General features: G+C 34.6%; 2 protein-coding genes across 2 annotated transcripts; one reads left to right on the plus strand and one right to left on the minus strand.

Moving 5' to 3' along the window:
- The first annotated feature begins 25,099 nt into the window (after window positions 1-25,099).
- On the plus strand, window positions 25,100-25,774 carry LOC126891133 (uncharacterized). The gene has a single exon (XM_050660313.1). It carries the CDS (start codon window positions 25,100-25,102, stop codon window positions 25,772-25,774), a length of 675 nt encoding a protein of 224 aa, XP_050516270.1.
- Window positions 25,775-61,300: 35,526 nt separating this feature from the next.
- On the minus strand, window positions 61,301-62,249 carry LOC126891134 (uncharacterized). The gene is made up of 3 exons (XM_050660315.1): window positions 62,136-62,249; window positions 61,680-61,795; window positions 61,301-61,621 (listed from the first exon to the last, which is right to left on the minus strand). The coding sequence occupies exons 2-3, from the start codon at window positions 61,767-61,769 to the stop codon at window positions 61,301-61,303; spliced, it is 411 nt and encodes a 136-aa protein (XP_050516272.1). The 5' UTR covers window positions 61,770-61,795; window positions 62,136-62,249.
- Window positions 62,250-72,089: the final 9,840 nt, after the last annotated feature.

Genomic DNA, 72,089 nt, shown 5'->3' on the forward strand with positions numbered 1-72,089 from the left:
AGCAGGCTCCCAGACCTGCTGACTCTTATACAGAGGCCGCACAAAGACTCAGGATGGCGATCATAGATCGACGACATCCTGAGGTAACACTGGATCAGGCTCAAGCTGACCTGATCCAGAGTAGGATTGCGGATGCAATGGATGAAGCTCCTTCGGGGAGCAGTAATCCACTGCAGTTCGCCAGAACTACCTTTAGCGGAGGCGTCTTATGGATTACCCCCGCTAATGAACACACCAAAAACTGGCTGGTAGGTGCAGTGGAACGGCTGGGCCGTTTGTGGGAGAACGCGGATTTGACGGCTGTCGAATCCAAAGATCTTCCCAGAAGACCCAAAGTTCTTGTGTTTATACCAGGCCAGACACAAGAAGAGGGAGTTATCCGAACACGACTGGGGCAACAGAACCCAGAATTAAGAGTGGGAGGGTGGCTCCTTCTAAACAAAAAAGTAGAGAAGGAAGGAGTACTCCTGGCCTTCTCTATAGACGAAGTGTCCTTCAGGGCCCTCGAGAGGAACCGTTTCCGAGCTTATTACAGACTCGGAATGGTCATCTTTAGAGTCCTTGGAGCAAAAGATGGAGGGGAGAATCAGCATCCTTCAAATTAACTTGCAGCACAGTAAGGCTGCTTCGGCTGCCCTTACGGCTGCAAAAAGGGAATTCGATGTGGCCCTTATTCAGGAACCCTGGGTGAACAGGGGAAATATTATGGGGTTAGGGGGAGTTGGAGGGGAACTCATATATGACAGAACCTCTGAGGTCCCTCGAACCTGCATTATTATCAAAAAGAAATTTAACATACTGCCGTTAACAAATTTTTGTTTTAGAGACTTGACGGCAGTCAAGATAAGGCCGGGGAAGGGAAGGGTGTCAAGAGCGATTACGCTCGCATCGGCGTACCTTCCATATGATGCACCTGGTTCTCCTCCAACTAAGGAAGTGGAGCAGCTGGTAAGAGACTGCAGGGGATCCAGAACCCAGCTGATCATCGGCTGTGATGCTAATGCACATCATACAACGTGGGGAAGTACGAACACGAATGTAAGAGGTGAATCTATACTCGAATTTGTCATGGAAAACGAGCTGAACATAATAAATTCAGGTAATAAACCGACTTTTGTGACTAGGGCTCGAAAGGAGGTCATAGACATAACGATAGCCACCAACTACGTTAGCAATAAAATTACAAATTGGCGTGTGTCTGATGATGCGAGTTGCTCGGATCACAGACACATACAATTTGAAGTAGGGGAAAAAACATGTACCCTAGAAACCTATCGTAACCCTAGGAAAACTAACTGGGAGGCTTATAAAGCAGACCTGGAATATAGTTTAAAACAGACTAAGGATACGATAAGAAATACAACAGACCTCGAAATGGTTGTGGAGCAGCTGCAAGACACAATCATCTCGGCGTATAATGACAACTGTCCTTCAATCAATAAGGAATCCAACAGGAAAGTGCCCTGGTGGAATGAGGGACTTAAAGAATTAAGAAGGAAAGTTCGTAAAAAATTCAACAACGCAATGAACAAGAATATCAGTTGGGATGAATACAGAAAGGCCCTAACTGAGTACAATAAAACTCTGAGGAAGCAGAAAAGAGAATCATGGAGAAGGTACTGTGAGGATATAGAAAGAACTCCAGAATACGCCAGACTCCATAAGATTCTCTCAAAAGGACCTCAGAGCCCGATATATACTCTCCAAACAGAAAACGGAGAGTACACAGAAACAGGGGAAGGAACTATTAGAGAACTGCTGAAAGTCCACTTCCCCGGTTCCCAAGTTACAGACTTAACTTTGGAGAACTGCCAGAAATCAGAACTAGATACCCCTCTGTGGGCATCCAAGGAGAAATGGCAGGCAGCAAATAAAGTAGTAACTGGGGAAAAAGTAAAATGGGCATTACACTCATTCGAACCTTATAAATCGCCAGGATTAGATGGGATTTATCCAGTACTGTTGCAGAAGGGATCCGACCTTCTGGCAAATAGAATATGTACAGTGCTTCGGAGCAGTTTGGCTCTAGGATATATTCCAAAGGCATGGAGAATGATCAGAGTAACTTTTATACCAAAACCTGGAAAAACTGGACAGGATGGGGCAAAGTCTCTGAGACCAATAAGTCTTATGTCTTTTCTGCTTAAGACGCTAGAAAAACTGCTAGATAGGCATATACGGGATGGCGTATTGGAAAACAGACCGATACATAAGAACCAGTATGCATATAGAGCAGGAATGTCAACAGAGACAGCATTACATCAGCTTGTAGAAAAAGCTGAATATGCTCTCAAGCACAAAGAGGTACTATTAGCGACCTTTTTGGACATAGAAGGAGCGTTCAATAACATATCCTTAGAAACAATCTCAAGAGCATCGAGGAGAAAAGGGATCGATGAAATTTGTTGCAAGTGGATAGACCACATGCTACAACAGAGACTCGTATATACGTCCATTCTAGGGGAGAGCATTATCGCCCAGGTCCGACGAGGGTGTCCGCAGGGAGGTGTTCTGTCCCCGCTAATATGGAACCTTGTCATGGACGATTTGCTTGAGTCCCTGGAATTGAACGGCCATGAAACCCTGGGCTATGCAGACGACTTGGTAGTCCTTGTTCAGGGAAAATTCCAAAACATAGTAAGGGAACGCATGCAACAGGCTCTTAATATTGTCACCAAATGGACTGAGGAAGAAGGGCTAAGAGTCAGTCCTTCCAAAACAGTCACAATTGCGTTCACCAGAAGGAAGCTGGAGGACTTAGTGCCTCTGATCCTTAATGGTGAACAATTGGAGCTGTCTAAAGAGGTAAAGTATCTAGGGGTTATACTGGACCCAGAACTTACCTGGAACCGACAGCTTGAAAGAGTAATTAAAAGAGCGGAGGCGACATTAATGCTGACCAGACGCACACATGGAAAAACATGGGGACTCTGTCCGAAAATGGCGTACTGGACATATACAACGATAGTGAGACCCATGATAACATATGCATCCTTGGTATGGTGGACAAAGATGCAGCAAAGAACCGCTATAAACAAGATAAGCAGGATACAAAGACTTGCATGCTTGGGAATAACGGGAGCAATAAAAACAACACCGACGGCGGCACTGGAAACCCTGTTAGACCTACCCCCTCTTGATATATTTATCAAAGGGGAAGCGAGGATGGGTGCATACAGGCTGCAAGGAAAACCAAGGGATAAATACGAGAACCTTGGGCATAATCAGATTTGGAACTATGGTGGGGTAAGTATATCTGATACATACACTGACCACATGGTACCAAAATACACATTTAATAGGAACTTCGGAATAGAAATCAATGACCGAAGGGAATGGAACAGCATCAGTAGCAAAATCAGAGGAACGATCTGGTATACAGACGGATCAAAAACCGATGAAGGCACTGGAGCCGGTATTTTTAGTGAAACAGAGAATGTAGGACTCAGTTTCTCACTAGGAACATACACAACTGTGTTTCAAGCGGAAATGTACGCAATTCTGCAGTGTGTCGCAATGAACAACTTGAGGGCCTATGAAAATAGACGGATCAATATACTCACAGACAGCCAAGCATCACTGAAGGCACTAATGAGCCCGAAAGTGACGTCAAGGCTGGTATGGGAATGCCGGCAAGAACTGGAAGAACTGGCCGAAAGAAATAGTGTAACTCTATTCTGGGTGCCAGGACACACCGGGATAGACGGTAATGAGAAAGCAGATGAGCTGGCAAGGAACGGTTCATCAACTTTATATTTTGGCCCAGAACCTGCTCTAGGAGTACCTAAAACAATAATTAGGGGACAAGTCAGGGAATGGGTCAAAAACAAACACAAAGAATACTGGGGGAACGTACCTGGTCAGCGACACGGGAGGCCCTTAATAAGGGAACCCTCAAAACGGAGAGCTGAGGAACTAATAAAATTACATAGGAGTCAGCTCCGCATAATTACAGGTCTTCTCACGGGTCACTGTGCCCTAAAAGGACACCTGAATAGAATTGGGCTGTACGAAGGGAACCTTAACTGCAGACTGTGCAATAGGGGAACTGAAACAGCACATCATGTACTGTACGAGTGTGAGGCTTTGGATCACAAAAGACAGGCTATTTATGGACAACCAAAATTAAGTCCAGCAGAATATGCCACCCAACCCATGCTAGGGATGTACAATTTGGTACGTGGAACCAAGCTTGTGGATTGGGTGACAAAAGGTAGGATGGTTGGCACAATAAGCCCATGAGGCTGCAGTGCCATCGGAGACATATGTCAGACGACCTCCAAAAAAAAAAAAAGTCTGTTCTACAATCTTTTTAGACGTAGCTAAGGCCTTCGACAAAGTTTGGCATGAAGGTTTAGTCTACAAACTCAAAATTCTTATGCCTAAACAATATTCAGAAATTTTACAATCATATATATCTGACAGATATTTCAAATTAAGCAAGAAGACGTGTACACTGATCTAAATGAAATCAGAGCAGGAGTCCCTCAAGGAAGCGTATTAGGTCCTGTTCTCTACCTGTTATACACATACGATATACCTGAAATGGAAAATGATACTATAGCCACATTTGCAGATGACACCGCTATCTTAGCAGTAGGTGATACCAGCGAAGAAGCAGCAGAAAAATTACAGTTGGCAATCAATAAAATACACAACTGGACTAAAAAATGGAAAATCAAATTAAATGAATCTAAATCTATTGATATCAATTTTACAAATAAAAAAATCGAAAACATTCCAATTAGAATAAATGATGCCCAAATACCATATGCATCTTCTGCAAAATATTTAGGTATCACACTTGATGCAAGGCTTCGCTGGAAAGTCCACATTAAAAAGAAAAGGGAAGAATTAGGTATCCGTTACAAAAAAATGTATTGGCTGATGGGAAGAAACTCTGCATTGTCCACATATAACAAAATACTTTTATACAAACAAATACTTAGACCAGTATGGATGTATGGTTGCCAACTCTGGGGCTGTGCCAATTCAAGTAATATTCAGATTATCCAGAGATTCCAGAATAAAGTATTACGGAACATCGTTGATGCTCCTTGGTATATCCGAAATGTCGACCTCCACAAGGATCTTGAGATGGAAGATGTAGACAAAGTTATCAAGAAGTTGGCAGGTAGTCACGAACAACGGCTCCATAGTCATGTAAACATCGAGGCCATCCAGCTCCTCGATAATACTGGGCTAGAAAGAAGACTCAAACGAAGAAAACCATTTGAGTTAGTGTAAAGTGTTAGTGTAAAAGCAGAGCATAGTGTTGTATTGTGTGTTAGTTTTAGTATTAAAATTTCATACTTGTTAAAAAAATAAGAGGACACCATAGGGTTAAGATCTTAGATTATGTATCATTTAGTAATATAAGTTAAAGAAGAACTGATAATTGGTCAACTGATGACCAGATTTCAGTAGTCTAAACACACCTTGTGTTTAAAAAAAAAAAAGGCTTACAAACCTATGGTCCAGTTCACAACATATGGGTTCTTAAAAGAGCCAACTGGAATCTGTACACGACAACACTAGAGGAAATGAGCACCGCATGTAACTACAACAATTTCATAGACACGATAAACTCAGCTGCAAACATTTGTATCCCGAAAAGAACAATAATAAGAAATAAGTACTGGAAACACAAACCAAAACAATGGTGGAATGAGACCTGCAACAACATTGCTCATAGGAGAAAAGAAGCTTTCAGATTATGGAAAGAAAACCCAAACATCCAAAATTTACTTGAATTCAAACGAGTTGATGCCAGCGCAAAAAAAACATTCAAAGAAACAAAAAGAATTCAGTGGAGGAAATATGTTGAGAGCCTAAATCAGACAACTCCCATCACTGAAGTATGGAAAAAGGTAAATAGTTTTAAGAATCGTAAGCAGCAGAATAAGTTATCTATTGATCTGGAAGCGAATTGGATAGAAGAATTCCATGCCACAATCTCACCAGACTGGGCAAAAGAATGCATAGAATACAATCAGTTATCTTTAAAAACTGTTCCCAGAAACAACTTGTACTTACTTGAACGCTTTGAGATGTGGGAATTAGAAAGATCGTTGAAACTATCTAATAATACTTCACCAGGCGAGGACAATATAACTTACTCCATGCTGTTTCACCTCCCATTTAAACATAAAAAGTCGCTGTTAGAAATCTATAATAGTATCTGGACTGGTGCAAGTCCTATTCCGGATAGCTGGAAGAACTATATAATATTACCTATTAAAAAGAAAGACAAACCGCTAGACCTCTCAAGTTCGTACAGACCTATATCCCTGGCATCTTGTATTCTTAAAACTCTGGAAAGAATAATAAAGAATCGATTAGAACAATGGCTAGAATTTGAACACATCCTACCAAACTCACAATATGGTTTCCGGAAATGTAGGTCCACTCTCGAAGCTATTACTGTTCTCGTTACAGATATACTGACAGGATATACAATAAAGAAACATACAGCTGCAGTTTTTATTGACCTTTCCTCGGCTTTTGATAACGTAAATTTAAACATTTTGTACCATAAGCTGACATCAATAGGAATACCTCATGAAATATGTTCATTTTTAATTTCACTATACTCCGATAGACAACTTTCACTAAAATTAAACCAAAATCTTCAAGGATCCCGAACATCGAATTTAGGACTCCCTCAAGGCAGCATACTCAGCCCGCTACTATTTATACTATATACAATGGACTTCGAAGTAAATTTGAATAACGTGAATATGATACAGTTTGCTGATGATATAGTTATCTACACCAACGGTACTACTATTTCAAATTGTCAGAACATTTTAAACACAAACCTATGGTCAGTTAAGCACTGGTTAGATTCAAACAACTTAATTCTTTCTGAAAAAAAATCTGAAGTGTGTATTTTTACTAAAAAAAGGGACATAACTCAAGTACAGTTACAACTGGGACCATATCTTCTTCCAATCAAAAATTGTGTTAAATACCTTGGACTCTATTTGGACAGAAAATTACTGTGGAAAGATACCATCCACCATGCAATAAAAAAAACCGAGAACGCTATGAATATTTTGAGAGCATTCTGCCATACCAAATGGGGAGCAGATCCAAATACCGCTTTACTGTTCTATAAAACAATGGTTAGAAGTATATTAGACTATGGCAGTCACCTATATGGAACAGCAGCACATACTCACCGAAACAAAATAGAGACCCAGAAAAACACAAGTTTGAGAATATGTCTTGGTTATCTTAAAGCTACCCCAATAAATATTATAGAAGTCGAATCTGTAGAACCTCCACTATCTTTCCGAAGGCAGCTAATTAGTCATAAATTTATGGCTAAAGCCATATCCAAAGAAGCCAGCTATCTTCGTAACATTCACGACCTCACTGTTCTAGTACTCACCCATCCATATTGGCACTCAAAAGCTACTCCACTCCTAGTAAACAGCTATACCACACTGGTACAAATCTCTAACTCCCTGTCTATCAACAAAACTATACCTATCTACACCGAACCTCCCCATGTTTTCTTTTCAAAACATATAAAAACATACTACCTGGACCCAAAAGAAAACTTTCTAGAAACCATTAATGGAAGATGGCCTGAACACCAATACATATATACTGACGGATCCAAGTTAAATGGAAAAGTAGGCTGTGCCTTTTATGACGCAAACTCTTCCCAATATTACAAGTTCAAGCTACCAGATGACTGTTCCATATATACCGCCGAAACAATTGCCATAGCAAATGCATTTAGATACATCCAGTCGAGAAACACACAGAATCATATTATATTCACTGACAGTAAAAGTGCAGTTGACCGAATAACAAACTTGAAATCATCGAAAAACCTTACTAACATAGAGGCAGAAATGTTAAAACTGAACTTTGAAGCAACAAAACAAAGGAAAACAATAACTGTAGTGTGGATTAAAGGGCACTCAGGAATAAAAGGTAATGATGCAGTGGATACACTAGCCAAATCAGCCACTGACACAGGCTACCATCTAACCACCAATATTGTTCCATATACAGATCTTACCTCCAAGTTTACTTCACATTTAAAACAATTGTGGCAGCAAGAATATAATTCATCAGTCACAGGGCTTAACTATGTCGGCCACCAAAATAACATACCATTGAAAAGCTGGTTTCATGAATTAACCAAACGAAACTTCATTGTTACAATAAACAGAATAAGATCTAATCATGCTATGACTCCTTTGTACAAATATAAAATAGGACTGGATGAAAACCCATATTGTCCATGCGGAGAAGTTGGTGATATGAACCATGTAATCCTAGAATGTTCAAGAAATAAGAAGAGCATTGAATCATTTTTCGAAGAAATGGTAAATCTCAAATTCTGTTTGCCAACCTGTCTAAATTGTATAATTTTTAGTAATAATATTAACTTATATCAATGTTTGTATAATCATTTAATTCGTTGCAAAATGAAATTGTAAAAAACTAACACCATTGTAAGCAATTCTGCGATACAAAATATTATTGTAAGTGTGTTCACGAAAAAATTAACAAAAAAAATAATTAAAAAAAAAAGTTAAAAAAAAAGTAAAATAATGATAAACAAATAAAAAAAAACAAAAAAAAACAATAAAAAAAAAGGAAATAAAACTAAACAAAAGACTACATAAATAAAGCATTAAAAAAAACAAAAATATAATTAAAAAAAATATAAAAAAATATACATATAAAAAAATGCACTAAACAGAAACACACACATTTTACTAACACAATAACATTTATCCTAGGGTGTGAGAATTTGAAAAATCAATTTATTTATATTGGATCAAAAAAATGCTCCCTTTATATTTCATAAATAAAAAATAAGTCTGGCTAATTGGTTCATGCCAAAGCCAATTATAAAATAAAAAAAAATCTCTGTTTACAGTCGTTGAAACCGTGTCCGCGTTTTCGGCAATTAAAACAAACGACCATCTTCGATTTATTTGAAGTAGTTTTACTAGGGTTTTTCGCCTCGGAATTTCGCGGAGCGGAGCGATCGTTATTCTTTTTAAAATTTGCTTTTCCGGTAGGAGCATTGGCTTTTCTGGAGGGACCGGGGGACTCATGAGTCACATAAGCGACGGACGTTTCCTTCTTGACACTAGGCACGACCACATTATTCTCTAGTTTATGAATAACAGCAGACAGTTCTTCGACAGTATTGGTATCAACTAATGCAATCAACGGAACATATTCAGGGATAATATTTTGCCTAAGGTGTTTTACGATGGTTTTCTCCAGCGGCTGTACCGTCAGCCGTTTTGTCAAAGACATAACCTGTGCCTGAAATAAAGCGAACGACTCATTTTTCTTCTGCTTCCTGGATTTAATCTGGTTCCATAAATCCTCGTCGTAATCTTGGGGACGAAACGTAGCATTCAAAAGACCAACCAATTCGTTCCATGAAGAAACGGTACCACGAACACTCCTGAACCACACAGCAGCGCTACCTGTAAATAACTCGACAGCTGATCGGAAAAGAACCTCTTGTCCTACATTTCGGGATTCGGCCAGGTCTCTAACCTTTTCTAGGAAAGGGAAAACTCCTTTGGAATCTCCATTAAATTTAATGTTCCAATCGGCTAAATTAGTTGGATGCGACACCTGAACGACGGGAGCTGGAATATTTACGACCGGCTGTGAAGGAATTACATTTGAAGAAACTGATGGCCCAACAGGAACGACTTTGTCATCTAATTGCCCTTCTAAAAGTAAACAATCTGCAGAAGCCTCTGCCTTATACTCCTCTTCTTCCTCAAACTCTACGGGTAACCTAGCTATTCTACAAGATAAATACGTAAAGTGAGCCTTTGCCCTACGATAGACCGAATCTCTAACGTCACCTTCGAAATCTCCAATTAAGCTACGGATGTCAACAGCGGTTGCATCTATCTGCTTCTTCTCATCGTTGAATATTAACCTATTTTCATCTAAATCAATAACGGCATGTTTACTAAGTAATTTACGAAGCATTGTCTTTTTATCACTAAGATTTTTCTTAGTCTTAACCCCTCGTATAAACAATTCATAATCAATTTCGTAATTTTTTAAATATTGAACCACGAAGGATTCCATTTTGAATTATATACTTTCAAAATAATGCAAAAAAATTCTAGAAAAAAATATTTAAACTCAAAATTTACTGTCAAACTTGAAATTGAAATCTCGCAGTTATTATTTTATTTACCTTTGGAATTTTCTCTTTTCATATTTACATGATCTAAATACCATCTACTTTCTTATCTGCGCATCCATCGTAGTTTTATAAAGAATATTAAATCTCTGTTCAGACACCTTAAGACAACAAGGAGCCACATTTTAAATTAGTGCGGGGAAAATACCATTTACGTGAAAAAACTATAAAAAAAGAAAGGAATTGCAATGACGTTGCAGACGTCACTTTTAAGTATTCATTAACGAGGAGCAAAAAACAAAATTGACAGAAACCTCTCTGTGCAGTCGCCGTTTTATGAATCAACCTTAGGTTGCGTTAAATAAAAAAACTAGACTGATGGGTGCCATATTATGGTTTGATTAACGAGGATAAAAGCGTTAAAAGTGTCATTTTATGAATATCCCATGTAGTTGGAGCGCCATTTTATGATGCACGACAAATTAGATAAACATAACGATATACATAGATTTGACAAAACTCGTGCTACATAACTTTTTTATACCCCGGTAGCTGCAGTCTCAGAGAATTTAGGCAGTTAGTTCTTACAATAAGATTTAAGATAAAGAAAAGAAGTTAATAATTTTTGGGCGCCATTAATAGATCAAAATCTATTGCTATATATTTATATAAGATTTACAAAAAATTACTTAAAATGGTATCCCTTTGTATAGTAACGGTACTTACCCTTGGTGTCTGAGGTAGTCTGCATGTCCTATTACAATAAGGATCAGAGATGGATTGTGCAAAGATAATAAGAAGACATAAGTTTAAAACATAATTGTCATTTATTCAGGTAGAAAATTGTTAAAAAAACTGATCTGGTTAGAAAAATAAAAAAATTAAGTCTTTCGCGTTGGTTTAAAAGTTCGAAAAAGAAAAAAGGAATTATAAAGTTTATCACAAATACCTGGTGACGATCTGTTGTTGCTGTACTGCTGCATCTGGTGACGATCTGTTGTTGCTGTACTGCTGCATTTGGTTAGCTCGTCAGAGCTCTGGTGGTTGCGGCGAACTCACTTTCACTTTACATTTTTAGATTTAAAGTACCATTACATAACTGTTATTTATGAAAAATAAAAATTCCATAGTCTTGTTTTATGAAAAGAAAGTAACTGCGTGTTTAATTATTAGTGATACATTTCACTGACTTGATGATAAAACATACTTTGTTTAGACAATTGTCTTTAGTCAAAAGACCGGGAACCACGTTCCGCGAAGATTGAATTAAGTTAATTTGCAGAAGGCATACTAGACGGGAGCTACGTCCGCGAAGGTTGAATTAAGTTCTTTTTGCACAAGACATACTAAACGGCGTACTAGGAAGACTATCCCATTATTGTACCGGACACAACACAAAAAATATATACCGGTATGGTATTTACGATAACATATCGCACTTGCGACTTTCACTACGGAATTCTCAAGATTCCATTCTGAGCCTAACTCGGCACAGACAAAAAAAGCACGTCTTTACTGCATGTCTTCTGAAACTTAATTGATTCTTCTTGTCCTAATTTCGGACAAGATTTCTTTCTCTCGCCTAAATTCATCTCCCATTCTGACAGCCATCACCTACTTTGACCAATAGTGATCTTACCAAACATTTCCCTACCAATCCGGTAACTAGAAAGTTCTACTCAGGACATCCTCCAAATGCCATGATTTTTGCTTTCTACCAATACGGACTCGTTATCTTTGCAATAACAAAATCCATGAGTTCCCACGAAGTTTTGCTGCGTCTTAAACTCAGGCCAGTTTTGAGAACTCAATATTTGAGGGTTTTATCAATACCATCGACTATATTTATGTGGCATTTCCTGTTCCAATACAAACAATGTACAGACTTTTTGTCTGAAAAGACTATAAAAGCTCTTTATACTGTAGCCGACAACAACAACACGTGTCCTTTTCTAGGTACTTGAATTTCGACGAAAACTATCAAGTCTTCACGTAGCGAGAGACTTATTGAAATATATTTCGTTGTGAAGTTGGAGGTTGCTGGACGAAGACACTATCCCGAACAAACTTAAACTTTTTTCAGAAATTTTATTCTTATAAGGTTAAATGTACAATTACATTTACGTCGACCGACATTATCGTTATGATAGATCAAGGTGACCCATATCTCGGTAACTATATCCCCTGACTACGCGCCAACAGAGTTCGATGACAACAACGATGTCTCAGGTACTCGACCTTCCCATTTATATCTATTATATTAAAAACAATGCCCATATGTATTACCATATATGGTTATACTATAAGTATTTCAATAATGACGTGTGCTTTCTTTGCAGTCTTTCGAATGAGTTCAATACTTTGAACTTTGCTACTATCGTAATAAATTATACAAATTGCAACTATAATATTGACCTTATTTTTATAACAAATAAATTAGGAAAATTCCGTGAGGGTTGTCGTGTACCATCACATCTCTCTGGGCGGGGAAAAGATGAAAGGGAATTTCAGCAACAATTTCCTTTCATCTCTATTTTATATTATTCATGTTGACTGACGTCTCTCCTTTATAAGAAAATTAAACAAACATATTAAAAGAAAATGAGAAAAGAAAAAATGAGATATATAAATATTTACACTGAATCTTAAGTACTAGTAAAAGTCTTATGGTGGACTATTATTAACACTTTTACACTATAACACTTTTCAGTACTTATTCTTTCTAATATTATACAGCTTAACGTTATTCTTATGTATGACTACTTGTTTACCCTTTTTCTCAATAATTACGTTAGGCATTTCATCTTTAATTACGGTATATGGACCCGAAAACAAAGAGTTCAGTTTTGAGTTTGGCTCATTTTTTATTAATACCTTATCTCCTGGTTTATAAGTTATTTTACTCGTTTTGGCATCATATACTTTTTTTCTGCTGTGTTTTGTCTGTGTTAGTGTTTCTCTGGCCTCCTTTGCAGCTACTTGTAGTCTGTATTTCAGTTCCATGGGATAGTCGTCAAAATTATACAAAGGTTCTATTTCGTTTTGAACATTTGTCGGCAGTCTACATATTTTTCCGAACACTAATTCGAACGGTGTATAAGTATAACCCGTTGCTGAGTGTACTGAAATGTTATATGAAAAACAGAAATGTTGCACCCATGTACTCCAATTTGTAGGGAATTTTGATAGTTGTATCCTAAGGTACGCATTTAAATGTTTATGAGTATTTTCTAAAGCTCCTATTGTTTCGTGGTGATATGCTGTGGAGTTTAGTTTCTCTATTTGCAATAATGAGCATGTTTCCTTAAATACTCTTGCCATAAACTCTGAGCCTTGGTCTGTGACTATTCTTCTGGGTACTCCATACCTCAGAATACAATTTTCTACCAATGCCTTGGCTACTGTTTCGGCTTCTTTGTTCTTTATTACATATCCTTCTATGTATTTACTTAGCTCACATTGCAGTGTCAATATATATCTATTCCCACTGTCATCCATCTCAAATGGTCCTACTAGATCTACAAATATTGTGTCGAATGCGCAGGTGGCAGTCGATGTGATAGTTAGAGGTTGTTTGGTTATGATAGAATGCTTATGCCTTTGACAATCGTCGCATCTCTTCACAAATTCCTCGATATCTTTTCGTAAACTGTTCCAAAAATAATATTTCCTTATATTTTTGTACATTCTATTTATTCCAGCATGCCCTCCTGTTGGTAACATGTGAAAATCATTACTTATAATTCTTCTTAATTTTTCATCTGCTATATTCTGTTTGTCTTGTACTATACATATTTTGATATCTTTTTCTTTAAATATTTTAGGATCCTTTCTTATCTCTTCAATAATTGGCTGATTCTTGTTATTCTTTACTAGTACTAGTTCCTTTATATTCTTTTGTGCGCACATTTGAATCAAGGCTCTCAACGATGCTCGTAGCGCAGACGTTGATCGAGGTTCTTGATATGTCGAGTTTCTCAACGACGCTCGTAGTGCAGACGTTGATCGAAAATCTCGAATCAGATAAATAATATCGTCTTCTTCGTTATACAATATACTACTATTTGTATTTTCTTCAGCAGAATCTAGCTTCATTGCTTTGCAATCGTCCTTGTCTATCAGTTTTACCTCTACCGCACTTTTCGGGAATTTCAACAATTCGACTACGTCTGGTTGGTCAGTCCATTCGTTCTTCGAATCGGCGATTTCCTCCTGATTTTTCGTCTGTGCTCTCGTCATCACTAATATACTTTTCTCTGAGTCCTTATTTAGTTGCTTTAGTTCTTCTGATGTAACTTCTATTCGTGATAAGGCGTCAGCTGTTACATTTTCAGCTCCTTTCACGTATCTAATTGTAAACTCGTATTCTTCTAACTTCAATCTAAATTTGGTTAATCTGCTGGAAGGGTTTGTCATACCAAATAGGTACACCAATGGTCGGTGGTCTGTCAAAATAATAAATTCTTTCTGTAGAAGGTAATGTCTCTATTTAGCGATGCTCCATACTCCATACTATTGCCAGTAATTCTTTTTCTATCGTAGGATAATTTATTTCCGCTTTATTAAGTGTTCTACAGGCATATGCTACCGGTTTGTCATTCCCGTTTGACAAAGTTGCTCCTAGTGCGATGCCAGATGCATCTGTCCGTAGAATAAACGTGTTCTCCTCCGATAAATCTGGGAATTCCATTACGGGGGGGTTTGATAATGACGTCTTGAGGCTTTCAAAAGCTTTTTGGCATTTTCAAAAGCTTTTTGGCATTCTGTTGTCCACTCAAATTTTACATTTTTCCTTGATAGTCTATTTAGCGGTGCGGTTATTTCTGCAAAATGATTGATATGTTTTCTGTAATAATTTGCAAAGGCTACGAATCTTCTTAATCTTCTTGCTTCTTTAGCATTTTGTGGTATTGGATATTGTTCCAATGCGGTGATCTTTTCCGGATCTGGTGCTATACCTTTATTCGAAATCTTGTGTCCTAAATATAATAGTTCTTTTTTCATAAACTCGCATTTAATTGGATTTAATTTCAGATTTACTTTCCTTAGTCTCTCTAATACCTTCACTAAATTCTGATTATGCTGTTGTAGACTGTTGCCAAAGACTATCAAATCATCAAGATATATAAACATGTTTTCATAATTTAAACCTGACATTGCCATAGTCATGGCTCGTGAGAAACATCCAGGGCTTGTCTTTAACCCCATCGGAAGTCGTGTCATTTGATATTGACCTCTATCGGTTGCGAATGCTGTGTACGGTCTAGACTTAGAATCGAGTTCTATTTGGTAATATCCTTGGTATAAATCTAAATGTGAAAAATATGTTGCTCCTGATAAAGCGTCTAGGATTTCTTCTATGCATGGTAATGGAAATCTGTCATTCTCAATTTTGTTGTTTAGTTGTCTGTAATCTATCACAACTCTCCATTTCTTGTTTCCATTTTCATCGTTTTTATTTGGCACTATAAGTAGTGGAGATGAGAATTCTGATACTGCATTTTCAATAATCCCGTCTTTTAACATTTTGTCTACTGGTCTATTAATTTCCGTTTTTTGTCCATGTGGTAATCTATACGGTTTTGTATAAGCAGGTGATACTCCTTTTTGCAATTTTATTTTTGCTTTGTATACGTCCGTCGTTGTGCATGGATCGTTTTCTAAGAAAAACACATCGGAATATTTTACACATATTTTTTCTATTGCTCTTTTTTCCTCTAGCGATAAATTTGTTGTGTTTATTATATTCAAAAGTCTTTCGGCACGACTCACCGATTGTTTTGATTCTCCCATGTGGAAAACGTCGAACTTGTCTAATCTTTCGACCTTCGGTCTAAAATTCTTAACAATTATTTCTGTATCATTGATATTTAATATCCTTACTGGTATTTTTCCGTCGACTGGTTTTGAGACTGTTCCTGCCGAGAAAATTCCTTCCGCTATCTCCTGTGGTATAGTTACAAAATCTCCGTAGTGTATCCCGATTTCGAAAAAAAAAATAATTTTTCACATCTCCTAGGTATTAATATCGTATAAATTTCTCCCATAGATAGCATTTCCAAATCTCTTCTCATTCCATCTACATGTAACGATAATTTTAAAGTTTCGTAATTTATTGTAGCAAAATATTGGTATAAAAAATCGCTGCCAATGACTCCATCGACTTTATTTGTGAAACTTTTCATAACTGCAAATTCCTATGTCAACGTTATCTTCTCTGGGTTATATAATATTTCTAGGTCACACAATAAGGTTCCCCTTGTAAATACAGTTTTTCCGGTAACGCCTCGCAAGCTAATACGTCGGGTTTTGTTTATGTCGGTGTAGTTAGTATTCTTCAAATAAAACGCTGACTGTTGCGCCAGTGTCAATTAATAGGTTTTTGCGTTTTCCTCTGTAATAAACATTAATATAATTTAATCCACTTGCTGTGGAATTATCTGCCTCCATTCGATGGGCCACGAAAAAAATCTACTTCTTGTATTGTGCTTGTGTGTGGCTGCTCTCGGCGGGGCTGCTCCTCTGTAGCGAAATATGCTCCTGGTGAATTTCTGTTGCTGGGGTTTCTACCTTGCGACCAATTATTATTTCTCCCTCGTTGACCATGTCCTGCTCCTCTGTTTCTTTGAGACCTACCTCTGTTATGATATTGTCTTACTTCGTTTCCATTTGCATTTCTATTATTATACGTCTTGTTACCTTCTTTTCTCCTGTCAAAACTATTTTTGTATCCGTTTGTTGTATTTCTTCTTCCGCCTCTATATGTTTTATTCATGTGGTACATTCCTGCAGTTTCCGTTCTAGTTAGCGATTCCTCGTTCTTTGCGCTTGTGATCGCTTCCGCTAAGGTGCTAAAGTTCTTGGCTTTCAAAATTGTCTTTATCTCGTCATTTTTTAAACCGTTAGGAAACACGCTTATTGCAATTGTTTCGTTTACTTTGGCCAGCACTTCTTCTGCATCTCTGTTTCCCTCTGCTTGTGCTATTGTTAATTTTGCCATGAGCTCCTCTAAACTTCTTCCAAATTTTTCTATTGACCTATTCGCTTGTTTCGCTGAGTTGAGCTCCGCTGACAGAACAGGGATAGATTGTTTTACTAGAAACTTTTCTTTAATGTCGGTTATTAGTGCCGCGTTTGAGTTGTAACTAGTTTTCAGTCGTAATTTTGCTGCTTGCGTTAATTTCACCTTCAACAGTTACTTTGTTAGTTGCGGTTTTCCCTCATTATCTAAAAATTCATCGTACAGTTCAATTGCGTCTATGAATGCTCTAATTGATTCTTCGGTGTTTCCTATGTGAGGGATCAGGTTCCCTGCTGTTTTCAGTTCGAATTTCTCTCCCATCTTGTCGTTGTTATGTTCAACTTGTCTTTTCCGTAATTCTGTTTGGACTTTTTCGATTTTTTCTCCAATTTTTGCAATATCTGCAATGAATTTGTCTTCTGCTGCCTTACAGCTGTCAACTTTGTATACTTTATGCACCGTCCTAAACTGTTCCGTAATAGTCCTGAGTTTTTCCACCCATTTATCTGTGATTAGCTTATTTTTCCTTCGTTCTATAGTGTCTTTTGTGAGATTCCTATTTAATATAGTTATATCTTCCAGAATACGTTGAAATCTTTCCTCGAACATAAATTCGGCTTGGCCTGACTACGGTACTCAATAGTATATGGCCTAGTGTCTCGAAATCTCAATTACTTCGTAAAGCTTATCCTTGCCGTTAAGTTTATCAAATATAACAAAATATAACATATAAAATATTATAATAAAACATAAATGTAAGTAAAATAAACGGATCAATAATATTGGATAACCGTCAATATTTAAAGTGTCAGTAAATCGGTAAGTGAGTAATTATATAATAAAAAAAAACAAAATTTCAATATGAAAATTAAAAAAATAGTCATCAAACTTACTTCATAAGCAGTTAAACTGTATTGTATTAAAAAAAAATTACTTACGAATATGGGTACATGTGTCTATGCATTTGGTCCTGGATTCTGGGCGTCTAACCTCAGCATCTCCATTGATTTAGATATTTCCTGTCGGATGTGGCGTCGAAGCTGCTTCTTCCATCGTCGATACAGTATCCATCCAACGATGATTATGGCCAGGCTGAACGATACAATTGCCAAAACTCTATGGATTGATAGCTTCTCGTTTTCGCCGGTTTCAGCTGTCACACCTCCGCTGTTGCCTGCTTGGTTTATGTAGATCTGTTCCTCTTTTTCTTTGTTCTGGTTGTTTCCCATCTTACGTGTAGAGCTGCATACCTCAATCTATATGCGAACCAGAAAACTCCATTCTTTAACTTAAGGCCGGGTCGCCATGTGAAGTTGTGGTTGCTGGACGAAGACACTACCCCGAACAAACAAACTTAAACTTTTTTCAGAAACTTTATTCTTATAAGGTTAAATGTACAATTAAATTTACGTCGACCGACATTATCGTTATGATAGGTTGTAGCAGATGGATTTCTACTACAATGTTTTATAAAAAATATCCATTAATTTTAATCCTATCCCAAGAAAAATATTTATTTTTCTAATATATTTGGTGAGTTTATATATCTTTAAAATTTCCTAAGCCGCTCCTGTTCGAGATATTTCAAAGTATTTCACAACATTGTAAACGTTAGGAAATTTCCTATTTATTTGTGTAGCATTTACTAACTACGTAGATAGTTATTGTGAAAACATTCCTTATTCTAGAAAAAGTCGAGATTATATTTCCCTTAAATTTTGAGCGCTAAAAACCCTATGATATTATTGGTCAGAATTTTGAAAGATCGTTCAGTTCTCTCCGCCGATTGGTCAAATGTCAAACCGAAAGAATGATCGGCTTGAAGCGTAGGAGAATTTTCTAAAGGCAAGGTACGCCGCTGAAAATAAAGTAGTTCCAAAAACATGTCTGAAGACTTTTTGTGTGGAACTCAACTAACAGACTCGCAGAAAGTCGCACTTTGCCGGCCTTAAAATGTTTTTCTTCTTATAGTAGAAGAACTAAAGGATTTTTAACTTGTCAAGGAATATAATTACAATAGTTTCACAACATTTTACATGGATATATTCTTGTGAAACACTATTATTGTTATGCAGTTTGGTTTGCCGGCGGTAAAAAAAAGGGCGTGGTTCCTGTCCTTTGTGTAGCTGTTGCTATTTTTTTGATGATGTTATGGATTTGTACATGTTCCAGTAAGAATTCCTGTTTCCTGTATGGTTTAAAATTGAATGTCTTCCCCCCCAATCTCGAATGGAAAATTTTGAAGTTCCTAAGTGTGACATGTGAATGGATTTTGTTTTAACGAGGTATGATAATGTTTATTTTAATTAAATTCAAAAGTGGATATTAATTTGGTAAAGGTTTTACATAATTAAATAATTTGTTTTCAACATGGATTCTCGGAAATTTTTATGTAAAGTAAATAAAAAATGGCAGTGACTTTTGACAGACATGTCAAATTTTTGTTTTGGTACACTGCTAAAAATAAGGTTAAGAATTGTAAAATCATGTATTTGTTTTTATTATTCATTTCTTTTTTGAGAATATGTTTATTCTCAGAGTAAGTTTTAAATAAACATTATAAAATGTACACATCTTTATTTTTGTAACCTCTTTCTCTAAGAAAATTATTAACAGATATCTAATACAAGTGAATAAGTTTTAGAACAGAAGAAAATATAATGGCATAGAAGCCAATAAAGATAAATGTAGCCCAGTTTGACCCCAACGAGGAATCTACGATGAATGTCCCCCCAGTTGGTTTCCAGTAAGTACTCGATATGAGAATTTGAGGATTTTTCAAACGGCGTCCCAATTTGTTTAAATAGTAGGAAAGTCCTCGAGTCTGTGTAAGTATCCTTTGCTTATTTGGTTATGTAGTTAGTCTTCTTTAAACCCTCCTACCCCCCCTAACGAACCTACGACCTGCCAACGCACAAAAAATGAGCTGCCGTTCGCATGAAGGTTTGCGTGTCTGTTCCTTCTACTAGCCCCATTTCGACTCCCCAGTATCTCTATAGATAGTCTATCCTTGTCCCCATATGAGCAGACATGTAAAATGCTTCAAGGTCAAGGTGACCCATATCTCGGTAACTATATCCCCTGACTACGCGCCAACAGAGTTCGATGACAACAACGATGTCTCAGGTACTCGACCTTCCCATTTATATCTATTATATTAAAAACAATGCCAATATGTATTACCATATATGGTTATACTATACGTATTTCAATAATGACGTGTGCTTTCTTTGGAGTCTTTCGAATGAGTTCAATACTTTGAACTTTGCTACTATCGTAATAAATTATACAAATTGCAACTATAATATTGACCTTATTTTTATAACAAATAAATTAGGAAAATTCCTTGAGGGTTGTCGTGTACCATCACATCGTGTGCAAAATGCGTCTTACTTTTACCCGTCACGACAGGGTCGGACCCGGTAATATTTAGACGATGATTTCGAGACTGTTTCAGTTAGCCACCTCCAGGACCTGAATCCATTTGGTCTTGTCCTATCTGAATTTTTTTATTGCATATTTTCTTCCTGTCCTCCGATGAGTTTCCTTGTAGACGTAACCAAATCCGCTTGAAGCCAATTTGGTGATATCTATGAAAACTTGGTCTATATATAGGGAGACCATAATTTTTGCACGAAAAAATGTACATTTATAATGTTTAAGGAAATAGAGTGCTAATGCCCTAGGAAATTTTTCTTGTCAAAAATTTACGAATCTTGAATCAAACAATAAGAAACCGATTTTTTTAATCAAACATAGGTTCATAAATTATTATGTATGTATAAAAAAATTTTAAAAGCTAATTTTCTTTCGACGTTCCTGCCTGAACATTTTGATCATAATTTTGGTACCAGTCGTACTTTTTGGAACTATGAATTTTCTTCAGAAGTTGTAGTTTACTCTTTAGGAACTGAAACATATCATTGCACGAAACTTTGAAGTTTGTGTAGACTTGCGTGATAGCTTCCAGACTAGATATTTATAACTGCGGTTTGTTGGGACTCCAATAGTTATTGATATTTGAGAACAGCCGCTCAAATGACGCACTGGTTCCTGGCAGACAAAAAACAAACATAGAATTTTGAGAGTGTTCAAAGCACTTTCTTTTTCCACTCTGCGATTTTATCTTCTGTAACGTAGGTTCGTATTAGACTTCATCGAACAGTTTGTCCCAAAATTTCAGCCCAAAAAACTTGTTTTTTCAAGTTAACCCATCCAAATAGTTCACTTAAATTTTTACTCCAGTTTTTCCAATATGTTATATAATATGAAAAGAACTGCTTGACATGCTTGGTGAAGTTTTACCGATAGTTTACACTAAGGTCAAGGTCTTCCATATTTTTAAGTTTTGAAAGTGACTCTCTTACTTTAAGCGGTAAAAATAACTCATTTAAGCGATCTTAAAGCTTATTTATGATTTCAAAATACTCCAAAGCCGCTTCTGTTGCGCATGTTTTGTCACCTTCTACATCTAAAATAACTTTGTGGAAGAGAAACGCAATGCTACGCACAAACCACATCCATGCTTCACTGATTGGGTTTTGAAAAAACTTTTAGAACTGTTATTAACTGTTAAAAATGGACAATCGTTAAAAAATATACTTTCAAGGGTTCGAACATTTGTATAATTCGTTCAAACAAAATCGCAAAACTGGTACCAAATCCGTGGTACGAAGTTACCACCGAAGTAGTGCAACTGCCCAACTGCTAATGAAACTGCCCCTCGGAGGGTTGCAGGATGATGAAACAAAACAAAAAATCAAATGGGAGACTGTATATCCTTCGACTTGTTCCCTCGTTGACTGAACCCTGGAAGTGTCTGCTCTCGGTGTTAGAGAGGTTTTATCAGCAGTAATGAGAGATTTTTCCCGAATGGCTAAAAACAAAACATTCCCAGTTTATTTCCAATAAAACATGTTAGAAAGAGAAGTAAAAAAAAGAGAAGTTAACGAGGAAAGATTTTTAGAAGAGATAAGACTACAAAAAACCGACCGTTCATTGCCCAGAAAAACTATCTAGCTTGACATTTTAACCATAGGTTGTGATAAGACTTTTAACAAATATAGCCTTGATTCGAATATATAAGAAGACTTACAATTTAAATGTAGAATGTGATACTTTTTTTTCTTAACAAATATAATAGGTTTGTTTTTTTCAAAGGAAGTTGTACATGTATTGTATAAAGAAATAGGTACTGTGAAAATATATGAACATACTAGATATGGGAAAAGAATTATGAAGTCTATGAAGTAATATTTAATAGGTTTCAGAAAGTAATGTTATAATTTGCAATAGGTTTTCTGAACTGGAAAAATTTGATGAATATAACCACAAATTAAGAATATTATTAGAGATATTTTCTGGATAAATTGCAATATTCTACATAAAAGCCAATCGATGACTTGATTAAAATTCAATCCATAATGAGATTAATATTACAATTGCCAAAATTATGACACCATATTGGAAAAAAACTATTATAAAAAACGTACCGGTGTGAAATTCTTTTTCTTATAGTTTCATTATTCCGTCACTTTAATTCACCAAAAACTATAATTGAAGGGCTCGGGGCAACAAGGGACCTAAGCCACATTTTTTTAAATTTGAAGATTTCAGTAAAACTGGCTCTGTAACAGTGGTCTCCAGCTTCCAGCGAAGTTTTACAGCTATCGGGCCATAGATGTCGCCGCCAGGCTATAACGACCTTGTTGCCGAATTGCAAAATTACGGAAAATTTTGAAGCAAGAACTTCATAAGCCACAGTAAAATCAACATGGCCACACGTGATCGAAGAGTGCTAGAAGGAAAACAATTATTTTATAAGGAAAAAAACAGTAGTTCAGATTCGGATTTTGACTCTGACGATTCTGTGAAGGATCGAGAATATTCTCCCCTCACGAGTTCCAGTGAAAGTGATGAATCTTCTCCGAAAAGGGCAAGCAAACATTTTAGTGGCTTCAGACCTTCTTGCTGTAGGTTATGTGGCTTGTGTTTTAAAAAGTTATAATAACATTAAATTTACTTTTTTAGTAAAACGTAGCCATAAATAACCTGTTTTTAATTTTTTTATTGATAAAGAGGCCTTAACACTTATATTCTATTTAAATTCGTTTGTCAATGACACGTTTTAAGGCCAAAAAAGTATTTTATTTAGTAGGTGGCTTGGTCCCTTTTTGACTAAAGAATATCAACTATATACTCAACACACCTAATTTTCACCCCTCTTCAGATTTGGTTATAATTTAGAATACTCATACTGGCGAATAAGGGAAACAAAAATACAAAATATCAAATTTTTATCTTAGGCCGTTTCCGAAATGTGGTTGTGTAAAGTTTTCCAAAAAAATCTAAAACACCGTGACCATACTTTTTTGAAATGGTTGTAGAAGCTGTCCTAATTGAGCTAGAATGCTGGGAGAGGTGTTATTTTGCAGCACTTTAAAGCTCTTTTGATAATATAATATACAACATGATGTTTTGATAAAAAGGTTTTTCTCAACCAAAAAAATATATTTTGAATATTTTGATTAAGTATTTTTCCAAAAAGTACATAATTTAAAATTTTCATAATATTCCTACAAATACATAGTACTGTTGTTAATAACATAAAAATTTTATCATGAGATGGTGATGGATAATTTTTTTTATGTTGAACCCATCACCATCCCATGATAAAATTTTTATGTTATTAACAACAGTACTATGTTTTTGTAGAAATATTATAAAAAAAAATTAAATTATGTAAGTACTTTTTGGAAAAAAAAACTTAATCACAATATATATTTTTTTGTTTGAGAAAAACTTGATTATCATAACATCATGTTGTATAATAAATATATCACTGTAAAGAGCTTTAAAAATTCTGCAAAATGACACCTGTCCCAGCATTTTAGCTCAATACGGACAGCTTCAACAACCATTCGAAAAAATTATGGTCGCGGTGTTTTGGATTTTTTTGGAAAACTTTACACAACCATATTTTGGAAACGGCTTGAAATAAAAATTTAAAATTTTGCATTTTTCTTCACCTAATCGTCCAATATGAGTACTCTATATTTTAACACAATCTAAATAGGCCAGGAAAAAATTTATTCAAAGTGTGTTGATTTAGCCTGTAGCAGCTCTAAAGTACAAGTATTGTTTTAGAGGAGTCGACAATACCACATTGCAACTGCAGATATTAATCAAAGACAAGTAGAAGGCAACAGAGGTTCAATTATTTTGACCCCAGAAAAACTTTCACTAAGCCGATGGAGAAAAGTTAACATTGAAGAAGGAAAGGAAACAAAATCAAAGAAACGTCGAAACTTGGGGCACGACTATATAACTTTGAGAGGTGCAGCAAAAGAAGCGAAGAAGATTGGAGATCCGTGGAAGTGCAAAAAAAGTGCAGAGAACTGCTTCGGGGTACCGATTTATCTATATTTAACGGATTTTGGGATTTAGAGACATATGCAAAACAGAACACATATTTATTTTCCACAATAAAGGTTATAAATAAGAAAATTTACCAATTTGTATTTTGTAAAAGTAAACGGAGTAGATGTGCAAATTTGCAAACAAGAGTTCTTATCAGTTTATGGACTACAAAACTCAACTAAACGAATTAAACTAATTTCTAGACAAATTTCTGAAGGCATGGCAACACCAAAAAAAAAAGATCAAAGAGGTAAACATCACAATAGACCGAACAAAGTTTTCCCAGAAATGGTACAATCAGTTCACGGCCACATTAGAATAAATATATTAGCCATTATAGTAGAATCGATAATCCTAACAGAGTCTACATCAACCATGATCTTAGTGTTTCAAGTCTGTATAAGGATTACTACATTGCATGGTGTAAAGAACGTAATATTATTCCAGTTAAAGAGGATCGGTACCGAAGAATTTTTAACTTAGAATACAACATAGGATTTAAGATGCCAAAAACCCATACGTGTTCAACCTGTGATTCACTAAATATTATAATAAGTTCAAATAACGCTAATGAATCTGAGGTTGAACATCTCCAAGTAAAATTACGCCTACATCAAACTCGCGCGCAGGCAAAGCAGCAAAACCTTAAAGACGAAATAAAGAAAAATGAAGAAATTCACAACACCGACATAATTTCATTTGACTTGCAACAAACCTTACCCACACCTTCATTGACTGTTGGCGTAGCATTTTACCTTAGAAAAGCATGGACCTACAATCTTGGCATACATGATTGTGTATCTGGGCAAGGTCATATGTTTATGTGGACAGAGTCAGTTGCAAAAAGAGGAAGTTCCGAAATTGCTAGTGTACTTCTAAAGTATATAACCAGTAAGCCAACAAGATCTGAAAATCTTGTTGTCTTTACTGATGACTGCGGGGGCCAAAACAAGAATTGGTTAATAATGGTTTTGTGGCTGCATTTAGTTAGGGAAAAATTTTACAAAACCATAGAACATCGTTTTCTCGTATCTGGTCACACTCATTTGCCTTCAGATAGAGATTTTGCTTTAATAGAAAAACATAAAAAATATGTTACACAAGTATTTTCTCCAGAAGAATGGTTTGAAATTGTGAGAAAATCGAACAGGAAAAATCGAACAAGACGATTTTTATAGTTTTGATGAGATAGTTATAACGAAAAAAACATGTACCACCGAGAAACAACCACTCAATTTTACAGACGTGCGCTGCTTTCGGTTCGATAGCGAACACCCAAATTCAATATTCATTAAACACACCCTAAATGGAGCATTTGATGAAGTAAATGTTGGTAAGAGGGGTGTAAGGTTTGGTGACAGCATATTAACAACAAAAAACTTAAAAAAAAATATGGAGGACCAATAGTACTTAACATCAAAAAAATTCAAGATATAAAGAAACTTTTACAATATATTCCTCCCATAAACCAGCAGTTTTATATCAGTATTATTGAAAACAGTACAAGTAACATTGAACAAGACTATAATGTTGATGAAGCAGAGGAACTAGACAGGGATGATGAAACCGATTATTTTTAATATAAATTAATATTGTAGGTATATTCTTTCTTTAAGAATTTATATTCATTTTGTTATTTTCAAAAAGGTCATAAGCCACATTTATTTGTTTAATAAATTTTTTCTTAAAACATGCAGTTTTATTTTGTATCCTTTTTTGAAAAAATATATTTAATAATTTATTATGCATGAAAGGAATTAAGGTAAACAATATAAAATATAAAAATGTGATTTCAGGATTTTGTCAAAAACTTTAAACGTGATTTACTCAAAACTTTTCAAAAGAGGCTTAGGTCCCTTGTTGCCCCGAGCCCTTCAAATATAACTTTCAATAGCAATAATTGAACTATGCAACTGGAAATAACGTATTTTAATTACTTAGAAAATCACCCCGCAATTCTCACTGACACTCCAAAGATCAATATCTTCCCTTCACCGTTCTGACTTCGTGACAGCTGGCGACCGGCGTTCAGTACCAACTTCACGAAATATCAATGTGGCCACAACACACCCAGTATGACATCACCAAGAGAATTTTGTGCGAACGGGTTTTTAATATTATAAGAAAATAATTTTAACAATAATTAAATAAGGTGTTCCCATTAATAATTAATTAAATAAGTGATGGAACGTCACAAAATCGATCGTGATGCTAACAAAATTTACTTTTCGAATTTCAATTTCTAAGTCAAATTAAGCTTCTTGAGCGAAAACATTATTTACAATTAACATTTTAGCAGCATTAAATGAAACTTCAGGTGCTAGTCTTTTTGGTGTAAATAAAGATAATGTTACACCTTTTTTTAAAAGACTGCGAGCGTTGCTAATATCGGATTTATAAAACTCTTCGCGGGACACCAATACATATTTACAAGAACGTGTAATAATAAATCTTTTACATTTTGTTATTTCGAAATTAAAATTTTGGGTGCTTTTGAGAGCAGACTTATCTTATCTTCTCGCCATATCTTTAAAATCTAGCTAGATTTTAGACATAGTACGTTGTCGCAGTTTCTTGAAAAACTTTTACATACTCGTCTGGAGATATATGATCTCCAACATTTTTTAATTTATTTTCTATAACTCCAAACACCCTGTCAGGTGCAATTCATGCACATTGTTAAGATAATGGAAACTTTATTTTGGCTGGCTAGAAACTTGGGATAGGCACACTGGTTAACTTTGGGGAGAACTTGGTTTTTCTGGCAGTCAAACGTTATTATGGCTTCTTCTCTTTTGATAATTAATAAAAAGGTTTTGTTCTTAATTTATGGACTCGTTTTTCCACATTTAAATTGGCCTTTTCTTGTGCATTTTGCTTAGACTTAATTTTTCCATCGAGCTCCAAACACTTAGAACACACGTCTGCTCTGAGACTACCAAATCCCAAATTAAACTTTGTATTGAATATATGACGTACATATGAGAGCTTATAAAGATCAGGTACTAATAGATCTGGGTCTTTTTGGATGTTCCCATTAATTGCGATGTATTATTAGACCAGCAGTGGAATGCAGTTAATTATTTCACAGTATAACCATTTCAGCTTGAATGACGTCAAAAGACGTCGTTCGATTTTTAAGTCGCAGTGATCAGTCAGCCTCAAGTGACATCTTTTGAGTCATTCGCTCGAAAAGGGTTAGACTATAAACAAATTTTATATACTACAGTTCGGGTTAATAAAAAAGTGTTAGATCTAACATTTTTTATTGAAGAACTAGTTATGGCTAATGTGACACATCTTAATTTATGGAAAATTCGTTCTTTGGCTTTCACAAACCAATATTTGATAATTTCGATCAATTCGGTTAGCGAAGTAGCAAACTAATTCTACTATTCAAAAAAATTTGAGGCTCTCGGGGGAGTGCCGAAAGAAATGAAAACTTCTGGCGAACCAAGCGCCTTCGGGTACATACTATTTCTAATTCAATACTTTTTTCCCATTCAAAAAGTGCACAACGTCCCTAAAGAAGTTTTCGCTTAAAAAATTCATTTCGTTGAAGTGATCACTGTCGCTAATTTAATACTTTTTGCCCATCCAAAAGTGCACAACGTCCCTCAAGAAGTTTTCACTTTAAAAATGTATTTCGTCGAAGAGATGGCGGTCGCTAATTTAATAATTTTTCCCCATCCAAAAGTGCACAACGTCCCTAAAGAAGTTTTCACTTCAAAAATTTATTTAGTCGAAAAGATGACGGTCGCTAATTTATTACTTTTTCCCCATCCAAAAGTGCACAACGTCCCTAAAGAAGTTTTCAATTCAAAAATTTATTCCCTCGAAGAGATGATAGTCGCTAATTTAATACTTTTTCCTCATCCAAAACTGAACAACGTCCCTGAAGAAGTTTTCAAAGATGACGGTCGCTAATTTAATACTTTTTCCCCATCCAAAACTGCACAACGTCCCTAAAGAAGTTTTCACTTCAAAAATGAAATAAAAAGCAGCCAGAAAACTACAGAAGTATCAACTTCTTAAATATTACCCTAAAACTTACAACTAAAATTGTACAAGATTTTAATGAATCAGAGGATAAGTTTAGCAGATAAACAACAGGATTTTCGTACTGGAAGATCGTGTACAGATGCAATATTCGTCATAAACCAAATTAATGAGAAATCACTAGAGTATAATAGACCAAGCATTTCTATGTCTGATTGACTTGAAGAAAACATTTGACAGAGTACGACTAGACTAGAGAAGTCCCCCTAAATATCATAAAAACTATTGAAAATATCTACCAAAACAACAAAATGGGAATCAGAATAGATGGACAACTTACAGAACCTATAGATATAGGCAACGGAATAAGACAGGGAGATTCATTGAGTCCTATGCTCTTCAATTTAATTATTAATGAAATCATCAAAAACGTGAACAGGATATTGATAGCCCAAGATGAAGATAGTCTGCAAAGATTAGTCCACAGATTTAACATAAGAGCAAAAGAATTCAATATGACAATTTCATCTCAGACTAAGACAAATAGTAATCAGTAAAAAACCAATCAGATGTAAAATAGAAATTAATGGTATCAATATTGAACAAGTAATGGAAATGAAATACCTTGGAATTACATTGTCAAATTACGGAGACCTGGACAAAAAAGTGAGAGGTCAAGTACAAAAGGTAAATAGACTGGCAGGATGCCTTAATGGCACTATGTTGCGAAACCGACATATTAACACTGACATAAAGGCAATAATTTATAAAGCCAGGTAAGACCAATCATTACATATACATCAGAAACAAGACCCGATACAGCCACAACACAAACAGTACTGGAAACGGCAGAGATGAGAGTACTGAGAAGAATTACAGGAAATACGCTGAGAGATCGAAAGAGGAGTGAAGACATTAGATGACAATGTAACGTACAGTGTATAAACGAATGGTCACTAAATAGAAAAAAAGAATGGAATAACCACATAATAAGAATGGGGGAGACACGTGTGATCAAAATAACAATAGATAAATCACCAATCGGAAGAAGAAGTGTCGGCCGATCGAGCAAAAGATGAAGTGACAACCTTTCATAGAGGTATCAATCAGCCAATGAACAAGCAGAATTAATTATAAAGAGGAAGAAGAAGAAGATCTCTTTGGTGCCCTTCGAGGAATTAAACTGCATTTTTATAGCATCTGTAAAATAAAATGCAATGCATAAGCGTCAGCTTAAAACCTAACTAAATGTTATTATTTAAAAAATTCTAGGTTATAGCTTACCTATTATAGCTTTGAATAGCTTTAAATGTTAAATGCTTTTTCACTTAAAAACCCACTACCTTCAGAGTTACTGGAAGCTATTTCTAGGGCCGGTCTGACACACGGTGTGCGAGTAACGGAAGGTTAAACAGCTATTATGATAAAATGTTATTTCTCTTTTGTTAATCAACAAAACAATCACATTTAAAAAAAAGGTCTTGGAACTATTAACTCTTCAATAGATAATTAACACTTTCAACTAGGTTAGGAGGTTGTAGTTAGTTTATAAATAAACATTTTTATTAAACGGATTTGATGCATAAAAATTGATTGGATCCATTACATTACATTACATCAATGTTTTATTAAACGCTTTTATTTACTTCAATAGTTTGCATCAAATCTTTAGACGTTAATTTGACTGCCTTTTCTCCAATGCAAATGAATGAAAATTTGCAGATATATGCATTCGCGGAACAATATACGAATAGTCAATTTTTTTTTATGTTTATTAATTGTTTAAATAAAACACGATTTTAATGGAAAATGCTTAAATTCTCTTGTTTTTAAACGCTTTTATTTAGTTCAATAGTTTGCGTCAAATCTTTAGAAGTTAATTTGACTGCCTTTTCTTCAATGCATATGAATGAGAATTTGTAGACATATTATGCATTCGCGGGAACAATACACGAATAGGCAATAAAAAAATTTTTTCACGTTTATTAATTGTTTAAATAAAAAAAAAACGATTTTAATGAAAAATGCTTAAATTCTCTTGTTTTTTAGAATGTAAAAACTTGAAACTTTTATACGGATTATAGCTAATAATATGAACAATACATAATTTCACTTTTTACGTTAATTGTTTACGTTATGCTTCATAAATAAACAATAAAGTTTCAAATTTTTTGCCGATTCCGACTACTTTTCATGTTAGTACATCATATCTTTTATACATATTTTAATAAACATGACGATATATTTTAATAAACCATACAGAAGTAAAAACTTCTTTTGTACATTGGTATAAAAAGTTTTATTAAAAAACATAAAAGTCCTCCAAAAGGATTTGCAAAACGTTTTCAATCTGAATCAGATCATCCTCAGTGCCTAGAACGAAGTATTTCCAAGTTAAAATGAATGCAAAAGGTTTAAAATTGTGACTAGGTTAAAGAAAAATGTGGCAATACTTACTTTCCGCTTCGTAAAAGAAACTAGCAACTTTTTTAAAAAGGTTACATCGATATAAATGGTTTACATAATAATTAAGTGATATTTGTAGCGACTCCAAGTCGATGTTACAAGATGAAATGTGCTAGGAGTGCTCAAAGGGCAACGTGGTTCCCTGCTCGTTAAGAACTCGTGGTTCTTGCCAGTTCAATGGACACAGACCAACTAAAGTGAAGGAGATGACAATCCAATTATCAGACCGAAGTGACATGACAAGATAGGTAGTCAATTTTTGGTTATGAATTTCAAATTATTATTGTTGTTTAAAAAATTTTTGGATTATATATTAGTAACTGTATAACATTGAAATTTAAATTATAATAATTAGATTTTATTGTAAAAGTATATAAGGCAACTCTCTACTCTCTGTTACAGAAAGAACTGTTGTTAGTGTTAGGTAGATAAAATGCTAGTCAGTGACGTCATCGGTGATTAAATTTGAGAAAGAAGGCCAACAGTTTTATTTAGTTTGAAAGAAAAGGAAAATTAGTTCTATGTACGCCACCTATATGATAGGTACCAAGATAAGGTGTATATTAATGTTGTAAAAATAGCTAGGTGATGTTGGTTGCCTATGTATATGTTTGTAATGTTTATTGACAAATTGAAAATATTATAATCTGAATTAGAGAACTAAAAACTAGAAAAGATAATGGAGCAAACAGACTGATATGAAAGTAATGTATATCATTGTGAAGCTTCCCACATAGGCGAGAAGATTGTTTAGCAAAATCAAGTTGAGAACGAGTGATGGTGGTTGCCTGATATTCTAGGTTGAAATTAAAATTGTTTAATTAAAATTACTGAAAAAATATTAGTTATTTAATGATAATTACCTAAAAGATGTTGTCAGAAAATTTTTTATAAAAAATTAATCATAACCATCAAGATCTTTGCCTCATATTGACAATAACCCCAACTTTCAGCCTGTATTATATAAATATCATTCCAATATACACTCACACCCTAACTAATTCCTATGGTTGCCTCTTATGTTATAACTCATTAACTTCATCCATTCAGTTTAATAATAACAATTGTTTGACACATAATTCATTTTGCATTTCTGATATTATCATTCAGGTTATTCCATCTTTGACTGGATTCTTTTAAATCATAATTATAAAATTTAAAAATTTTTTATAAAAAATTTTCTGACAACATCTTTTAGGTAATTATCATTAAATAACTAATATTTTTTCAGTAATTTTAATTAAACAATTTTAATTTCAACCTAGAATATCAGGCAACCACCATCACTCGTTCTCAACTTGATTTTGCTAAACAATCTTCTCGCCTATGTGGGAAGCTTCCCAATGATATACATTACTTTCATATCAGTCTGTTTGCTCCATTATCTTTTCTAGTTTTTAGTTCTCTAATTCAGACAACCAATTAAATTATAATATTTTCAATTTGTCAATAAACATTACAAACATATACATAGGCAACCAACATCACCTAGCTATTTTTAACAACATTAATATACACCTTATCTTGGTACCTATCATATAGGTGGCGTACATGGAACTAATTTTCCTTTTCTTTCAAACTAAATAAAACTGTTTGCCTTCTTTCTCAAATTTAATCACCGATGACGTCACTGACTAGCATTTTATCTACCTAACACTAACAACAGTTCTTTCTGTAACAGAGAGTAGAGAGTTGCCTTATATACTTTTACAATAAAATCTAATTATTATAATTTAAATTTCAATTTTATACAGTTACTAATATATAATCCAAAAATTTTTTAAACAACAATAATAATTTGAAATTCATAACCAAAAATTGACTACCTATCTTGTCATGTCACTTCGGTCTGATAATTGGATTGTCATCTCCTTCACTTTAGTTGGTCTGTGTCCATTGAACTGGCAAGAACCACGAGTTCTTAACGAGCAGGGAACCATGTTGCCCTTTGAGCACTCCTAGCACATTTCATCTTGTAACATCGACTTGGAGTCGCTACAAATATCACTTAATTATTATGTAAACCATTTATATCGATGTAACCTTTTTAAAAAAGTTGCTAGTTTCTTTTACGAAGCGGAAAGTAAGTATTGCCACATTTTTCTTTAACCTAGTCACAATTTTAAACCTTTTGCATTCATTTTAACGTGGAAATACTTCGTTCTAGGCACTGAGGATGATCTGATTCAGATTGAAAACGTTTTGCAAATCTTTTTGGAGGACTTTTATGTTTTTTAATAAAACTTTTTATACCAATATACAAAAGAAGTTTTTACTTCTGTATGGTTTTTTAACTATGGTATACAGCCAGCTACGGGGACTTTTCCATTGATTTTATATATTTTAATGTTTGAAAAGGGTAAGACTAAAAAGTAAAAAATAAAAAAATATGAAAAAAAAACAATTTTTAAGAAACGCTTTTCTTTAGTGTGACTAAAATTCAAAATATACAAAAATCAACTAAAAAGCAAAAAATAAACAAAAATTGAAAAAATCTAACACACTCGTTAAAGAAAAGCGTGGGGCGAAAGCCGTTTATTCGATGAACACGCGCCACGGTTTTCTTTGACGAATGTGTTAGATTTTTTCAATTTTTGTTTATTTTTTGCTTTTTAGTTGATTTTTTTATATTTAGAATTTTAGTCACTCATAACTAAAGAAAAACGTTTCTTAAAAATTGTTTTTTTTTTCATATTTTTTTTACAATGTAAAAACTTTTACGGATTGTAACTAATGATATGAACTATGCATAATTTCACTTTTTACGTTAATTGTTTACGTTATGCTTAATAAATAAACAATAAAGTTGAAAGTCCAATAATGAGATTCGGAGTACATGTCCAAAAGACTGTGGAGAAGGCGAACCGAAGTCTGGAGGTATTGGTACGGCTCATGCCGAACATTGGAGGCCCAGGTAGCACAAAAAGAAGGGTTCTAAATGGAGTTTTCCAGTCGGTGGTGACATACGCTGCCACCGTGTGGTGTAGCGTGCTGAACACAGCGAAGTACGCCAAGCTGTTGAAGACCTCGCAAAGGCGAATGCTCTTTAGGGTATCTAGTGCCTATACGACGGCCTCAAACGAGGCTCTTTGTGTTATTAGGGCGGTGATACCGATCGTCTTATTGTGTAAAGAGCGAGCGAGAGTGTATGAGAGGAGGATGGATGGAAATATAGATGAGGAAGATAGAGAGAGAACGATAGAGGAGTGGCAGAGAGAATGGGCGAGTGATAGCGCAAAAGCAAGGTGGACGAATGAGCTTATTCCCGATCTGAGGCCGTGGTGGGAGTGTAGGTTCAGGAAACTAGACTTCTTCCTGACGCAGTTTCCAACTGGGCATGGTAGCTTTGGCACCTACACAAATAGGATCGGTAAATCTGCTTCGGCGGACTGTGCTGTTTGTGGAGTGCCGGACGCTCCCGCCCACCTCTTTAACTGTCAGAGGTGGGCAAATGAGAGGGGAAACCTCGAGGCGGGTGGGTTTCAGGCTGAATGAAAGAAATATAGTGAATGTTATGGTTAAGAGGAGAAAGAGAATGGAGAGAGGTGCACTGTCTGATCTCGAGGGGTGATAAAGAAGAAAGAGCAGGAGGAAAGAAGAGAAAATTAAACCAAGGACGGTGTATAGATTTTGGTTCTTTTACCAGTATTTTGGAGCGGTGGTTAAGGTTTTAGCCGGAATACGGTTAATCCGGCACTACCCTGGTGTCTTCTGGCCTAGTGTCATACTCGGTCAGAGGACGCCAGGGTGTCTTGCTTCGTGACATTAGATGTCAAAAAAATATTTTTTCCACCGCCACCTGCCAGATTTCAATGGATACCTTCTTAGGCTCTTACTGAAATCTGACAAAAGGGCAATTAAAAAAAAAAGAAAAAAATAGTAGAAGGCGATGTGCTGGTGACGGATGTACAACATCTGGACGAACAATGTGCCAAAAATACAACGTTGGTTTGTGTTAATTGTTTTATAGGATACCATACCAGACGATGAAAATATTCTGTTGAATATTTCAACATGATTGTTGATTTCAACAATCCTAAAAATTCCTTAAGCGCGCCCAGCTTTACCACGTGAAAAGTGCAGGGGAAAAACAAGGAATGTCACATTTTACACATATTGAGATAAACACCAATAAATGTTTAATTCTTATGATATCTAAAAACCACTTTGGAGATTCTTAGCAGAATTCTAGCAATTCTTATACTATAACCTTCATATAATATTAATCTGTATCAATTTATTAATTTAATAATGCACCAAAAAACTGCTGACATCCATATTTTGTTCAGTGGCGTACGGACAATCCTGGTCCTTCGCCTGGATTCAAATTGTTAGAAAATTTATACTGACTGATCTTCTGGTTATTATTCTGAATCGATAGTCTAGTCGATAGTACTCAGCTTTTGCTACCACATGGCGAGAAAAGCGAAAATTCATGAAAAAGTGACATTCCTTGTTTCCCCCTGTACTCTTCATATGGTAACACCATATAATTTAAAACAAAAGACATGAAACCGATAAACTTGTTTCTTTGGATTAAATTATTAACATTTTCATCTAATTAACCCTAAAATTAAAGATTTTCAAATAAAAAAAACGTGTGGGCTAATGGGTTAAATTTTACGTATGTGTCCATTTTACGAACATATGTTTAATTGTAGATCCAGTATTGGACACCCAAAGTAAATATTTTTAATGACAAAAATCAACTAAAAACAATAAACACACATTAAACTACGTACCTTTACTATTATTCACTTAAGTAAGCTTAATAAAACACCACTTTTTAAGTTTTTATAAGTTAAGAAACTGATTCACTTATAACCAACGCTAAAAATACGACTGTGTTGACGCCAAAATTGACATGTAGTAAACTATGTTCACTTTAATATAACTAGTTGCACAGAGCAAAGATTACAGATTTCTATTGAAGGTTTTCCCTGTTTGCGGACGCAATTAGATCAAAAGGTTGCTTGATAATATGTATTAATTTGTTGAGTGTCCATCACTGGTGCCGTGTCCAAAACTGGTTCCAGTACCCTACATATTTCCTTTTCTGTTATTTTTGGGTATTTGTAGCAATTCAGCTTTGGAAAAATTTGGGTCAAATTTAATATTATTAGTTATCAACCAACTAATAATTTCATCTTTCTTTGAACTAGTTGAAGATTTTTTATTTAAAAGAACACTGTGGTATGAAGCATTATCCATTACAATCAATGGTGGCTCTTCTAAATTAGGTATTAATTGTTTTCTTATCCACTTAGTAAAATATTAGTAGTTCATTTCCCCATGATAAACAGCTACGTTAGATTTTGAACAAAATAATAAATTTTCTGCTGACACAAGAACCAGCATGATCAATTACAAAACGTTTACCATCATATCCTGGTTTTCGGACCCTTTTGGCATTATAGTCTTGCCAAATATTTGTTTTATTTTCTTTGAAGTAAATCCAAGTTTCATCTAAAAAACAACTTGTAAATACATTTTCAAGATATTCCATATATTGACGAAGGAATCTGGTTCTTACAGCAGCAATATTAGTTTGCTCAATTAATGCCATCCTTTTTGAATTTAAATCCGATGTCTTTCAACAATGTACTAAGGAATGATTTTCTAATATCTACTATTTCTTTGTCCCTTAATGGGCAGGTCAAACTCTACAGAGTAACATGCTTATCCGAAAAAAAAATATTCATTATCGTCTTTTAGAACCAAAAAGTACCTACCTAGATAAACAATGTCATGAACATTGAAATACATACATAGGTTCTTGTTTATCATAAAACTTACACTAAAGAAATAATACTTACTCTGTTGGAACATGTCGTACAGTGTATTCCGTACTGCCATTTTTGATACATCGGGCATATCAGTCGTCTTACTTTTAAGACGACGTCTATTTTTGAATGGGATTGAACGGACGAGGTTGTCTTCTTTTCTTTTTTTATGGAGTATATTGTCCGCCGTGATATTTTTAAAGCAGCAGCAACTCTCTTTACCAAGAATTATTTACTAGTAACTGATTCAAAAACATGTATTTGATATTTTACATCTTATATATAAGAGGTTCCAAAGGTGTACACCATTCCTTCTTTCTAACTCAAAATATTCATATGGATTCAACACAAGTTGCTGCGCTTGGGAATTTAGCATTTTCCGGACATATCTTAAAAATAATAATAATAAATCTCGAAAATATACAAACAAGTTTCCGTTCGACAGAACTATAGCCACACTCACAAATATTACTAGTCACGTTTAAAAAAAAAATCAATGTAGCCTGTATGTGCCTACCGAAAGTAATCAAATTAAGAGAGGACAGTAGTTAGTCGTTCTAGTAATTATGTTTGAAAGTAAAAATTACAATTTTATTAAACTAAAAGTTGTATAATTTGAAAAACCAAATAAACAATAAATTCAAATAATACCCGACAAATACGCTATCACTGTCACTTAAAATCATAAACGTCAAATTTCGTAGTAAACAAGAGATCAGCTACACGCTATATTGTTTATCCTTGTATAAATTGTTGTGGTTTCAATGGACAAGCGGCTTAATTTTGCGATGCTAGTTTCTGTGAGTAAAAAAGGGACCTATTATAAAAAATAATTCGTGAATAATTTTATGCAGAGGAAAAGTTATGAGTGGAAGAACTATAACATGATTATTATTTAAAGCATATATGAGTCGCTCAGAAGCAGAGTGGCCTAAGTGTAAAATTGATGTTTTGAGATATCGGCAAATAAAGAATTGAGCTAAAAATGAAACCAGTTTTTTTTATTAACCAGTATTATTTTATTCACTTACACAAACATTTCTGGAACCTAATACATTATATGAGTCGAATGCGCAAAAAATTAACAAAAAAATCTTTTTTTTCTATAAAAAAAAGTCAGTTGGGCCACTATGTCAAATATTAAGCTTTTACGAAAAAACATAAAACTTTCACTTGGGTCACCTATTCATCTGTTTATGATCCAATATCATTATCTACTGCCTCCACGTTTGTCTTCAGGTTTATGTAAAATTCATGATAGACCGGCGGAATGTAAGGAAGAAGACTCTGAAGGTCTTTATACTTTAGTTGCTCTATGGGTCTTCCAGCAGGATAGAGGATGTCCAAGTAGAAGTCTTCTCTTTTTATCTGAAAGACGTCTGTTCTTTTTTTTGTGACGTCAACACAATTAAATAATACACTCTCGTTATTAGAATACTTAAAATAAATTTTGAATGGCTCTTCTGATTTGAACATTAGCCACTGTATTTTAAGCCATTCTACTTTTATATCTTGCTCTCCTTTTTTTCGGTTTGTAAGTAACTTCTCTAGTTTTTCAGTACACTTAAAATTTTCAGAGGTCATTTTAAATACCTGAAATTTGTTCTTCTTTTTGGAACTGGAAATAACTTTCACCCAATCGTCTGGCAAAAAAATGTCTTTAAAATATCGTTTTTGTTTTTCGATCACTCCAAAGTCTCTGTCACATGGCAAATAGGAGTGACCGGAAACTAGAAACTTGTGATGTATGACTGTGGGACTGAAAGTATTGGAGACACTCATGTATGTACAAATAGATGCCAGTTTAATATTTCGATTTTGACCTCCGCATTGGTCGCTGTACAAGATCAAAACTGGTGTGTTAACATATGTTTTTACGTAGTGTAAAATGCAAGAACCAATTTCTTGTGGGCCACGTGAGGCTATGCCTTCATGCCATACATACATGTGTATCTGTCCTGTCGTTAGATTGTGGATGCCAAAACAATACGTCCACAACTGTCTCTTGTAATAAGCCACTCCCGTAGAAATACTAGGAGTAGCTAAAGTTTTCATTAAATCAAATGCAATTACTGTTGTGGTATCTTTATTCTTGGCTGCATCTTCCTTCATTCCACTTCCAGCTGCTTCTGCCTTCCGCAGGTGTAACTCTTTCTCTATTTCCATTCTGCTTTTTTCTACACCTACACAGCTTTTTATTTTCATGTTATAAGCGTCACATCGTTTGCAAGTGTCAGTGAGAGGATAACGGAAATGAAGATTAAAATCTTCATTAAATATTTTCGAAAAGATGAATTTGGATACCTTCACTTCTGGTTCTTCACCTTGCACATATAAATCAAAAAGTTTTGAGATATTTAAATCAGGTGACAGATACTCTCGATTAGGATTTTTGTTGCGGCTATAGTGTGATGTATATTTGGCAAATTTGTTAATGAAATCTTTTATATTTTGGATATCGGTTTCCCTTGTCTTATTCTTAGGGGGGTGCTTGCCTCTTTTATCTAGTGGCGGAGTGAATAATTCGCCACCTATTGATTTGTTTATTAAAGCTCTGGTGAGCCTTCCATCTGAAACTTGTAGAGCTTTTTTGAAAAATGATTTACAAACAGTTACCATATCACCTGATTCTTTCGGTAATGTATAAATTCGTGTCTTAGAACGTTTATTATTGTTTTGAGCTGATGTATGTCGACCTTTATTGACAACATTTACTTGTATATTAATGTAAGCAGTCTGTAAATTAAAATCAGATAAGTTGTAGAAACTTTGGAAAATATTTTTTCTTTCTTTAAGAGATAACAACAAATGACACTTTCGTGGACAGCTGCAAACTCCATGAAAAAATTGTTTCTTAGACACAATTCTACCACGAGAATTCAAATATGATTTTCCTGAATTTCTTTCCAACTTAGACTTAGATCTTTTCCAAACTGAATTATTTTTCTTACGTTTTTTACCCCTACTTGATCCAGGTTCCATAAGTCCATCTTCTGTGAAGCTTTCCCTAGTTGTAGAAGACTCAGCATCAGAAGGTGGATGGAAGTCAGAGCCAGAATCTGTTTCAAATTCACTGGGTTCACGAGTACTGGATGTATCCGACAACGGCATTTCCAAACTATAACAAAAATATTCTCTATTAATTAGTAATTCAAGTGATCAAATGTCTTTAAGTTAAAGACTAACCTATACTTTTGGCAACATCGCTTAGAAAACCATAAACATACCATAGATATTATGAAAATATGTCTAAGTAGAAAACTAGCCTGCTTTCTTCATTTTAAGGTTATAATTTTAAGGTTATAATCTTAAAAAATTTAGAATCCTAATTTAAATTTTGAGCCGAGATATTTACAATCACTATTAATTTACACTAAAATACAATAATTTACTCACCGTTGCTCAAGATTGCACAAACATAAACCGTATAAAAGGCTGATAGTACTTTAAAGAACGAATTAACGCTAGACGAGACTGATACAAACACACAAGGCAAGAGTGACAATGTCTAAAATATCATACTGCACACTGGCCCAACTGTCACTTGGGCCACGTTTCCATAACTAGATCATGTGAAATGTTTACGTAGCCTAACTGTACAAGTCGCGTCATCTCTTGGTATACAACTAAATGTTAGTTGAGCCACTCTGAAATGAAAGATATGATAAAATGCCACCTATTGTACTACCTACCTGAATTATACAAAAAAATCAGTTGGGCCACTCTGCTTCTGAGCGACTCATATTACAATTGCAGCGATGTTTTTTAATTATTTCTTATTTTATTTGATTATAATATTAGGTAAGGTACATAAAAATAACTGTGTTACTTTCTTACAAAATTAAGTTTTACTGTTAGTAGGAATGTTACCTCAAATATAAACCTATTATATGAACTTAAGATAGGAGACGATCTTAGTCTTTTCAGGTACTATCAGTCTCCGAAGAGTGCAAAAAATCTTCTGAACAATATCAAAATAGGTTGCGGGTACATTCTAACACCCTGGCACACAATCTTCTCAACAACCAACAAGTGAAGAGATTGAAGCGATATGATCGCGTGGACCTACCTAACCGATCCTGACAGCCTACAGCAGAGGAAGCTACGCCTTCAACAGCGTCCAGCCATTGTATTCTGTGCCAGTTTTAGTTTTCGTGCTCGCGTATCAGTGTATGTGCGCATCTCACCGGTAAACAAGCTAATTAAATGTGTGTGTGTCTTGATGCTTTGGTCACTGGACCTTACATCTCTCTGTCATTGTAAAGACAAACAATTTTACTTATTGTTTTCATTGTAAAAAATCTTGGATGTTAAAAAAAGATGTTAGTCTCATCTATTTTTACGGTTAAGTTACCATTTTATTGTCTAATTTTGATTTAGCACCAAAAGCGCGGACATTTCTGCCAGTCTTCTAACTGCTAACGGGTCATTTTTGACCCGTATGATCTATGAAAATGTAAGAGGAAACTTTAAACACAATATCGTATATTTATTTGATAACAAAAAATGGTAATAAAAAAGTGAAAAACTAGTATAAAACATGACTAGATAGCGCTCGTACCTACATATTGAACATACAAAATATTGCATGGAAGTGCAGTTTTGACAGACTGTTTTATTACACGCGTGGCATTTTACAAATGATTTGTTTCCAGAACACTGTGATTTGATTTCACAACGTGTTCGCTTTTTTAGAGTTTCATCGATTTCATCTGTGATAGCAGCTCGTTTAACAGCAGGTCTAGTCCCTGCGTATTTGTCTGAGAGTTCTTCTCCTAGCTTCAGAATATAATTTCTGCGACTTAGTTGCGATTTATTCAAGGATTTATATAGGATCCAGGCATTTATTCCAGCTAACTCCAGTAAATTGCAAAACTTTTGAAGTGACCAACGCCTAGACGATGTTTTCACTGAATACTTGCGTGTCATTTCGTCCACTAAATCAACACCATATTTTGTCTCATTATAAATTTCAATAGTTTTCGGTTTCTTTTTCTCAGTGGATGCAATTTGTACATCCGAGTGCCTTACACTAAGCATTTTCGTTGCTTTTGGCCTGATAAACAGTTAATGAGATATCACCTGTCTTTAGAAGTATTGTAGTGTACAAAAATTGTCTTTCGTGTATTTCACACAAGCCGGGATTTTACGTGGAGCTTTATTCATAGTACCAACAAGACTAGTACTAGGGAAAATGTGCCCGAGTTGGCATACATTTCGTAATTATTTTTTTTCTAAGTAACTTTTGCGATTTACGGGCTAAAACTTGGCAGTTAAATAAAAAAAATACCTAGCCTAACAATAACAAACATTAATAGAGCCCTAACTGTGTTTTTTAATTAAGTATTTTTTTTAAACTCACCTCGGTATGCCATCTCGGGCTGAATGTTTCGGGTAAGATGGCATAGGGTATGCCAGCTTGCCAAAACTATCAAGTTACTTAAAGTAAATAAATATAATATGGGATTTAATTTTCCAATAAAGTTTATTTGATAAAAAATGCTTATAGTTCGTTCTTTAACGGTAAAATATTGCAAAACCTCTGATTTTTAAAGAACCTGTTGGATTGACATAAAATTTGGCATACACATAGCTAACAAGTCAAAGAAAAAAATGTGATATTGTGCCGATATGTGCTTTTGCCCTGGGGGTGGTTTTCACCACCTCTTGGGGGTGAAAAAATATTCGTCCAAAGTGTCAGGAAATGGATTAACTGACTAATTTTAAGTAACTTTTGTTCTATAGAGTTTCTTCACTAAGTTAATATTTTTGAGTTATTTGCCAGTGAATATGTTCATTTTTTCAACAAAATATCCACGCTTTTAACGGTTTTTCACAAATAAGTCAAATAGTAAGTATTTTGTCGAAAAAACATTTTAGCAAAAATATAATATGCAAAAAATTTAAAAAAATTGTGTATATATCACGTCTCTATACCTAGTAGTCTAAGAGCTGGGAGCGGATTTTGTGCGTGATAAGTAATATGGAAAAACTATACGGGGATAAGTTGAATTAGTTGTGTACATGACTTTCACCAACGGCCGGAAACCAGAGTTGGGGCCGAGAGTAGTTATAAGGGGTCAAAGTAGCGGTTTTTATTATTTTTTTATGACGCTCATAATCGAGATAGTTCACCAAAATTTGGGAATAAGTGGGTCATGACGTATCTAAGTAAAATCTCTAGGGGCTCAACGCTGCGTGGCCGACAAGGGGGGGTAGGGGTGAATATAAAAAATATAAGGGGTTTTTTGCGACGTTCGTGATTGAGATAGTGCACCAAAAATTGGGTATAAGTAGACCATGACATAAATAATTAAAATCCCCAGAGCCGGAAACCAGAGTGGGGAAGGAAGGTAGTTATAAGGGGTCAAAGTTCCGTTTTTTATTATTTTTTTTGTGACGCTCATGATCAAGATAGCGCGCCAAAATTTGGGAATAAGTAAGTCATGACATAACTAGGTAAAATCTCCAGGAGTGGAACGCTGCGTAGCCGACAAAGGGGTGGGGCAGGAGTGAATATAAAAAAGGGGTTTTTTGCGACGTTCGTGATTGAGATAGTGCACCAAAATTTGGGCATAAGTAGACCATGATATAACTAAGTAATATCCCCAGAGGCGGAAACCAGAGTGGCGGACGAGGGTAGTTATAAGGGGTAAACGTCGCGGTTTTTATTATTTTTTTGTGGCGCTCATGATGGAGATAGTGCACCAAAATTTGGGAGTAAGTAGGTTATAACGTAATTAAGTAAAATCTCCAGGGGCGGAACGCTGCGTGGGGGACAAATGTGCCGGGTAACAAAAAAAATAATACACACTGCGATTTTGACCCCTTAAAAATACCCTCATCCCCAACCCTGGTTTCCGGCTCTGGGGATTTTACTTAGCTAAGTCATGGTCTACATATTCCCAAATTTTGGTGCACTATCTCAATCTAGCACGTCGCAGAAAACCCCTTATATTTTTTATATTCACACCTACCCCCAACCCTTTATCGGCCACGCCGCGTTCCGCCCCTGGAGATTTTACTTAGTTACGTCATGACCTACTTATTCCCAAATTTTGGTGCACTTTCTCGATCATGAGCGTCACAAAAAAAAATAATAAAAACGGCGATTTTGACCCCTTATAACTACCCTCATGCCCAACTTTGGTTTCCAGCTCTGAAGATTTTACTTAGTTATGTCATGGTCTACTTATTCCCAAATTTTGGTGCACTCTCTCAATCACGAACGTCGCAAAAAAACCCCTTATATTTTTTTGTATTTACCCCTGCCCCACCCCTTTGTCGGCCACGCAGCGTGACACCCCTGGAGATTTTACTTAGTTACGTCATGACCTACTTATTCCCAAATTTTGGTGCACTTTCTCGATCATGAGCGTCACAAAAAAAATAATAAAAACGTCGACTTTGACCCCTTATAACTACCCTCATCTCCAACTCTGGTTTCCGGCTCTGGGGATTTTACTTAGTAACGTCATGACCTACTTATTCCCAAATTTTGGTGCACTATCTCGATCATGAGCGTCATAAAAAAAATAATAAAATCCGCGACTTTGACCCCTTATAAATACCCTCGGCCCCAACTCTGGTTTGCGGTCGTTGGTGAAAGTCATGTAAACAACTAATTCAATATATCCCCGTATAGTTTTTCCATATTACTTATCACGCACAAAATCCGCTTCTATCTATCTCTCCGACTATAGTAGAAGCAGAGTTATAGCTAATGAAAAATAGGTTCATATTCGTCAAATTCCAAATGGAATACTTTAACGTGAAATAACCAAAAATGATGCACATTTCGGGGAAAACTCATTACAAGTTATTTAAAGTGTTTAAAAAAAGCTTCATTTTTGTTTTATAAAAAAATTTCTAGCATCAAAAGTAAACAAGTTACGCTCAAAATAAAGTTAGTCCCTTTTTGTTTTGGTAAAAAAATCGAGAAAATCACCCCCTAATTAGTATCTTAAATGAACTTAATCTTTACGACTTCAACAAGTTTTTTGACTCGAGTATGTATTGTTTATATGATCTGTAAGTTTCATCGGTTCAAAGTCCTTATTATTGAAAGGGCTGTAGTTAAAGGGGGAACGAGTCACTGATCACGAATGTGTGCAAATTTAGAAAAAAAATCTTAATCAATTTTTGTCTAACAGAAAAACAAAAAAATACGTGATATTCAGAAAAGCAATGCTGACTTTTTTTGTTTTTCGAGATTTTTGGTATCTAACAATTTTTAAGTTATTTTGAATAAAAGCATATTTTTCCAAATTAAAATTTTTAAAAATTTTACTTTGAAACCCATTTTTTTCAAAAATACGCACTTTGAATCGATTGAATTTACAGATCATATAAACACAACATAAATTAAATAATTTGTGGAGTGGTAACGATTAATTTCATTTAAGTTGCTAATTATGGGGTGGTCTTCCCGATTTTTTTTTGCCAAAACAAAAGGGATCAACTTTATTTTGAGCGTATCTTGCATAAATTTAATGCTAGGAACTTTTGTAAAAACAGAAATAAAGCTTTTTTAAACACTTTAAAAATATTATAATGGGTTTTCCCCAAAAAGTGCTTAATTTTTCGGATATTTCACGTCGAAATATTCTATTTAAAATTTGGTGAATATGAATCTATTTTTCATTGGCTATAACTCTGGTTCTACGAGATGCAGAGACCTAACGCGTACACCATTTTTTTAACTTTTTTATAGGCTATGTTTTTGCTAAGAACGTTTTTTTCGACAAAATACTTACTTTTTGAGTTATTTGCGAAAAACCGTCTAAAAATGTGGTTACTTTGTTGAAAATTGAACATATTCAAAAGTGTTGACTTGGCGAAAAAGCTCTATAGAACAAAAGTTAGTTAAAATTAGTCAGTTTATCCATTTCCGGACTTATTTTCGACATATATTTTTTCCCCCCTAAGAGGGGGTGAAAGTCACCCTCAGGGCAAAAGCACACATCGGCACAATATCACTTTTTTCTTTGACATGTAAGCTATACGTATGCCAAATTTCATGTCAATCCAAGCGGTTCTTTAAAATTTAGAGCAAAAACCGTGAAAGAATGTACTATTAATAATCACTTATGCAGACTTACGTATAATTTTTAATACCTAAAACAACATTTAAAAGAACTTAGAAAACACAAATTTTATTGATAAAAAGTCAAAACAAAGAAACAGGAAAGCAGCAACCTAAGCTAAACAGAAAGTTCACATATATACTGCTGTGTCTTAAAGGAGCAATCTGCACAGTTGCAGTTTGCCCATTTATTACAAAACAAGCAACGAATCCATTTTTCATTTGGTTTGGAGTGAGAAAATACTCCATTGCAAAAGATGCAGGCTGTTGATTGATCACTATTAGTTTTTCTATGTTTAGTGTTGGGGTTAGAATCATGAAACATTTTTACTTGGACTTTTTTTGCCTCCTTTCTTTTTAACTCAGCATTTTTTTAGCGATTTTCATTTTTAAAAGTTCTATTTCGGAAGTTGTATGTAAGACTCCATATTTAGAAAGGTTTTTTCGTTTTCTTTTGTTGTTCGTATCAGGAGCTTTTGGTAAGGGTGAAATTTCTGAGGATGGGATTAAGGAAGATGTTGCTGGTAATTTATTTGTTTTATTATTGTAATATTTTAGTTGCCAGATGATCCAGCTACCTGCGAATTACTTTCTGTCTTGACATTCTTATTTCTTTGCTCTACATTACTTTTCTCTTCTGCTCGTCCGGTATGCCAACTCAGGCACATTTTCCCTATTCGCTTTCAGAACGTAGCCAGTGAGAGTGATATGACGGAATTGTCATACCTTCGTTCCTTTTTTTATACACTGTGTCCGTAAAGTATGGAACAAATTCTTTTTTAGCTAAACAGAGCATTTTAAGAAATAATCCTAAAACACGTCGATTTTTGATTTTAATTTACCGTATTTTAAAATAATATTCTAATATACAGGGTGAATTACTTTCGAGTAATGACGTCACCGTCATTTTTTTAAATGGAACACCCCCATTTTGTCTCAATTTTCGGATTACTCTAGCTGAGCTGATTCCAAAAATGTATCACTTGTTGATTCAAATTGGTACAGGGTGGACAAAAATACAATAGCTTTGTGTGTGTTCTTAAAGTAACGCGTTAGTTAAATTAACAATATTATCAAAAATACTTATTGTATTTTTGATATTTTAATTAATTTTTGATTTTAATTAATTTTTGATATTGGTTAATTTAATATTTTAATTTAATATCAAAAATTAATTAAAATTTATTAATATGAGCACACAAAAAACTATTGTATTTTTGTCCACCCTGTACCAATTTGAATCAACATGTGATACATTTTTGGAATCAGCTCAGCTAGAGTAATCCGAAAATTAAGACAAAATGGGGGTGTTCCATTTAAAAAAAATGACGGTGACGTCATTACTCGAAAGTAATTCACCCTGTATATTAGAATATTATTTTAAAATATGGTAAATTAAAATCAAAAATCGACGTGTTCCAGGATTATTTCTGACAATGCTCTGTTTAGCTAAAAAAAGAATTTGTTCCATACTTTACGGACACAGTGTATATGATTGTATCAACTATTTTACCACATAATCACTGAGGCTAATGCTACTCAAAATACCCCAAACATTTGTATCTTCCTCGTCTGATATTTTAAAAAATTGAAAATAAAATTTTATTTACGACACACTAGGCTACTTGGTTTCAGAATCGCGACTAAACAATTGCAAGTGGATGCATGCCTATGCTTGTCCGTATGATCCATTTCGACCGAGTGGCAATCGCGTCGCGGTAAAAAGCGTTTTTTTAATCGCTGTGATTGTTTAGTCGCAAATGGATTGACTCGTATTTGAAACAATGTGTTCAATATTCGCGACAAAACAATCGCGCGACTAAAATCGCAAGTGGAGTCCAGCGCTAAACGGACAAGAAAATCCTACTACTGCATCAAAATGGCTTAACTTCTGATAAAAATCTTTAATTTCTTTGTCTAATAAATCTCTTTTAGAAACTATGTGCTTTTGATAAATGATATAATATGTCCGATTTATGCTTCCTTTATCCTTTATTCAGTTGATTTTGGAGCTGCCCATGAACATACTTGGTTAGTTACAAACATTTTCTCTTGCATGCAATAAAAGACATCCTATATGATGGCATAAATATTTGCCTCTAGGACATGAACAGGATACAGACTGTATGTAGTCGTCTTCAGAAAAATACTCCTAAAATTATAAAAATCTACTTAACATTACCTACCTAAACACTACTCCACTAAAGTCAGACATCAATCCGAAGTCCGTTAATTTCATGTAATTGTCATGCCTAAGGATGTTGAGGGGTTTCACATCCTGTTGTACACACTGTATGGTTTCACGGAGGTGTTTGAGGGCTTGGCCCACATCATGCAAGACGTCTCATAACAGAAATTCCTGATATGGGTTGTGCTTAACAAAATGATGCAGAGAGATCTTAGAATATTGCAGAACCATGTAAACGTTCTTCATCTCTTTCCACGCCCCCAAATATGCCGTGCAATGAAGGTGGTTGCCCACTTTTTTCAGGATTACCTCCAGGATCTGAATCCGTTTGGCCTTGTCCTGTCTGAATTTTTTTATTGCGTATTTTCTTCCTGTCCTCCGATAAGTTCCCTTATAGACGTAGCCAAATCCACCTGAAGCCAATTTGGTGATATCGATGAAAACTTGGTCTATATATAGGGTTTCATTTTAAATATATGGTGTCATTGCAACCATAAAAATCAGTATTTAATAAATTTTCAACAAACATGAAGTAATGCAATTATTGCACTTTATTTATGGAGCTTCTAAATAAACAAATAATTTTTATCATACTATATCTACTGAGAACTATTCTATTAGTGTACTAGTTACCGATATTCCTCTGTAATTAGAGCAATCCAACTTATTTCCTTTTTTATGAATGGAAGAAATATAAGGTACTTTCCATAAACTGAGTGGTGTGACACCCTTTATATACACCAAGTAAGTGCTTGAAAGAGTTCATCTGTTTATCTGGTTATGTTCATACACCAAGTAAGTGCTTGAAAGAGTTTATCTGTGCCACATTTTACTAATTAGGCAGGAATATTTTCTGGCCCTGGAGCTCTACCATTTTTTAGTTCATTTACAGCTTTCTTCACCATATCAACTCCCACTACTATCTCTTCGCCTTCAACGAATACTTCTGTTGGCGATTGTGTGGTATATTCGGCTCTACTTTCTGTTAGCAAACTCTTGTAGTATTCTTTCCATTTTTCTGTTGATATTAACTGAATAGAAGTAGTATGTCTTTCTGTGTTCTTTATTTTGTTTAAAAATTTCCATGTCTCTGAACACTTCCTTCCGCCTATGTAAGTGTTGATCTCTTGGCATTTCCTATCCCACATTTCTTTTTTTGCTGCTGTTACTGCTCTTCTTGTTGTTCTTCGTAGGTCCAAATATTTGTCTTTGTCTACTTGATGTTTCGTACTTAGCCACCGTGCGTACGCTTTCTTTTTCTCCATTATTAGGTTTTGTATGTCTTTGGTCCACCATAGCTTTTTACTGTGGCGCTCGGATTTTAAACCAAGCGCTTCTTTTGCGGCTGTTTGCATACTGTCTATTATATTTTTGTACACTTCTTCCACGGATACATTTTGGATAATATCTTCTAATTTTTCATTTAGTCTTCGTTGATATAGTGTTCTCGTACTTTCATGTTGTAAGCTGTCCAGGTTGTAATTTGTTGTGTTAAAAATTTCTGTGGCTTCAGGTGGTTCTTTTGTTTTCTTGGATCTAAACGGAAAAACTATTTCGGACTTTACCATAAAGTGATCCGAATCACATGATACTCCTCTATGTACTCTTGTATCCATTACTTGTAATGTTGTATTTTGTTTTGTAATCACGTAATCTATGATTGATTTTAAATTTCTGGTTACCTGAATACATGTATATTTGTGTATCTCCTTGTGTTTAAAAAACCCGTTTGTTATTTTTAGCTGATGGTTTTCGCATATTTGAATTAATCTTTCGCCATTGTCATTTTGGGTTATTTCTCCATGTGGACCTACCACTTTGTTGTTTACCTTCTGTCCGACTCTACTATTCAGATCTCCTGTTATGATCACTTCCCTAATACTTGCAATTTTAGTAATTTCGTCATTGATTTTCTCAAAGAAGTCGTCTTTAATAGCATAAGGCTGATCATCAGAGACTGCATATATACCGAGAATGGTGACAGGTTTTTGGTTAATTGCCATGTTGATTCTTATGATATTTTCATCTACGGCTTCAAATTATATCATTATATGAGCCAAAGTCAAAGAATTGCTACTCTTACCTGATATTCTTTTAAAAAGGCTGGTTGGAAATTTATTTCGTCTACATGCAGCTAACACAGGACCAAAGTTACTTGCGGTTACTTTGTTCTTTCTCATTTTAAGCCAATGTGGACTCGTATATTGTCCTACAATGTTTTTAGCTATACTCGGTATTGTATTTACATCAATTTTCAAAATAGTGTTTAAGTAATCATTTTTATCAGAAGGTGTTAAGGGGGGGGTATGGTTTGAAATATTTAATTTTTTTTTATTATTTCAAATAAAAGTGCATACTTCCAAGAATACTCTCTGAAAATTTCAAAATAATCGGAGTAAAATTACCAGAGATACAGGGTGTTGAATATCCCTACCTTCGACTCGCGTTGCCGCGGCTTCGCGCCAGCACGCTTGAGCGTAGTGAGAAACGTTAAACAACTGTTCGCCTTCTCTTTTGTAGATTACTCCTCGATTTAAAAAACATATTCCAATGTGCATCACTTTACGATTTGGCAGACAAATAAGAAGATGAAGATGCAGTTGTCAAAACTTTAAACGCATTTTTCTCAAAACTGCTTTTTCAAATGCGGTTGACATTATAACTGAAAAACTACTGGGCTGATCTACCTGATATTTTGCACATATTTTCTTTAGACATTTCATGAGGTAACAACGTCGGGATATTTTTCTGATTTTTGCTTATTTTTTGTTCGACAATAATAAGTCTGTTGATTTTCACAGAATTTTTACCAAAAATTTCATTTTTTTGATTTCTGAGTGATACCAAAAATTCAAAAATCATTAAAAATAAAAAAACTCGACGTTGTGACCTCGTGAAACTCATAGCTAATTAAATATTTTTGAATTTTTTGTTTCGTATGATCGAGTGACGAGTTCTGATGTCCACCGCAAAATCCATTCTTTTGTGAGCTGCCTGTCAAAATTTGTCACCAATGGCTTATTTTCCAATATTTTGGATTGGATTTTTTTCTAAGTATTCTTTGAATTGTACTTAATATGTTTATTTAATTTAAAAATAAAATATTTGTACCATAGCTTCGAAAAAAAATCACAAAAATGTGCTTGCTATGTTGATTTCAAACCATACCCCCTCCTTAAATATGGTTGACTAAATAATACATCTTCAATGTCTGCAATTTGCCATTTGTCAGATATTGGTTGTGGTTTTTCAGTAAACGGACAAGAAAATCCTACTACTGCATCAAAAGGGCTTAAGTTCTGATAAAAATTTTTAATTTTTTTGTCTAACAAATATCTTGTAGAAATCTTGCGTGTTTTTGATAAAGGATATATGTCAGACACTTTTTTATCCATTCAGCAGTTGATTTTGGAGCTGCCCATGAACAAGCTTGGTTAGTTACAGAAACATTTTCTCTTGCATACAATAATAGACATCCTATATGATGGCATAAATATTTGCCTCTAGGACATAAACAGGATACAGACTGTATAGTCCAGTCTTCAGAAAAATACACCTAAAATTTTAAAAAGTTACTTAACATTACTCACATAAACACTACCTACCCCACTAAAATCAGACATCGACCCAAAGTCCGTTAATTTCATGTAATTGCCAATGCATAAGGATGTTGAGGGGTTTCACATCCCGATGTACGCACTTTATAATTATATTTAAAATGGTATATATTTAATTAAGTATAAATCTTTTAATAAATTTATATTTTCTTCCCAGCCTTTTTCAATAGGGATATCATAGAAGGCTGATTCCGAGCATGTCCAAATCACTAAGTGTTCCTAATGCCTAATTGACTGCCTAAATAACAAAAAAGGGGATTCCTTCGATGTGATAAAAATAACGACAGAGTTGAACCAAATTAAAAGAAAAGAAAGTAATATTTTAATATTTGGTGTTCCTGAAACTGAAATTCATTTGCAAGCTTATATTGAAAATATGTTTACAGCTATATCAATGAATCGAAATCCGCAATTAAATGGTTTACATGTTTCCCGTTTAGGTCTACAACCGTCAGCCAACTCAAATAAATGTCGTCCAATTAAAGTTACGTTTCCGAATAGTAATCAAGTGACTAATTTTTTAAAGCTAAATCCCAAACTCAAATCAATAGACTGTTATAAGAATATATATCTGACGTCAGATCAAACTGTTATGCAACGTGAGTATACTTCAAAAATCAAAAAGGAACTTAGCGATCGTTTGGCAGCAGGTGAAAGAAATTTGATTATAAAACACAAACATAGTCTACCATTTATTGTCTCAAAAAACCTGTAGTATCATCCACTGGATCACAAAAAAATAATGACAAACTTTTTGTATATTATCAAAACTGTCGCGGTCTAAATTCGAAAACAACTATATTTTTTCAAAATGTCCTAATATCACAATATCACATTATTGCAATCACAGAATCTTGGCTTCGGGATGGAGTACGCAGTAGTGAACTATTTCCTGTAGACACCTACACAGTTTATCGTAAAGATCGAAGTTTTGACAAGTTTGGAGGAGGAGTGATTTTTGCTGTAAATAATAACGTGTGTCATTCAGACCAACATAGTGTAGTGTTTCCTATAGAAAAAATTGATGTTTTATGTGTTAAAGTTTTCAAAACCAATAGGAAACCAATCTTCTTTATAACAGTTTATATCCCACCTAACGTGACGTTTAGTGAGTATCCTGATTTTTTTGATTATATTGAAACTTTCCATGAAACTCATGAGGTCGTTTTGATTGGAGATTTTAATTTAACAGATCTTGCGGCATATTATGTTAATAATAGTCAAATAACTCCTTTAATTAATAGATTTGTTCAACTATTAAACTATACAGATTCTGTACAATGTAACAAAATAAAAAATATACATGGAAAGATATTAGATTTGATTGTACCACAGTTAGTTTTTAGTTGCGAAGTTACACCTGAAGTCAATGCCTTAGTTCCTATTGATTATCATCATCCTGCTTTAACTTGTTATTTTCCGTATGAAGTCAAAGAAGATGAATATTTTGTTCCGAATCAGAAACGTCTTAATTTTAGAAAATATAACGTAAATAAATTTAACAAACTTTTAACCGAAATGGACTGGAATCATTTAAAACATTTTTCAGATGTATATTCTGCTGTAGATTCGTTTAGTTTGTCTCTCCAAGAAATTATAGATAAATGTGTTCCAGTTAGTTCAACTAGATCTCAAAAATATCCAGCATGGTTTACATCTGAAATAATCGCCAAAGTTAAACGTAAACATCATTATCTGAGAATGTATAGACGAAGTAAATATTGTTTTTACCTCCAACGAGCTAAAGATCTCAGGAGAACTATTAAATTAGAAATACAACTAGAATATAAAAAATTTCGATACTTAAATGTCACGTCGAGTCGAGTCATTCATAGAACCACTTGTTGTAATTTTTAACCTCATTCTTAAGACAACAACATTTCCAACTGCGTGGAAAAATACAAGAGTTTGTCCTATTTTTAAATCAGGTTCAAACTCTGATATAGCTAACTATCGACCTATCGCTCTTATATCAGCATTCTCTAAATTGTTCGAAATGATCTTGACAGATTACTTGTATGCTCATGTGCGTTGTTTGATTACCAGCAGTCAACATGGTTTTGTGAAAGCTCGGAGTACGGCAACAAATCTTTGTATATTTACAGAATATGTTTCGTCAGCTTTAGATTCAAGACAACAGGTGGATGTCATATACACTGATTTCAGTAAAGCATTTGACCGAGTCTCACACAATAAATTGCTAACAAAATTAGATCAGTTTGGAATGTCCAATAACTTTCAAATATTACTGAAATCATATTTAACTGATAGGAGTTTGTTCGTAGAATATCAAGGCTTTCGATCTTTTCGTTTTGTTGCCACGTCTGGAGTACCTCAGGGGTCAAATCTGGGTCCCTTATTATTTCTCCTTTTTGTTAATGATATCTGCTCCATCGTAGACTCTGAAACACTGTTGTACGCGGACGATATGAAAATATTTCGCAAAATGAACCATATTTCCGACTGCGTTAAACTTCAACAGGATATCTCTGCCTTTAATGAATGGTGTTTCAATAATCAACTATCCTTAAATATAAAGAAATGTAAAGTAATGTCCTATACCCGAAAGATCAATAACATACATTTCGATTATAAGGTCAACAACATTTTACTGTCTTCTACCTCAGAGTTTAAAGATCTTGGTGTTATATTTGACAGTAAAGTAACATTCTCAACTCATATTAATACCGCGGTCTCCAAAGCAACCAAATCTTTAGGATATATTATTAGAAGCTGCAGAGATGTAACGTCTGTGGAAGCTTTGCGTAGTTTATATTTTGGACTACTTAGCAGTAAACTTAATTACTGCAGCGTGCAGAACTGGTCTCTAATCTTGAATCTGTTCGAAAAAGATTCTTAAGATATTGTTACGTCAAAAAATATAACAGATATCCGGTTAGAGGCTATAGCTATAATTTACTCGTTTCTGAGTTTGGATTCCATTCACTGCGTAAGCAGCGTGAAATAAACGGCCTAATATTCATCTTCAAAATTGTCAATTGCCTAATTAATAGCGATGTTTTGCTTAGTCTTGTAGACTTTAATGTACCACGAGCTGTGTCACGTTCAGGTGTAACTTTTCATATTTCGGTGCCTAATTCGCAACATAATTTCTATTGTCCGATAAAAAGTATGTGCAGAAGTGTAAATAACTTAAGATCTGTGGACATTTTTTTCTTAGTTTTAACATCTTTAAACGCGAAATGCGCAATAGCTTATCGAATTGATGCCATGTTATTTTTCTTTATTAAGGTCTTTGTTTTTTTATTATTGTGTATGTGTATTAACAACAGAAACATTTTTGGTTATTCTTTATTTTATTTTATATTTTGTGATCAAGTGTTCAGTCAATGTATGTAGTTTTCTTATGTACACCTTTATGGGTTTATACCTGGTGGATGTATATTTCAGTAAATAAATAAATTCCTTTGCGTTAAATACAGGTTGCCCTGAATTTGATGGTAATAATCATGTTTTGTATTTAGTACTACTTCATTTTTTATTATTTTTTAGTACTACTTCATTTATTAACAGAATAAATATTTAAAGCTGACAAAAACTTTTTGAAATCCTGTATATGAATTACTGTACAACAGGCACCAGTATCAATGTCAAATAAAATTGAGTTCCTCTTTTAATACTATTTTCTCTGGAGCTGAATTTTCTAGTTCCAATGAAGACAAAAATCCCAGAAATAATGATTCTTCCTCCTTCACTTCACCTTGTGTATCACCTTCTTCTAATAAACTAACTTTCGAACCACAGACGGTACTTGTATGAGCCACTTTCTTACCACTGAAACATTGCCATGCTTTGGCTGGACATTTTGATGAATCATGTATTCTACCACATCTAAAGCATGACTTATGTTGGACATAACTTCTACCAGCTTCATGACTACCATCTTTCTTAATTGCAGCTTCATTCTTTTTGAACATTACTTTATCTAATTTTTCTTCGACTGCTGCTAAATTTTCTGGTTCCATTCTTCTAATTTCACCTTCTGTAAGTTCTATTGACAATGCTATCTCATAAGCTTTTTCAAAGGAAATATTGTCTTCTGCCAGGAGTTTACGTTTTATTGTGACTAACTGTACACCACAGACAAGTCTGTCTCTGAGACATTCTTTCAAAAATTGACCAAATTTACAATATTGAGCAACACTTTTTAGTTTTGACAAAAAACTTTTAATATCCTCTGTAGGTTCTTGACTTGTGTTGTAAAATTTATACCTTTCAGCAATAACTAACCTCTTTGGGCTATAATGTTCAGACCGAATGCTTTTTAACTTTTCAAAAATGTTTTTGAACTTGGTAGTTCTGGTGCTAATAAGTCTTTTAAAACAGTGTAAACTTCTCCACCAATTAAAGTAATCAATAATGGAACTTCCTTGTCTTTCTCCACTACATTACATAAAAACAACTACTCAAGTCTGTCCACGTAAGATGTGATATCACTTTTAGCAGGATCGAAATGCTCGATGGCCCCAATTAACAACATTTTTTGACTTTTGTGTAGATTCTTTCTGAGACTCGTTGCCTAATATGTTGTGTATTTAATAAGGCACAGAGTGACAAACGTAATTATAAAACAGATACAAACAATTACATTTTAGCAATAGCCGTGTAGACTTTGCAAGCTACCTTGTAACATGAACATAACCTCACTGACACACCGTAGTGTCTCCAATTCCGATGTCGGGTTAATATACAAAATAATAAATAAAATCAAAGAAGATGTTGTATATGTCCACCTCCAACATCTCTACATAAAGTAACTCTCCTTATCATTGATTATATTACATTGTTTAAGATTGACGGAGTATTATTTAATTCTTCAATATGATTAGTTATTCTTTGTTTAAGATCTTCCAAATCCGCTACAGGAGTTTTAAAAATCAAATTTTTTAAATATGGCCACAGAAAGAAATCACAGGGAGTCAAATCACAGGATCGAGGAGGGAATATAATAGGCGTATTTAAACTAATGACCCTATTGTCGAAAAAGTCCATAATATAATTCAAATTTTGCAGCGTTGTATGAATTCGAGCTCCGTCTTGCTGAAAATACCCTTCTGTTAATTCATCATCCATCAACTGATTTATAAATGGAGTTAAAATTTCTTGACGGTATCTTTCAGCATTTAGAACCCCTTCAAAAAATATGGGTCCTACAATACGCCGCTGGCTTATATCAGCCTAGACTCCAAGTTTCTGTGGATACAAAGGCGTTTCAATAAAATAATGTGGGTTATCTGCACTCCACGTCCTCATATTTTGAGAATTTGTGTATCCAGAAAGGTGAAACCAACATTCGTCAGTAAAAAAAGTTTTGCTTAATACATCACCATTATTACTGAAATTGTCCAGATACCAATTACAGAAGCCTAGCCTTTGGGGATAGTCGTTTAGGGCGATTTCATGGAAAGCTTGTAAACGATATGGATAAAAATGCAAATCTTTCTTAAGAATACGCTGGCAAGTTCCATATGAAAGATCTATCTGTTGACGTAAACGCCGAATTGATGTATGCGGTTGATCTACAATAACTGTTCTGACCAGTTCGACGTTTTCTTCAGTTCGCACTTTAGGCCTGCCTGCCCATGGCTTGTGACTTACACTTCCCGTTTCTCTGTAAACTTTTACAACTTGACGAAGAGTTTTGCAAAACACGTTATAACGAACTGCAACATTGGGAAATTCTTCACTAAATTCTGCAAAGGCGTCTCGGTTGGAGTAAACCCATTCTTCGTTAATTTTTTGACCATTTCTCAAATATATTTCGAGCATAGATCGCTTTTGTTCATGCGTGAAGACCATTTTTATTAACAATAATTTTGTGTAGAGTCTAGTAAAACTTGAAGTCAAAGTTGACGTATGTACACTGACACTGACAAGTATCTGTCAAAGTTGACATAAAATGGAAAGTATATCTGAATTAAGAATAGACATGCACTGTATAGCTATCTCTGTCGTTCAGAGCCACCTATGGTGACAATAATTTTGGATCACACGTTACCTTATGCATTTATTAAGTGGTAATTAACATAACTAAAAAGTTCAAAATATTTCCTAAAAAATATTTTTACGCTCTTTTCAATGGCGGTATTAACTTTTTGAAAAATTAATACATAAAGGGTGAAAAAATTGAAAAAAAAACAACATATTTTTACATAAAAACCAGGAAAAACACAACTTATGGTAAACCGATTCTTCTGGTTCAAGACCTCGATCTTATATATCAAAAAAAGAAACTATATACCAAATTTTGTTAAAATCTGACGTCTCGTTCAAAAGTTATCGTGCTATTAGTCACATATCGCTCCCTTAGTATTAAAAGGGCACATCTCGAAAATCGTTACTTTTGGGAAAACGAGATTAAAGATTAAGCAACTTCATCGTTTTCATTTACTCACCTATAACATTTTTATTTGAAAAGATAGATAAATAAAAATCTAGGTATACAATTTACAGTATTTGTACTCTATAATGGATAATCGAAATATTACAAAAAAAATAATTTAATTAAAAAAAAAGCGTTTCAAAAAATCTCTCCCAAGATAGGCCCCTCTCCCACTAAATTTCTTTAAATTTTGAAGGCATCTTACGAATTAAGCCTTTTAATGATTAAATATACACTATTTTTTAAGTTACAAATCTAAATATGGCTGTGTAATAATAATGTTTAACTACTTTCAATGATAAAAGTGCCGCTTGTAAAGGAATTAATAAAACATTAAATCGTAAAAGATTAACAAAAAATAACTTTATTCTCAAAAACCAAAAAGTAATAGGCATGTAGCATACAAATCCAATAACAAAAACTATAACACTCTTTTTGGGACAGTCATATAAAAAAACCAGAATTGTCTTAACGTTTATAATGTATGTTGTTCTGAAGCTATTTTCTTGTGGCATTTTTATAATCAAGTATATTCAAATGGGAAATAAGCCACAATTTTACCTAAAAATGATTTTATTAACGTTTCGACGACCAAGTCGAAATTAATAATAATCGAAATAAACAATCACATGCTATGATTTTTTGTGGCGGATATTCTTGAGTTGGGATTGATTTCATGTAATCGAATGAACTATCTTTTAGTAAAGTCGTCCCAGGAACGCAACTCATCAATATTGGCAATATCATTTTAAAGTCGTCTACTTTAAAATGTATAATACGTGTCTGAATTGCCGATATAAATGAGTCAGATTAAATAAATTATTAGAAGAATTTTTTACTAAGCAACAACATTTTTGTTTATTTAGTATTATTTTGTATTTTGACAACGACACCCGACTTGGGCGTCGAAACGTTAATAAAATCATTTTTAGGTAAAATTGTGGCTTATTTCCCATTTGAATATACTTGTTTATAATGTAACACAAAACTAAAATAGTTCTCACAAAAAATTACTGAATTTACTAGACAAAAAAATTAACAAATTTTCTCAACATAAAATCATTCTTCTTTTGTGCGAGCGCTTAAGATCTATCATATTCATTTTTTTACAATCAGTCGTGTTTGAATAGAATAGAATAGCTAACGACTGGAATAGTAGCTAAAGAACTATGAAATATAAAATAGCCAGCAGGTTTAAGTTTTAAGTAATAGTCATAAATCATTTCAAAAATAAAACAAAGTATTAAAAATTACAATTAGAAAACAGTTACATTAACATATTATTATAGTAACAGGCATGATAAGGGTCAATAAGTCTCTTAGAAATTAATTCTTTGAGATCCTGTTTCTTATTTAAACTTAACTCAAATGGCGCACTATAAACTGTTTTGATAGATATTTCTTTATTATCTAACATTTTCTTTCTTTTGTTTCTAACATTTATTTGTTTAAACGCGTCTTTGTATGATGTCTTATATTGAAAAAAGAATGGGTTCCCTTTCGTAAATTTCATAACTTTGATGTGATTCCATACGATGGTATTCTTCTCTTCGTCAACGTTGAAATTATATCCCCACTTGACTTGTAAATCTTTCAAGTCGTAAAAGAAATCATGATTCAAAGTATGAACGATAAAAGGTTTCCCCGTTTTCCTAGCTCTCTGAATTGCGGTGGTGTATTGAAGTGGTGTTAAGATTGGACCAGCTTTTAAATCTCTTGATATTTGTTTCTGTATCAGCATGTGTACATTGTCGGCTTCATTTTGCGTATGACCTTTTATAAGGAATTTGTGAGTTATGCCCTTTAAGATTTTTATAGTAGTGACTGCAAACATGTATAAAGAAGCTATGTATTTATTTTTGTTTTGGCCACAACAATTATCTGTTACAAATGTTACGTTAACTTCATGTTCACCTGCATCCTCACAAACCTTCTTTAAAAAGTCTAAAACGCAACTTCCAATCTCCACTGCACCTCTTTTTCCTTGGGTCTCATCCCAGAAATAGCAATGCACGTCACCATAGCCTTTAAAATCGTCTTCATTCTCTGGTAATTTATTTAACACAGTCAAAGTAAAGTTGTAGCTATTCAATTTGGATTTATAATAAAACGATGATGTTTCTCCATTGGGACTTTGCATTATCGCTTGAACATCGTAGCAAACGCATAAATTATATTTGTCAAGAGTCATTCTATCATTCTTTTTTTCTGCTCGGCTTAATTCCTTTTCTTCTAGGTGAGTATCATATTTGACTTTGAGAGCAAGCCTCTGATCAGCAGAAGAGTTGTTATACTGTAAACAAAGATCGCATTGATCTTTCTTGGGTTGAAAAAAAACCCAAATTAAAATGGGTAGTAAAAATCTCATAAAACAAATGAAACTTTCCAGAATCTCGGGAATTATTCTTCTGTTTTTCTTGAAAGTCTCTAAACAAGTCAGTAATACTTTTCGATCCACTTATGAACTCTCTTGAGGTCGACGCTCTTAAATAATGCGATTCAATTCGTGGTATTAGATTGATAAATCTAATGATATCTTCTTTCAGATTGTCATCCACGCGTCTATGACTATTATGTTTGCCTCTTCTATCTTCTTCAACAGAATTGCAATTGTTAGTCTTATATCTTACTGTGCGAATCATTTTACTTGTTATTCCCAACGTATTGATAAAAAATGTTTTGCAGACTCTGATTTTGGCGTTATCATCGTACAAGTAGAAAGCAGCATTTGGTGCTCTGGGATGTTGAGCGTTTGAATACTTATATTTAGGTTCAACTAAAGCCATTCTTGCTTTTATAAACATACGCTATAATTGCAAATCTCCTAGTGCCCAAAAACATTTGAAATGTTTGAAGTCTTTTAGCCTCATCAAAATTTTCGCTCCATTTCAATCTGCATTTCTGATTGCATGGACTCTTCATTTGACGCGCAGGAACAACGTTTCTAGTCTTAGTAGAAATGTATTGTTCTCCTGCATTTCGTTTTATCTTTTGGTTATTTTGCTTCCATTTAGTAGGATCAGCTTTACGTTTCTTCGACCTCCTGGGCGATGTTGCAACTACTTCAGAAGTACCATCATCAGAGGAACTTGAAGATGAGCTTGGCGAACGTTTTCTACCTTGATGTTCATTATAAGTGGGATCATTGTCACTAATATCAGCATCACTCTTCGGAATTCATTGGCGATATACGGTAATGTACAGCGGGAGTTTGTGGTGTTAAAATTACGGATTCTAGTATTGAAGGTGAAGTAGTTCTAGATGATAAAGACTGAGGCTGGGCTTCAATTTCTTTACCTTTTAAGATATGGGAAACAAATCGTCCTTGTTCCAGTGAACAACATCGAGAGGAAGAGCTGCTGCTAGAAGATGACGAACTGCTACTGTTGACGCTAGAAGACGAACTGGAACTACTAGATGACGATCTCGACGAACGTTTTGATGTTGAACTTAAAGGGATGTTCTCTTTTTCTTCATTGCTGACCTAAAAATGCAAAATAATATGTAAGTAGTTTATACATGTTAGTAAATTATAAACTTACGTTTGGGTCCTTATCGCAACTGTTTTCCCATTCATCAGGTAGATGTGAAACATTAAGAAGGTTCATAATTCTTCGCGATCGTGATGACATATTTCTTCAATTTTTTTGCAATGTATCTGTAAGAGGTTAAGATATGGTTACCCTCTTATTTAATACTTGTTAGTACATAAAATAATAACAATAATTAAGGCATTAGTACCAAAAAACTTTGTAGTTTATGGACACAACTAAGAAACTCGTTGAATTATTTTAGTATTACAAGGATTTAACTTTCAATGATATTGTAAATCAAACAGATATTTTTGTAATAACAAGAATCCTTTAGATATAGTTCCAAAAATCATACAATAGTTTTAGTAATATAAAGAACTCTTTTTAAATAAACCCATAAATTTTCGGAAGTTTTAGAAATATACAGCATTTAATCTTAATGTGCCTTTATAAAACAACACGTACCTCAAGTTTTGTAATAGAAGGGCTCAACTCGTAATGAGAGCGCTCACTAACACACCTGCTTCGACAGACATCGGCACCTTACTGAATGGGTCTATCTCGCGGGAAGATGTGTTGGCGGAGAGGGGAGTACGAAAGGGTCACATTATATCGGGACTTGCTTTATATTCTCCGTTTTCAATCTCTGTCAAGGCCAAGTTATAGTACTAGTAGTTTTGTGCCCATTTATGCCAAAAACTCAGAAACGCTAATTTTCGAGATGTGCCCTTTTAATACTAAGGGTGCGATATGTATAGTCGCCATTTTGAATGTAGGCCATTTTTGTGAAAGGCAAAATCTGAGATGTCCTCATATCGAAATTTGAACCTTTATATGTGTAGTCTATGTGGTCGAAATTATATACTTCTATCATTAAATGCACAATGGTTTCACATATCAGCTGCACTAGTAGGTACCTACCGAAAGTAACCAAATTAAGAGAGGACAGTAGTTAGTCGTTCTAATAATTATGTTTGAAAGCAAAAATTACAATTTTACTAAACTAAAAGTTATATAATTTGAAAAACCAAATAAACAATAGATTCAAATAATAACCAACAAATGCGCTATCACTGTCACTTAAAATCATAAACGTCAAATTTCGTAGTAAACAAGAGATCAGCTACAGGCTATATTGATTATCCTTGTATAAATTGTTGTGGTTTCTATGGACAAGCGGCTTAATTTTGCGATGCTACTTTCTGTGAGTAAAAAAGGGACCTATTATAAAAAATAATTCGCGAATAATTTTATGCAGGGGAAAAGTTATGAGTGGAAGAACTATAACATGATTATTATTTAAAGCATATATTACAATTGCAGCGATGTTTTTAATTATTTCTTATTTTATTTGATTATAATATTAGGTAAGGTACAGAAAAATAACTGTGTTACTTTCTTACAAAATTAAGTTTTAATGTTAGTAGGAATGATTACCTCAAATATAAACCTATTATATGAACTTAAGATAGGAGACCTTTAACTGTATAACATTAAATCATAAACGATCTTAGTCTTTTCAGGTACTATCAGTCTCCGAAGAGTGCAAAAAATCTTCTGAACAATATCAAAATAAGTTGCGGGTACATTCTAACACCCTGGCACACAATCTTTTCAACAACCAACAAGTGAAGAGATTGAAGCGATATGATCCCTTGGACCTAACTAACCGATCCTGACAGAGCCTACAGCAGAGGAAGCTATGCCTTCAACAGCGTCCAGCCATTGTGTTCTGTGCAAGTTTTAGTTTTCGTGCTCGCGTATCAGTGTATGTGCGCATCTCACCGGTAAACAAGCTAATGTGTGTGTGTCGTGATGCTTTGGTCACTGGACCTTACATCTCTCTGTCATTGTAAAGACAAACAATTTTACTTATTGTTTTCATTGTAAAACAGATTGTAAAAAATCTTGGATGTTAAAAAAATAGATGTTAGTCTCATCTATTTTTACGGTTAAGTTACAATTTTATTGTCTAATTTTGATTTAGCACCAGAAGCGCGGACATTTCTGCCAGTCTTCTAACTGCTAACGGGTCATTTTTGACCCGTATGATCTATGGAAATGTAAAAGGAAACTTTAAACAAAATATCGTATATTTATTTGATAACAAATAATGGTAATAAAAAAGTGAAAAACTAGTATAAAACATGACTAGCTAGTGCTCGTACCTACATATTGAACATACAAAATATTGCATGAAAGACTGTTTTGACAGACTGTTTTATTACACGCGTGGCATTTTACAAATGATTTGTTTCTAGAACACTGTGATTTGATTTCACAACGTGTTCGCTTTTTTAGAGTTTCATCGATTTCATCTGTGATAGCAGCTCGTTTAGCAGCAGGTCTAGTCCCTGCGTATTTGTCTGAGAGTTCTTCTCCTAGCTTCAGAATATAATTTCTGCGACTTATTTGCGATTTATTCAAGGATTTATTTATATTCAAGGATCCAGGCATTTATTCCAGCTAACTCCAGTAAATTGCAAAACGTTTGAAGTGACCAACGCCTAGACGATGTTTTCACTGAATACTTGCGTGTCATTTCGTCCACTAAATTAACACCATATTTTGTCTCCTTATAAATTTCAATAGTTCCGGTTTCTTTTTCTCAGTGGATGCAATTTGTACATCCGAGTGCCTTGCACTAAGCATGACTACATTTTCGTTGCTTTTGGCCTGATAAACAATTAATGAGATATCACTTATCTTTAGAAGCATTGTACTGTACAAATTGTCTTTCGTGTATTTCACACAAGCCGGGATTTTACGTGGAGCTTTATTCATAGTACCAACAAGACTAGTACTAGGGAAAATGTGCCTGAGTTGGCATACATTTCGTAATTTTTTTTTTAAGTTGCTTTTGGGATTTACGGGCTAAAACTTGGCAGTTAAGTAAAAAAAATACCTAGCCTAACAATAACAAACATTAGTAGAGCCCTAACTGTGTTTTTTTAATTAATTAAGTATATTTTTTAAAAACTTACCTCGGTATGCCATCTCGGGCTGAATGTTTCGGGTAAGATGGTATAGGGTATGCCACCTGGCCAAAGCTATCAAGTTACTTGAAGTAAATAAATATAATATGGGATTTAATTTTCCAATAAAGTTTATTTAATAAAAAATGCTTAATAATACACTTATGCAGACTTACGTACAATTATTAATACCTAAAACAACATTTAAAAGAACTTAAAAAACACAAATTTTATTGATAAAAAGTCGAAACAAAGAAGCAAGAAAGCAGCAACCTAAGCTAAACACAAAGTTCACATATATACTGCTGTGTCTTAAAGGAGCAATCTGCACAGTTGCAGTGGGCCCATCTATTACAAAACAAACAACGAATCTATTTTTCATTTGGTTTGGAGTGAGAAAATACTCCATTGCAAAAGATGCAGGCTGCTGATTGTTCACCATTAGTTTTTATATGTTTAGTTTTGGGGTCAGAATCATGAAACATTTTTACTTGGACTTTTTTTGCCTCCTTTCTTCCTAACTCAGCATCTTTTTCAGCGGTTTTCATTTTTAAAAGTTCTATTTCGGGAGTTGTATTTAAGACTCCATATTTAGAAAGGTTTTTTCGTTTTATTTTGTTGTTCGTATCAGGAACTTTTGGTAAGGGTGAAATTTCTGAGGGTAGGATTAAGGAAGATGTTGCTGGTAATTTATTTGTTTTTTTATCAATTTTTTTTGTAACATTTTAGTTTGTATGCCAGATGATCCGGCTACGTGCGAATTACTTTCTGTCTTGACATTCTTATTTCTTTGCTCTGCACTACTTTTCTCTTCTGCCGTTTTCTCGTTATTATTCGATTCTTCCATATTATGGTTGTATTCAAAATTGGTGGTTTCCGAAGGCTCAAACAACCAATCCGGAAAACATCTTTATTAAAAGGTATATACCCGTTTTAAGACACCCTTTTTCAGCATTGTTCATGGTAGCTGCTTTTTGGTAGGCAGGTTTAAAGGCAGGCTTATATGCCCATCTACTAGCAACAGCACTTTTTCAATTTTTGTAGCTTTATCGAAAAAGAAATTTTGTAATTTCTTTTTAAGTTTTTAAAAATTGTCTTGAGCTTTCGAAAACGGACTTGGGTAGGCTTTTTTTGCATCCATGCTAATGAGCAGATTTGTAAAAATATAAGCAAGAAGTAACACACGAGACACTAGCGCCTGCAAACAACTTTATTCAACCACAGTAACTTGAGTAACTGACTGAAGTAAAAGTACTGAAGAGTGAAGGAATACTGCTGATTGCTGTGACGTGACAGAATTGTGACTGTCTAGCCCGAAACTATAGTATGCCAACTCGCCCGAAAACACTTTTTTTAAATAATTCCGATTTACTCATACCTCTTCCGATTTACTCGTAGCTACTTTTTGGTAGGCAGGTTTAAAAAGTTTTCCTGCCTGAAAATGATTGACCACCCTTCCAGGATACTGTTTTAACCAGCTGGTAATTTCTTGATTGTAAGAGCTCCAGAGTGGCCCAAAGAATGCGACATCTAATGGCTGTAGCCTATGGGTATAGTGCGGAGGAAAACAAAATAAGATTAGGCCTTTACTTTTCGCATAAACCTGGCACTCTAATGACTTGTGGCTTATATGCCCATCTATTAGCAACATCACTTTTTCAATTTTTGTAGGTTTAGCGAAAAAGAAATTTTGTAATTTCTTTTTAAGTTTTTTAATTTTGTCTTGAGCTTTCGAAAACGGAGTTGGGTAGGCTTTTTTTTGCATCCATCTTAATGAGCAGATTTGTAAAAATATTAGCAAGAAGTAACACACGAGACACTAGTGCCCGCAAACAACTTTATTCAACCACAGTAACTTGACTAACTGACTGAAGTAGAAGTACTGAAGAGTGAAGGAATACTGCTAATTGCTGTGACGTGACAGAATTGTGACTGTCTGGCTCGAAACTATAGTATGCCAACTCGCCCGAAAACACTTTTTAAATAATTCCGATTTCCTCATATCTTTTCCGATTTACTCGTAGCTGCTTTTTGGTAGGCAGGTTTAAAAAGTTTTCCTACCTGAAAATGATTGACCACCCTTCCAGGATTCTGTTTTAACCAGCTGGTAATTTCTTGATTGTAAGAGGTCCAGAGTGGCCCAGAGAATGCGACATCTAATGGCTGTAACCTATGGGTATAGTTCGGAGGAAAACAAAATAAGATTATGCCTTTACTTTTCGCATAAACTGTAGCGATCACGCTACTAATTAAATTACTTTAATTAAAATTTCATTAAAAATACCCCTCTAGAAAATTCTTTGGAGACGCCTATTTAATCGCCCAGGTGCCTACTTTCGCAGCGACGCAAGAGGAAAACACCGCGCATGATTCTATCGGATCGACAAGAATCGATTTCAGAAAACATTGAACAGCAGTTGGTCAGGAAACGGCTCGAAGGGCAGATGGCGCGCCGCTAGTGAGGTTATTCTCATTTTTAGGTGACGGGATTGAAACAAATTTTAGATGGAAATCACATAATTATAAGGAAATCAAACGTCAGCTAATACCATCTACAAAACTAGATAACCAAAATTAAACATCTCTTTGGACTCCTTCGCCTAACAGAAGTGGATATTCCGGCGTGCCTGCCTTGTTTCAGTAAGTACATAGTACATTTACCTCTCGTTCCTTCGTTGCGAAATCCAATGCATCATTGTAGTTAGATCTTTCGTTAGATTAATTTACCACATAAATTCCATATTATAGCTCATATTATCCTTAAATATTTGCCAAGAACATTGAAGGTCAAGTTTTTTTTCTAGTGTCCAAACCTAAATTCTAATATCTATTATACCTTATCGTTAGGCTTTTTACTTAAGTTTTTTTTTATCTGTGATTTATAAAAAGTTTTAACGAGTATCTATACAGCCTTCTGTCACGCCCATCTAATGCGCACGTCCCTGTCATGTCTGAATTGAAGTAAACTTCAGAAAATTTGAGATGACATATGGATACCTAACCTACCTAATATTTGATGTTTTTGTTTGGGCCTGTTCAATATATACTGCTACTGTTATTGAAATCCATAATAACTAATTTGATAAACTTTATTTTAGATTCCGTCACTTAGTTATTTAGTCACGTAACGTGACTCTATCACGTTGATTATGTACCAGTTAGATTGCTAGCCACTCTGTGATGGTTTATCCCTAGAGTGGGATGTTTTTGTTGGATAATATACCATACCTGATTTTACTACAACCATCATCTTCACCCAGGACCTTGCAGTAGGACTTACTCACCACAGTAGCCAACCAGCATTATCGTGCCAAAAGAATTCATATCTATGGACTTGCAACCCTACTTTTAGCCGGCTGTTGTGTAAAAGCTAAGTTTATTTACTTTTTCATTATTTACTTACTTTTCGCATAAACCTGGCACTCTAATGACTTGTGGCTCATATGCCCATCTAATAGGAACAGCACTTTTTCAATTTTTGTAGGTTTAGTGAAAAAGAAATTTTGTAATTTCTCTTTCAGTTTTTTAATTTTGTCTCGAGCTTTCGAAAACGGACTTGGGTAGGCTTTTTTTGCATCCATCCTAATGAGCAGATTTGTAAAAATATTAGCAAGAAGTAACACACGAGACACTAGCGCCTGCAAACAACTTTATTCAACCACAGTAACTTGAGTAATTGACTGAAGTAGAAGTACTGACGAGTGAAGGAATACTGCTGATTGCTGTGACGTGACAGAATTGTGACTGTCTAGCCCGTAACTATAGTATGCCAACTCGCCCGAAAACACTTTTTTTTAATAATTCCGATTTACTCATATCTCTTCCGATTTACTCGTAGCTGCTTTTTGGTAGGCAGTTTTAAAAAGGTTTCCTACCTGAAAATGATTGACCACCCTTCCAGGATTCTGTTTTAACCAGCTGGCAATTTCTTGATTGTAAAAGGTCCAGAGTGGCCCAGAGAATGCGACATCTACTGGCTGTAACCTATGGGTATAGTTCGGAGGAAAACAAAATAAGATTATGCCTTATGACTTTTCGCATAAACCTGGCACTCTAATGACTTGTGGCTTATATGCCCATCTACTAGCAACAGCACTTTTTCAATTTTTGTAGCTTTATCGAAAAAGAAATTTTGTAATTTCTTTTTAAGTTTTTAAAAATTGTCTTGAGCTTTCGAAAACGGACTTGGGTAGGCTTTTTTTGCATCCATGCTAATGAGCAGATTTGTAAAAATATAAGCAAGAAGTAACACACGAGACACTAGCGCCTGCAAACAACTTTATTCAACCACAGTAACTTGAGTAACTGACTGAAGTAAAAGTACTGAAGAGTGAAGGAATACTGCTGATTGCTGTGACGTGACAGAATTGTGACTGTCTAGCCCGAAACTATAGTATGCCAACTCGCCCGAAAACACTTTTTTTAAATAATTCCGATTTACTCATACCTCTTCCGATTTACTCGTAGCTACTTTTTGGTAGGCAGGTTTAAAAAGTTTTCCTACCTGAAAATGATTGACCACCCTTCCAGGATTCTGTTTTAACCAGCTGGTAATTTCTTGATTGTAAGAGGTCCAGAGTGGCTCAGAGAATGCGACATCTAATGACTGTAACCTATGGGTATAGTTCGGAGGAAAACAAAATAAGATTATGCCTTTATTTTTCGCATAAACCTGGCACTCTAATGACTTGTGGCTTATATGCCCATCTACTAGCAACAGCACTTTTTCAATTTTTGTAGGTTTATCAAAAAAGAAATTTTGTAATTTCTTTTTAAGTTTTTTAATTTTGTCCTGAGCTTTCGAAAATGGACTTGGGTAGACTTTTTTTGCATCCATCCTAATGAGCAGATTTGTAAAAATATTAGCAAGAAGTAACACACGAGACACTAGCGCCTGCAAACAACTTTATTCAACCACAGTAACTTAAGTAACTGACTGAAGTAGAAGTCCTGCAGAGTGAAGGAATACTGCTGATTGCTGTGACGTGACAGAATTGTGACTGTCTAGCCCGAAACTATAGTATGCCAACTCGCCCGAAAAAACTTTTTTTAATAATTCTGATTTACTCATATCTCTTCCGATTTACTCGTAGCTGCTTTTTGGTAGGCAGGTTTAAAAAGTTTTCCTACCTGAGAATGATTGACCACCCTTCCAGGATTCTGTTTTAACCAGCTGGTAATTTCTTGATTGTAAGAGGTCCAGAGTGGCCCAGAGAATGCGACATCCAGCTGTAACCTATGGGTATAGTTCGGAGGAAAACAAAATAAGATTATGCCTTTACTTTTCGCATAAACCTGGCACGCTAATGACTTGTGGCTTATATGCCCATCTACTAGCAACAGCACTTTTTCAATTTTTGTAGGTTTAGTGAAAAAGAAATTTTGTAATTTCTTTTTCAGTTTTTTTATTTTGTCTTGAGCTTTCGAAAACGGACTTGGGTAGGCTTTTTTTGCATCCATCCTAATGAGCAGATTTGTAAAAATATGAGCAAGAAGTAACACACGAGACACTAGCGCCTGCAAACAACTTTATTCAACCACAGTAACTTGAGTAACTGACTGAAGTAGAAGTACTGAAGAGTGAAATAATACTGCTGATTGCTGTGACGTGACAGAATTGTGACTGTCGAGCCCGAAACTATATTATGCCAACTCGCCCGAAGACACTTTTTTTTTAAATAATTCCGATTTACTCATATCCACGATACAACATGGCAACGGTTATAACGTAGGCTTGTAAGGTTAGGTTTACAAAATCGAGTAACGTTTGTTAAAATTTAAAAAACATTAGGAGGTTCAGGTATTGCAGCAAGTTATAAAAATGAATTAAACATTTCTTACCTTGAAAAAATCAATATTGTAATTAACGTCCTTGTTTAGAATCGGGGAACTCCACAAACACATTTACCGTCTTGTACACAATAGATAAACAGAAGGAGAAAGTCAATTGCGCCGCACACTTTTTAGAAGCCGAGAAAATACCAGTACGCCAACTCGTCCCTATTCGCTTTCAAAAACGCAGCCAGTGAAAGTGACATGATGGAATTGTCATACCTCCGTTCCTTTTTTTAAATATGATTGTATCAACTATTTTACCACATAATCACTGAGGTGCTCATTATTTGGTCTCGTTTCGTCTTTCCCTAAATACGGACACGTATTGGCAATGTAGTTTGTGTCTTTATCCACGGCCATCCAGAATTTTTTGACTGTATTTATCGGGTTTTCAGGCAATAGACTGAGTAAACCTACACCTATATGTCGATGGAAACAGTAGTTTCTCGTCGACAGTGACACTGCTGCTCTGTGAATTTACAATGAAATTGTACCAGATTTCTAGCACTAATGCAAACTTGTCGTGTTTCAGTCTCTACGATCGTGTAGACCTGTCATCGAATCTTAAATATTTCGTTATTTCTCGAAATTTGTCACGTGACATTGCTGCTTTTACAAAAGCGTTGTCCCACTTCTCGGACCACACCGAATCCAAATCTATATATTTAGCATCCATGGCTCCTCGTACATGTATTACAGCTGTACATGATTCTGACTTCTATTGTTAGAGACCAAGTATTTGAATGAACTCGGCGTGTTTCTTGAGTAGTACAGTCGATGACATGTTTTATCGTCAAATAAGATTTCGCCAAGCAATGCTACACCTGTTTTGTTGTGTTCTTCTACCAGCAGATGCATTACACAATGTTTCGATCTTCCAAAGGAGCTACAATTTCTGAGCCAACAGGAATTTGAGAAAGAACTTTGTAATTACATCCTTCTGTTCTAACCGGTGGTCGACTACTTCCACGTCTGCTTCTTGTCCTTTTTCAAGTTGAGTCTTTGAAAGAGACTCGTCATCATCTGTGCTAGGAGTTGGAGAATAAACCATTTCGTAATAAGTATTCCTGGGATTGGTTACTATGTTATATAGAAGTTGATACTTCATCCTCGTTCAAAAATTCAAGATCATTTCTTTCAGGACTTGTATTAATAGTATCGTCCTCGTCATTTCTTTCAGGCCTTTGGCTAAAAGAGTTAGATGAACTAGGAATTGGTTGATATGTTTGAGGAGGTGACAAGCTGTGGCAAAGATCCCTTTGACAAAAGCAACTTTGATCACGGTTGTAAAATTTGCCAGCAGTTTCCGAGAAAACTTGATGTACCTGCATTTTTACTGTGAAGAGACACAATGTCCTTTGGAACGGTCTGTTTCACCTTTTCAATATCGGAATAGTTATGAAATAAAACTGAATTTCGCTGCAGTCTTTTAAAGCGAGAAAAAAATTCGCCGTATATGGATGTCTAAACCAGAAGCAACTTTTCTTGTTCTGCTGTTCGTTTAAGACAGCCACCGACACCATCAGCCGCGATCATGTGACTGTATGTCTAAGTATTTTCGTCATCTTTTAAGTCATCAATAGCCCTTCGGTAATTTTTATATCGCATT

The sequence above is a fragment of the Diabrotica virgifera genome, chromosome 9 (genome assembly GCF_917563875.1).
Source record: "Diabrotica virgifera virgifera chromosome 9, PGI_DIABVI_V3a".
In the NCBI taxonomy this organism is placed as follows: Eukaryota; Metazoa; Arthropoda; class Insecta; order Coleoptera; family Chrysomelidae; genus Diabrotica; species Diabrotica virgifera.

Coding starts and splice junctions, on each gene's coding strand:
- LOC126891134 (XM_050660315.1), bottom strand. CDS start 61,769: ATGTCATCACGATCGCGAAGAATTATGAACCTTCTTAATGTTTCACAT. Junction 61,622..61,679: donor GTTGCGATAAGGACCCAAAC/GTAAGTTTATAA, acceptor TTGCATTTTTAG/GTCAGCAATGAAGAAAAAGA.
- LOC126891133 (XM_050660313.1), top strand. CDS start 25,100: ATGCCAAAAACCCATACGTGTTCAACCTGTGATTCACTAAATATTATA.